At 43.5% G+C, this 61,101-nt stretch overlaps 3 protein-coding genes across 4 annotated transcripts; 2 read left to right on the forward strand and 1 right to left on the reverse strand.

The window, feature by feature from the left end:
- Positions 1 to 31,329: 31,329 nt before the first annotated feature.
- si:dkey-30j10.5 lies at positions 31,330 to 33,145 on the forward strand. Its single transcript, XM_041871778.1, has 2 exons — positions 31,330 to 31,361; positions 31,933 to 33,145. Exon 2 carries the CDS (start codon positions 31,956 to 31,958, stop codon positions 32,832 to 32,834), a length of 879 nt encoding a protein of 292 aa, XP_041727712.1. The 5' UTR covers positions 31,330 to 31,361; positions 31,933 to 31,955; the 3' UTR covers positions 32,835 to 33,145.
- Positions 33,146 to 33,582: 437 nt separating this feature from the next.
- Positions 33,583 to 34,227, reverse strand: LOC121558390 (actin, alpha skeletal muscle-like). The gene is given in 4 exon segments (XM_041871786.1): positions 33,583 to 33,725; positions 33,881 to 34,014; positions 34,016 to 34,052; positions 34,206 to 34,227. Coding segments are annotated over 4 exon segments (336 nt in total).
- A 14,650-nt stretch (positions 34,228 to 48,877) lies between these two features.
- On the forward strand, positions 48,878 to 52,221 carry LOC121558380. 2 transcript variants are annotated; one of them, XR_005998520.2, is made up of 6 exons: positions 48,878 to 49,072; positions 49,885 to 50,202; positions 50,468 to 50,800; positions 50,896 to 50,949; positions 51,122 to 51,213; positions 51,626 to 52,221. XR_005998520.2 is itself a non-coding variant. In XM_041871777.2 (6 exons), the coding sequence occupies exons 1-6, from the start codon at positions 48,985 to 48,987 to the stop codon at positions 51,748 to 51,750; spliced, it is 1,014 nt and encodes a 337-aa protein (XP_041727711.2). In that variant the 5' UTR covers positions 48,878 to 48,984; the 3' UTR covers positions 51,751 to 52,221. The 2 variants fall into 2 exon arrangements, 1 of the variants encoding a protein (XP_041727711.2); XM_041871777.2 differs by having other exon boundaries at positions 51,118 to 51,213.
- The last annotated feature ends 8,880 nt before the right edge of the window (positions 52,222 to 61,101 follow it).

Below are 61,101 nucleotides of genomic sequence, written 5' to 3' on the forward strand. Positions count from 1 at the left end.
GTGTCAAATCGGAGGGCCTGTTGTCTGGACCTATGGCAGTCTCTATGGGGGTGCCACAGGGTTCAATTCTTGGGCCGACTCTTTTCTCTGTGTATATCAATGACGTCGCTCTTGCTGCTGGTGACTCTCAGATCCACCTCTACGCAGACGACACCATTTTGTATACATCTGGCCCTTCATTGGACACTGTGTTAACAAACCTCCAAACGAGCTTCAATTCCATACAACACTCCTTCAGTAGCCTCCAACTGCTCTTAAACACTAGTAAAACTAAATGCATGCTCTTCAACCGAACGCTGCTTGCACCCGCCCACCCGACTAGAATCACTACTCTCGACGGGTCTGACCTAGAGTATGTGGACAACTACAAATATCTAGGTGTCTGGTTAGACTGTAAACTCTCCTTCCAGACTCACATTAAGAATCTCCAATCCAAAGTTAAATCTAGAATCGGTTTCCTATTTCGCAACAAAGCCTCCTTCACTCATGCTGCCAAACATGCCCTCGTAAAACTGACTATCCTACCGATCCTTGACTTCGGCGATGTCATTTACAAAATAGCCTCCAACACTCTACTCAGCAAATTGGATGTAGTCTATCACAGTGCCATCCGTTTTGTCTCCAAAGCCCCATATACTACCCACCACTGTGACCTGTACGCTCTTGTTGGCTGGCCCTCACTACATATTCGTCGCCAAACCCACTGGCTCCAGGCCATCTATAAATCACTGCTAGGCAAATCCCTGCCTTATCTTAGCTCATTGGTCACCATAGCAACACCCACCCGTAGTCTGCGCTCCAGCGGGTATATCTCACTGGTCATCCCCAAAGCCAACACCTCCTTTGGCCGCAATTCCTTCCAGTTCTCTGCTGCCAATGACTGGAACAAATTGCAAAAATCTCTGAAGCTGGAGACACTTATCTCCCTCACTAACTTTAAGCATCAGTTGTCAGAACACCTTACCGATCACTGCACCTGTACACAGCCCATCTGAAATTAGCCCGCCCAACTACCTCATCCCTATATTGTTATTTATTTTGCTCATTTGTACCCCAGTATCTCTATTTGCACATCATCTCTTGCACATCTATCAGTCCAGTGTTAATACTAATTGTAATTATTTTGCACTATAGCCTATTTTATTGCCTTACCTCCATAACTTGCTAAATTTGCACACACTGTATATTATATGTATTTCTGTTGTATTTTTGACTTTGTTTTGTTTTACCCCATATGTAACTCTGTATTGTTGTTTTTATCGCACTGCTTTGCTTTATCTTGGCCAGGTCGCAGTTGTAAATGAGAACGTGTTCTCAACTGGTTTACCAGGTTAAATAAAGGTGAAATAAAAAAATAAAAAAATTTAACAGTAGGTCATGAATTCAGATTTGTTTGGATTCGAAAGGTGAATGCACCTGGTGATTGTGGAACCTTAGGATATTTTTTATTGAAGCTAATAATACAGGTATTTTAGCCTACAATTGGCATATAGAAGGGATTGTACAGACATGCCAACTTGGTTCGGGCTCTCTTTCGTGTGCATGTAAAATGATCTTGGACATAAGGATTGTAGCTTAAACATGCCATCGGGATTATGTAATGGCCATAATCCGAACCAGATATAGACAGTACAAAACCTATTATCATCTGAAAAATGGTCTGCTTCACAAAATAATCACATTCAAACTACAGTATAAATACTATACATACAGTGCCAAGTGCTAGATTAGCCAGTACCCTCTGGCTTTTGTAAATTCAGAGCATTGTCAGATTGTCCATTGGTAAATTCAGAGCGTTTCGCTCTTGAAGCATTCAGAGCGCACACTGGACGCTCTGGCCAAGCAGTAGGGTTGATCTAAGCGTTCTGACCTCACAATGGCAGTCAAGCACCCAAGCTAACAGGCTAAAGTTGGATAGCTTGCTAGCTACTTCCAGACACAAATGAGAGAACACCTCATTCTCACCATTTTACTAGCCCTAGCAGAGCTGGTTAGGCTGTTTTCATGTTATCTAGAGCGTTGGTGACTGTAACTGTGCAGCTGGCAACAATTTAATAACGCTTTTTTTGCCGACTTTTACTGACACCGGTCATATTCAACGGGTGTTGCGTGTTCGTAAATTCATCAGTTATTCTGCCCTCTGGCACAGTCAGACGAGAGTGGTCTGAAATCGGTGTAGATAGCCTGAGTGAATTTACGAACGCACCCCCTTCGAAAGGTGAATGAACATGGTGATTCTGGAACCTTTGGATCTTTTCTATTGAAGCTAATATATACCATAGATATTTATCAAAACGTTAGACTAAAATTAAAAAGTCCCTTCAAAAGGAATTGTACTGTTGCAAGCTTGGTTATCGCTCTCTTTCGTGTGCATGTGAAACGATCTTGGTCACAATGATTGTAGTCTACACATGCCATCTCTGCTGAAATATTATAATAATAAGCCATTTAGCAGACGCTTTTATCCAAAGTGAGTTACAGTCATGCATGCATACATTTTTTTTTTGCGTATGGGTGATCCCGGGGATCGAACCCACTACCTTGGCGTTACAAGCGCCGTGATCTACCAGCTGAGCTACAGAGGACCATGTGGATCATGTGTTTGATATGGGACAAAAGAAAGCCTGATATTGATTTTTGCGTTCAAATTTAAGTATAAAACTGTATTGTAATATATAAAATCAATGATTAGTAGGCATAGGAGATAACAGAAAGGCTTGACTCTGAATCCAAAGCACATGAAACACAATGTATTTATTGACAGATTTTTAGGGTCTTTTCAGAGTAGGCCTAATGTTTGGGTTTTATCCTTTTCACCTGTAATATTCTAAAAAACTGTTTAACACTAGTATGCACAGTAAGCCTAGTGCCAAAGTGGTTTGTGTGTTTGTCAGAGACTCATGTGCACTTTTGTAGAGCTTGTGTCAGATGTCATTGGAACTTTATCTTAACCTCAGCTATTGAGTTGTTCTGAAAGAGAGAGAGAGCATTTCCTGTAAGTGGAAAGTTTCAAAGACCTGTTTCCTCATATTTGTCCTTTGTTAAAGGGGTCATATCTCCTAAACAAACAGAACTGTTTATTTATTGGCAGGAATCCGAACAAGATAGGTTTTTAATCAAATATTGGATGACATGATGTATTTTGTTCCTTCTAAAAAAGTTAGCTTGGGTGCTTTCGGTTCCTTAGAAGTTCAGGGGATGGTGTTGAAATCTCAAAACACTTGTCCATTTGATACTGTAAGCCTGATTGGTTACCATAAAACTGCTGTAGCCTAAATGAAGCACAATAGAAAGTTGGATGTTAACAAAATATGTATTTTTAGATTGCTAATGGTTTACATGAAATATTTAGTAAAACACTTTAATGACAATGCACAGCTCAATGACCCATCAAACGGACCAAGGACTATGACAAGAAGTTTAAACTGTGTGAACAATAGCCAGTACAATGTCAGCCATTTATTTTCAATGAATACTGTGTCATAACAATCCCTGAAAATAATATATAAAAAATACCATCATGTGTAAGTTGCTGATATTAAAGTTGGAATCTATTGTATTAGGCATTTCTATTTCAATATCAGGTGTTGTCACTAAGTTCATCTGTCAATGGCAGCATGTAGTGTCAAAGGAGATGAAGGTCTCTTTTGCATAATTACACAACATTTAAACTAAATGGCAGCATAGCAGCATAGGAAATACACCAAAGACCAAAAATATATAAAACACAATCATGAAAAACAGCCATTGGACAAGTTCAGATAGTATCTTCTGTTTGGAAGTGCTGTCTTCTGTTAGTGTCTAATTAACATGACGCTCTTATAAAGACGCTAGCTAAACACTAGTTAACATTGTAGTAGTCTTGTAACAACACAGCTTAATGACAGCATAGGTTCCAGATCAAGTTATTGGAAAAATAATGTACATTTATAAAGTATAAAAAACTTTATTGGTATATAAACACATGACAAAATACATGTTCAGTGATTCAAGGACAGGATTATCCTCAAGTCAAATCGAAAAAAAAAAAAGAAGAAGTTAGCCACTAAAGCTAACTTTAAATGTCACTATAGACAAGAAGTATTACAGGTATTAACAAAACAAACATGGACGTAGAAAAACAGCTGGTCATTGATGACCTTTACAGCCTTTTGGTACTGGTACTGGGGGGAAATGTTTTGCGTACAGGTACTTACAGATGTCAATGTCACTTTATGATGCCGTTGTATGTGATCTCATAGATGCCAGCGGACTCCATACCTGGGAGGGGGCAGCACAGCATCCTTATTTCAACACCAAACCCACAACCGGTGTGTGTGGCCAAAGAGCTCTATTTGCATGTCATCTGACCATAGCACTGGTTCCAATCCAAGTGTTAATGCCCTTTAGCAACGCCAGGCTTTTACATTTCTTGGATGACAGGAAATAGAGCTCTTTGGCTAGGCACACCAGTGGTGGGTTTGGTGTTGAAATAAGGATGCATAAGCAGAAAAGAACAAAAAATGGTGGTGGATCATTGATGTGTTGGGGCTATTTTTCTTCCACTGTTCCTGGGGCCCTTGTTAAGGTCAACGGCATCATGAACTTTACCCAGTAACAGGACATTTTGGCCCAAAACCTGGTTGCCTCTGTCAGGAGGCTGAAACTTGGTGGATCTTCCAGCAAGACAATAACCCCAAGCAAACGTCAAAATCCACAAAGAAATTGTTAATTTACCACAAAATCAACATTTTGCAATGGCCTTCTCAGTCTCCGGACTTGAACGCCATCTCAAAACCTGAGGTTTGAATTAAAGAGGGCATTCAATAAGCGCAAACTAAGGAAAGATTCTGTATGGAGTGAATGGTCTAAGATCCCTCCCAATGTGTGCTCCAATCCTACAAAACATTTTAGAAAAAGGCTCAGTGCCGATAGGTGAGGTATTAAAAGGTATTGGTGAGGTACTAAAAGGTATTGAAAACAGGGATACCAATAATTTTGACACCTATCTTTTTAAGAAAAATATTAAGTTAGTTTTTAAACAAAATCTATTTCTCTGAGAAATTGTATTAGTAGAAAATATAATTTCCCTTTTTTTTATTCATACAATATAGCTCAGTATTTTTTATGATTTATTTTATACACTCTGTTATGCCTTGATCACACCTAAGTCATAACTTCTGGACTTGTCTCCGTGCTGCTGTGCTGTTTGTTGCTACTTGGCTACCTGCAAAACGTTTAGATTTTTATTTTTAATAACCGTTTAATCAAAATCTGCATTTAACACATTTACCAACGTCTTAGTTTTTTTCCTCGCTCAACCTTTTTCATTCAACTTTTTCACCCCGGATGCTTTATCTAGACATGGTTCTACAGGACTGTCAGTAGTTCCGATGTGGATGTGGTGGAGGAGTCAGGCGCAGGACACAGAGGATACGTCCAAAAAAGACTTTAATAGTCCAAAGAGCAACAAACAAAACACGACCTCGAAAACAGACGGAGGCGAGGCAATTACGCAAACACGCGTAAACAATAATCCCAAACATAGACAGAGTGCAGACACGCAGCTCTGCACGACAGGCAGAAAAATAACAACACACAATATGACTAATACAAAACACGGAACTTATAGGACAAGTAATCAACACACAAATGGACACAGGTGTAACAGACAGACAAAAGCAATCACACTACGAAACATAGAGCGGTGGCAGCTAGTACTCCGGGGACGGTGAACGCCGAAGCCTGCCCGAACCAGGAGGAGGAGCAGTCTCGGCAGAATCCGTGACAGTACCCCCCCCTTGACGCGCGGCTCCAGCCGTGCGCCGACCCCGGCCTCGGGGACGGCCAGGAGGACGCGGACCCGGGCGCGTGGGATGCCCACGGTGGAACTCAGTCAGGAGGGATGGATCGAGGATGTCCCTCCTGGGCACCCAGCACCGTTCCTCCGGACCGTACCCCTCCCACTCCACGAGATACTGGAGACCACTCATCCGGCGCCTCGAGTCCAAGATGGTCCGGACCCTGTACGCCGGGGCCCCCTCGATGTCCAAAGGGGGCGGAGGGGTCTCTCCTATCTCATCTTCTTGGAGTGGGCCAGCTACCACCGGCCTGAGAAGAGACACATGGAACGAGGGGTTAATATTTTTGTACTCTATAGGCAGTTGTAACCTGTAACACACCTCGTTCAATCTTCTCAGGACTTTGAAGGGCCCCACAAACCGCCGACCCAGCTTCCGGCAGGGCAGGCGGAGGGGCAGGTTTCGAGTCGAGAGCCAGACTCGATCTCCCGGTGCGTACACCGGTCCCTCACTGCGGTGGCGATCAGCGCTCGCCTTTTGTTGACGGATGGCACGCTGCAGATGGACATGGGCAGCGTCCCACGTCTCCTCCGAGCGCCGAATCCACTCGTCCACCGCAGGGGCCTCGATCTGGCTCTCGTGCCATGGTGCCAGGACCGGCTGATAACCTAAAACACACTGGAAAGGTTTTAAATTGGTGGAGGAGTGGCGTAGAGAGTTCTGGGCCATCTCTGCCCAGGGGATGAACCTAGACCACTCCTCCGGCCGGTCCCGGCAATAGGACCTCAAAAACCTACCCACATCCTGGTTGACACGTTCCACCTGCCCATTGCTCTCTGGGTGGTACCCCGAGGTAAGGCTTACCGAGACCCCCAATCGTTCCATGAACGCCCCCCAAACTCTGGAGGTGAACTGGGGACCTCGGTCCCCATAGTGCCGGAACACATGGGTAAATAGGGCCTCAGCGGTTTGTAGGGCAGTAGGGAGACCCGGCATTGGAAGGAGACGACAGGCCTTGGAAAACCGATCCACAACGACCAAAATGGTGGTATTCCCCTGGGAGGGGGGTAGGTCAGTTACAAAATCCACCGATAGGTGGGACCATGGTCGTTGTGGAACGGGCAGGGGATGTAACTTACCCCTGGGCAAATGTCTAGGCGCCTTACACTGGGCACACACCGAGCAGGAGGAGACATAAACCCTCACATCCTTAGCTAACGTGGGCCAACAGTATTTCATGCTAAGACAGTGCACGGTCCGGCCAATACCTGGATGTCCAGAGGAGGGTGATGTATGAGCCCAATAAATAAGGCGATCACGAACCTCGAGCGGAACGTACGTCCGCCCCACAGGACACTCGGGGGGAGTAGGGTCGGTACGCAGTGCCCGCTCGATTTCCGCATCGACCTCCCATACCACCGGAGCCACCAAACAAGACTCCGGCAGTATGGAAGTAGGCTCGTTGGACCTCTCCTCTGTGTCATACCGCCGGGACCCTGGGATGTATGTGATCTTAAAAACAAACCGGGTTAGGAACATGTTCCACCTAGCCTGACGAGGGTTCAATCTCCTAGCTGCCCGGATGTACTCCAGGTTACGGTGATCAGTCAGAATGAGGAAAGGGTGTTGAGCCCCCTCAAGCCAATGCCTCCACACCTTTAGGGCCTGGACTACGGCTAACAGCTCCCTGTCCCCAACGTCATAGTTGCGCTCCGCCGAGCTGAGCTTCTTCGAGTAGAACGCACAGGGGCGGAGTTTAAGTGGCGTGCCGGACCGTTGTGACAGGACTGCCCCAATACCGGTCTCGGACGCGTCTACCTCTACTTGGAATGGAAAAGAGGGATCCGGATGCGCCAGCACCGGGGCCGAGGTGAACAGGTTCTTAAGTTTGACAAATGCCCTGTCCGCCTCAGCCGACCACTGCAAACGAACCGGACCCCCCTTTAGCAGGGACGTAATGGGAGCTGCAACTTGTCCAAAACCCCGAATAAACCTCCGGTAGTAATTAGCAAAACCCAAGAACTGCTGCACCTCTTTTACAGTGGTTGGAGTTTGCCAATTACGCACGGCCGATACACGGTCTACCTCTATCTCCACACCAGACGCGGACAACCGATAACCCAAAAAGGAGACGGACTCCTGGAAGAACAGGCATTTCTCTGCCTTGACATACAAGTCATGCTCCAACAGTCTTCTCAACACTCGGCGCACCAGGGCTACATGCTTGGCTCGTGTAGAAGAGTACACTAGGATGTCGTCGATGTACACTACTACACCCTGCCCATGCATGTCCCGGAAAATCTCGTCAACAAAGGATTGGAAGTCTGAAGGAGCATTCATTAACCCGTATGGCATGACGAGATACTCGTAATGACCCGAGGTGGTGCTAAATGCTGTCTTCCATTCATCCCCCTCCCTAATGCGCACCAGATTGTACGCGCTCCTGAGATCCAACTTTGTGAAGAACTGCGCTCCGCGTAACGATTCCGTCATAGTCGCAATCAGTGGAAGTGGGTAACTGTACTTAACCGTGATCTGATTGAGACTACAGTAATCAATACACGGGCGCAATCCCCCGTCCTTCTTCTTCACAAAGAAGAAACTCGAGGAAACCGGGGAAGTGGAGGACCGTATGTATCCCTGTGCCAAGGACTCGGCTATGTAAGTCTCCATAGCCGCTGTCTCCTCTTGAGACAGGGGATACACACGACTCCGTGGAAGAGCCGCTCCTGTTTGGAGATTTATCGCACAGTCTCCCTGTCTATGAGGAGGTAGCCGTGTTGCCCTCGATTTGCTGAACACCAGTGCTAAGTCCTCATACTCAGGGGGAATGCGCAGTGCGGGCATTTGGTTCGGACTCTCTACCGAGGTCGCCCCTACGGAAACACCTAGACATCTCCCTACACACTGGGCAGACCACTCCATAAGAGCCCTCTGTTGCCACGCAATGGTAGGATCATGGGTGCTTAACCAGGGAAGCCCCAACACCACGGGGTACGCAGGAGAGTCAATCAGATAAAACTGAATGATCTCCTCATGACCCCCTGCGTCGTCATCGTCAGTGGTGCTGTGACCTCCCTGATCAGGCCCGACCCCAACGGCCGGCTGTCTAAGGCGTGGACAGGAAATGGAGCTTCTACCGGCCGAAGGGGGAATTCCTAACCTACAACAAAATGCCCGATCAATAAAGTTCCCAGCTGCGCCTGAATCTACTTGCGCCTTATGCTGGGAATGAGGTGCCACCTGTGGAAATCTCACAGGAATACTCATGTGACCAACAGAAAGCTCTGGGTAAGTGGGGCGCCTACTCACCTGAAAGGACTCCCCAGTGCGTGACCTGTTGTCCCCTCTCCCAGGAGACCCTCCCAGCACCTGGCCGCGGTGTGTCCTCCACGACCACAGTTGGTGCAGGGGATGGCCCCCCCTCGGGTTCTCTCTCCTCCTCTCTCTAGTGCCAGCACCCCCGAGCTCCATGGGAATCGGCTCGGAGGTGCTGGAGGGTGGAATGGACGACCCCCACTCGGGGACGTCCCGCGGGTAGCCAGCAGGGTGTCTAGACGGATGGAAATGTCCACCAACTGGTCGAACGACAGGTTGGTGTCCCTGCAGGCCAGCTCACGACGAACGTCCTCTCGTAGGCTACACCGGTAGTGGTCGATGAGGGCCCTCTCATTCCACCCCGCATCTGCCGCTAGCGTCCGGAACTCCAGTGCGAACTCCTGTGCGCTCCTCTTCCCCTGTCGGAGGTGGAACAGACGCTCTCCCGCCGCTTTCTCCTCAGGTGGATGATCGAAGACAGCCCTGAAGCGGCGGGAGAACTCCGCGTAGGTGATGGTAGCGGCGTCTATTCCCCCTCCATTCGGCGTTGGCCCACTCCAACGCCTTGCCGGATAGACAGGAGATGAGGGCGGAGACGCTCTCGTATCCCGAGGGCGCCGGGTGTATGGTGGCCAGGTAGAGTTCCACCTGCAGGAGGAATCCCTGACACCCGGCTGCAGAACCGTCATATGCCCTCGGGAGCGAGAGCCGAATGCCACTGGGTTCCGGTGCTGAGAGAGGAAGACTGGCCGTTGGTGCTGGGATGGTGTAAGAGTGCGTAGGCACCTCTCGAGTCACCAACCGGCGCAGAGTGTTGGACACCTCGTCCATGGCGGCCCCAAGTTGCCGGATCATGGTGTCTTGGTAGCTGATCCGGTCTTCCAGGGATTCGGGTGCCGCCGCTGTTCCTGCTGACTCCATAGTTGGTGTGTTGTTCTGTCAGTAGTTCCGATGTGGATGTGGTGGAGGAGTCAGGCGCAGGACACAGAGGATACGTCCAAAAAAGACTTTAATAGTCCAAAGAGCAACAAACAAAACACGACCTCGAAAACAGACGGAGGCGAGGCAATTACGCAAACACGCGTAAACAATAATCCCAAACATAGACAGAGTGCAGACACGCAGCTCTGCACGACAGGCAGAAAAATAACAACACACAATATGACTAATACAAAACACGGAACTTATGGGACAAGTAATCAACACACAAATGGACACAGGTGTAACAGACAGACAAAAGCAATCACACTACGAAACATAGAGCGGTGGCAGCTAGTACTCCGGGGACGGCGAACGCCGAAGCCTGCCCGAACCAGGAGGAGGAGCAGTCTCGGCAGAATCCGTGACAAGGACGTCCACCAGCCGAAAAAGCTAAGTTGTAACATTAACAATATGCCATCTAATTGCAGTCGCTGTACTCATAAAGTACAGGAGAACTATTGCCTTATGGTGAGGATAGCCGTGTTGCAAGCCCAGCTTCAAATGCAATCGTTAGGCAACGGCAATTTAAGTGTAGGAAAGGATGAAACAGCATCTGTCCCACCAGTAAGTACACATAGTAGTATAAATTAATCCGCACAGTCCCCACCGCCGGACAATTTCTGGTTGAAAACTGTTTTCTGCACCTCCCAAAGGATAGAATTAGTAGATAATTGGCCCTCTTTCTGGGACTCACCCACAAACAGGATCAAGCCTGGTCTGCTGAAGAGTGACTCCATTCTAGCTGGAGGGGTGCTCTCATCTCATCTATCAACATAGACAGGGCTCTAACTCTATGAGATAGGGTGCAGGCCAGGCAGCAAGCTATTAGCAAGCCTGCTAGCTAAGTGGAGTCTGCCACTAGCACAGTCAGTGTAGTCAGCTCGGCTATCCCCATTGAGATTGTGTCTGTGCCTCGATCTAGGTTGAGCAAAACTAAACATGGCGGTGTTCGCCTTAACAATCTTCACTGAAATAAAGACCTCCTCCATTCCTGTCACGACTGAAAGAGATTGTGATATCTCACATCTCAAAATAGGGCTACTTAATGTTAGATCACCTTACTTCCAAGGCAGTCATAGTCAATTAACTAATCACTGATCATAATCTTGATGTGATTGGCCTGACTGAAGCATGGCTCAAGCCTGATTAATTTACTGTGTTAAATGAGGCCTCTCCTCCTGGTTACACTAGTGACCATATCCCCTGCGCATCCCGCAATGGCGGAGGTGTTGCTAACATTTACGACAACAAAAAAATGGCTGTGTTTTTGTCTTTTGAGCGTCTAGTCATGATATCTATGCAGGGTACTCAATCATTTGTTATAGCTACTGTTTACAGGCCTCCTGGGCCGTATACATCGTCCCTCACTGAATTCCCTGAAATCCGTTCGGACCTTGTAGTCATGGCAGATAATATTGAATGATTTGGTGACTTCAATATTCACATGGAAAAGTCCACAGACCCACACCAAAAGGCTTTCGGCGCTATCATCGACTCAGTGGGTTTTGTCCAACATGTCTCCGGACCTACTCATTGCCACAGTCGTACCCTGGATCTAGTTTAGTCCCGTGGAATAAATATTGTGGATCTAAATGTTTTCCCTCTCCAGACCTACTCATTGCCACAGTCATACCCTGGATCTAGTTTTTGTCACGGTTTACTAAGCCAGAACCCAGAAGCAGACCAGGACAAGGTGAGTTGAAACGAAGGTGAGTATTTATTTAACAGATTCAAAAAACGATGTAGAATAATCCAGGGGACAGAGCGGGCGGCGAGATGAGTTGGTGGAGGTGCAGTGGCAGATCCAAGAATGGCTCGGCCGCCGCCGACAACCAGGCAGGGGTTGGGTGAAGGTTCCGGGAGATTGACTGCAGATAGAAACAAAACGGAGGTAAGTACACGGCAAGCCAACAAGGTGCAAAACAACAAAACTAACGCTAGAAAACTCCAAGGCTGATACACTGACAAACATACTGTTCATGGCTAACGATCCGGCAGGGAATGGATGTCAGGTCAGGGCTTAAGAAGGGTGATGATCAGGACCAGGTGTGCAGATCGCTGATGAGATGCAGGTGCGGTTAATCGGGAGATCTCCCGCCTAGCAACGTCGCCCGGCAACCAGGCCGGGAGCGTTCAAGAACCCTCAGGAAACTGGAGATTCCGAGCAGAAAAATGGCAACACAGGCAGGAACCGACTCAGGATGCAGGGTTCATGACAGTTTTGTCCCGTGGAATAAATATTGTGGATCTAAATGTTTTTCCTCATAATCCTGGACTATCGGACCACCATCTTATTATGTTTGCAATTGCCACAAATAATCTGCCCAACCAAGGATCATCAAAAGCCTTGCTATCAATTCTTGGACATCCCAAAGATTCCTAGATGCCCTTCCAGACTCCCTCCACCTACCCAAGGACGTTGGAGTACAAACCTCGGTTAACCACCTAACTGAGGATCAAAATTTAACCTTGCGTAATACCCTAGATGCAGTCGCACCCCTAAAAACAAAAAATATTTTCCACAAGAAATTAGCTCCCTGGTATACAGAAAATACCCGAGCCCTGAAGCAAGCTTCCAGAAAATTGGAACGCAAATGGCACTCCACCAAACTGGAAGTCTTCCGACTATTTTGGAAAGACAGTACCGTGCAATATCAAAGAGCCCTCACTGCTGCTCGATCAGCCTATCTTTCCAACCTTACTGAGGAGAATGAGAACAATCCATCCCAAAACATGTATACTGTTGCAAAGCTAACAAAAAAGCAGCGTTCCCCAAGAGAGGATGACCCACAACCCTGGCACTGTAACCACCATGCTTTACCAAATGAGGTACACAGGAGATGTTTTTCTTTACATGGTTATCAAAACGTCATGCCAGAGTAAGCCTACACGAAACAAAGCCCTTATCTTAAGTGTTTCTAAAATCCCAGATGGAAAAAATTCATGGTGGAAGAATGATTGGAACCATTTCCCTGACCGCTAGGGTTTATGGGTATTATGACACTGTGGGGCTCTAAAGTTTTTATTTTTTTTCGGTTTGCCTTCAAAATAAAAGACCCTCAATGAAAGTGATGCAAATGAATACAAATAGTGTAATCATGCCATATTTGGACTAGATAAATATAATGGTTGGAATGTTGTTATATATATAAATATAACTTCAACAAAAGACAGTTAATTTGACAAATGAAAAATCTGTTGAAATCACACTGTAGATGTATTAGACTTCAGAATTGCATTGAGGGCATACTTACATTTTAAAAGTGGGTATCTACTCAGTGACACCCACAGAACACAACTGTGAAGAGTTCACACAAATATGTGTTCTGTGGGTGTCACTGAGTAGACTGATACCCCAATTATACATTCTGACTGTTGCCTCCTGTTTAGTTTATAGTGATCATAATGACATTTGTTTTTAATTATAATTATTAAGTGGTGGTCGCTAGCTACAGTATAGCCTAGCTTTTAGCTAGCTAGCTGCTCTGTAAGATAGCTTGAGTTGGCCTGCCCTCCTGTCCCTGTCATGTGAAAGATAAATATAGTCGCACACACACACCCTGTCATTTAACAGTAGGTCATGAATTCAGATTTGTTTGGATTCGAAAGGTGAATGCACCTGGTGATTGTGGAACCTTAGGATATTTTTTATTGAAGCTAATAATACAGGTATTTTATCTAAACGTTAGCCTACAATTGGCATATAGAAGGGATTGTACAGACATGCCAACTTGGTTCGGGCTCTCTTTCGTGTGCATGTAAAATGATCTTGGACATAAGGATTGTAGCTTAAACATGCCATCGGGATTATGTAATGGCCATAATCCGAACCAGATATAGACAGTACAAAACCTATTATCATCTGAAAAATGGTCTGCTTCACAAAATAATCACATTCAAACTACAGTATAAATACTATACATACAGTGCCAAGTGCTAGATTAACCAGTACCCTCTGGCTTTTGTAAATTCAGAGCATTGTCAGATTGTCCATTGGTAAATTCAGAGCGTTTCGCTCTTGAAGCATTCAGAGCGCACACTGGACGCTCTGGCCAAGCAGTAGGGTTGATCTAAGCGTTCTGACCTCACAATGGCAGTCAAGCACCCAAGCTAACAGGCTAAAGTTGGATAGCTTGCTAGCTACTTCCAGACACAAATGAGAGAACACCTCATTCTCACCATTTTACTAGCCCTAGCAGAGCTGGTTAGGCTGTTTTCATGTTACCTAGAGCGTTGGTGACTGTAACTGTGCAGCTGGCAACAATTTAATAACGCTTTTTTTGCCGACTTTTACTGACACCGGTCATATTCAACGGGTGTTGCGTGTTTGTAAATTCATCAGTTATTCTGCCCTCTGGCACAGTCAGACGAGAGTGGTCTGAAATCGGTGTAGATAGCCTGAGTGAATTTACGAACGCACCCCCTTCGAAAAGTGAATGAACATGGTGATTCTGGAACCTTTGGATCTTTTCTATTGAAGCTAATATATACCATAGATATTTATCAAAACGTTAGACTAAAATTAAAAAGTCCCTTAAAAAGGAATTGTACTGTTGCAAGCTTGGTTACCGCACTCTTTCGTGTGCATGTGAAACGATCTTGGTCACAAGGATTGTAGTCTACACATGCCATCTCTGCTGAAAAGATTATAATAATAAGCCATTTTGCAGACGCTTTTATCCAAAGTGACTTACAGTCATGCGTGCATACATTTTTGTTGTATATGGGTGGTCCCGGGGATCGAACCCACTACCTTGGCGTTATAAGCGCCGTGCTCTACCAGCTGAGCTACAGAGGACCATGTGGATCATGTGTTTGATAGGGGACAAAAGAAAGCCTGATATTGATTTTTGCATTCAAATTTAAGTATAAAACTGTATTGTAATATATAAAATCAATGATTAGTAGGCATAGGAGATAACAGAAAGGCTTGACTCTGAATCCAAAGCACATGAAACACAATGTATTTATTGACAGATTTTTAGGGTCTTTTCAGAGTAGGCCTAATGTTTGGGTTTTATCCTTTTCACCTGTAATATTCTAAAAAACTGTTTAACCCTAGTATGCACAGTAAGCCTAGTGCCAAAGTGGTGTGTGTGTTTGTCAGAGACTCATGTGCACTTTTGTAGAGCTTGTGTCAGAAAAAAAAAAAAAAATGTCATTGGAACATTCATTTAACCTAAGCTATTGAGTTGTTCTGAAAGAGAGAGAGCATTTCCTGTAAGTGGAAAGTTTCAAAGACCTGTTTCCTCATATTTGTCCTTTGTTAAAGGGGTCATCTCTCCTAAACAAACAGAACTGTTTATTTATTGGCAGGAATCCGAACAAGATAGGTTTTTAATCAAATATTGGATGACATGATGTATTTTGTTCCTTCTAAAAAAGTTAGCTTGGGTGCTTTCGGTTCCTTAGAAGTTCAGGGGATGGTGTTGAAATCTCAAAACACTTGTCCATTTGATACTGTAAGCCTGATTGGTTACCATAAAACTGCTGTAGCCTAAATGAAGCACAATAGAAAGTTGGATGTTAACAAAATATGTATTTTTAGATTGCTAATGGTTTACATGAAATATTTAGTAAAACACTTTAATGACAAAGCACAGCTCAATGACCCATCAAATGAACCAAGGACTATGACAAGAAGTTTAAACTGTGAACTATAGCCAGTACAATGTCAGCCATTTATTTTTCAATGAATACTGTGTCATAACAATCCCTGAAAATAATATATAAAAAATACCATCATGTGTAAGTTGCTGATATTGAAGTTGGATTCTATTGTATTAGGCATTTCTATTTCAATATCAGGTGTTGTCACTAAGTTCATCTGTCAATGACAGCATGTAGTGTCAAAGGAGATGAAGGTCTCTTTTGCAAGGCAGCATTGCATTTCACAATTACACAACAATTAAACTAAACGGCAGCATAGTAGCATAGGAAATACACCAAAGACCAATAAAATATAAAACACAATCATGAAAAACAGCCATTGGACAAGTTCAGATAGGATCTTCTGTTTGGAAGTGCTGTCTTCTGTTAGTGTCTAATTAACATGACACTCTTATAAAGACGCTAGCTAAACACTAGTTAACATTGTAGTAGTCTTGTAACAACACAGCTTAATGACAGCATAGGTTCCAGATCAAGTTATTGGAAAAATAATGTACATTTATAAAGTATAAAAAACTTTATTGGTATATAAACACATGACAAAATACATGTTCATAATCTGATGAGGTTAAACGAGATCACTGTAATAAAATATTGGAATATAAAAATGTCCTGTTGTGAGCAACTATAAAATGTCAAACATAAGTGTAAAAAGCATGATGTTTGTTTTATTGTCACTTTAATAAATAGACAATACAAAATCTATTATCATCTGAAAATGGTCTGCTACACAAAATAATCACATTCAAACTACAATATAAATACTATACATACTCTTTAATATTTCTAGCACTTTGTAGATATGAAAACAACAAGTGCCTAGTGCTAGATTAGCTTGTACTTGTGTCTCCAGTCAGTTTCGGCCTGCATTCAAGGACAGGATTATCCTCAAGTCAAATCGATAAAAAAAAAAGAAGTTAGCCACTAAAGCTAACTTTAAATGTCACTATAGACAAGAAGTATTACAGGTATTAACAAAACAAACATGGACGTAGAAAAACAGCTGGTCATTGATGACCTTTACAGCCTTTTGGTACTGGTACTGGGGGGAAATGTTTTGCGTACAGGTACTTACGGATGTCAATGTCACTTTATGATGCCGTTGTATGTGATCTCATAGATGCCAGCGGACTCCATACCTGGGAGGGGGCAGCACAGCATCCTTATTTCAACACCAAACCCACAACCGGTGTGTGTGGCCAAAGAGCTCTATTTGCATGTCATCTGACCATAGCACTGGTTCCAATCCAAGTGTTAATGCCCTTTAGCAACGCCAGGCTTTTACATTTCTTGGATGACAGGAAATAGAGCTCTTTGGCCAGGCACACCAGTGGTGGGTTTGGTGTTGAAATAAGGATGCATAAGCAGAAAATAACAAAAAATGGTGATGGATCATTGATGTGTTGGGGCTATTTTTCTTCCACTGTTCCTGGGGCCCTTGTTAAGGTCAACGGCATCATGAACTTTACCCAGTAACAGGACATTTTGGCCCAAAACCTGGTTGCCTCTGTCAGGAGGCTGAAACTTGGTGGATCTTCCAGCAAGACAATAACCCCAAGCAAACGTCAAAATCCACAAAGAAATTGTTAATTTACCACAAAATCAACATTTTGCAATGGCCTTCTCAGTCTCCGGACTTGAACGCCATCTCAAAACCTGAGGTTTGAATTAAAGAGGGCATTCAATAAGCGCAAACTAAGGAAAGATTCTGTATGGAGTGAATGGTCTAAGATCCCTTCCAATGTGTGCTCCAATCCTACAAAACATTTTAGAAATTGGCTCAGTGCCGATAGGTGAGGTATTAAAAGGTATTGGTGAGGTACTAAAAGGTATTGAAAACAGGGATACCAATAATTTTGACACCTATCTTTTTAAGAAAAATATTAAATTAGTTTTTAAACAAAATCTATTTATCTGAGAAATTGTATTAGTAGAAAATATAATTTCCCTTTTTTTTATTCATACAATATAGCTCAGTATTTTTTATGATTTATTTTATACACTCTGTTATGCCTTGATCACACCTAAGTCACAACTTCTGGACTTGTCTCCGTGCTGCTGTGCTGTTTGTTGCTACTTGGCTACCTGCAAAACGTTTTGATTTTTACTTTTAATAACCGTTTAATCAAAATCTGCATTTAACACATTTACCAACGTCTTAGTTTTTTTCCTCGCTCAACCTTTTTCATTCAACTTTTTCACCCCGGATGCTTTATCTAGACATGGTTCTACAGGACGTCCACCAGCCGAAAAAGCTAAGTTGTAACATTAACACTATGCCATCTAATTGCTGTCGCTGTACTCATAAAGTACAGGAGAACTATTGCCTTATGGTGAGGATAGCCGTGTTGCAAGCCCAGCTTCAAATGCAATCGTTAGGCAACGGCAATTTAAGTGTAGGAAAGGATGAAACAGCATCTGTGCCACCAGTAAGTACACATAGTAGTATAAATTAATCCGCACAGTCCCCACCGCCGGACAATTTCTGGTTGAAAACTGTTTTCTGCACCTCCCAAAGGATAGAATTAGTAGATAATTGGCCCTCTTTCTGGGACTCACCCACAAACAGGATCAAGCCTGGTCTGCTGAAGAGTGACTCCATTCTAGCTGGAGGGGTGCTCTCATCTCATCTATCAACATAGACAGGGCTCTAACTCTATGAGATAGGGTGCAGGCCAGGCAGCAAGCTATTAGCAAGCCTGCTAGCTTAGTGGAGTCTGCCACTAGCACAGTCAGTGTAGTCAGCTCGGCTATCCCCATTGAGATTGTGTCTGTGCCTCGATCTAGGTTGAGCAAAACTAAACATGGCGGTGTTCGCCTTAACAATCTTCACTGAAATAAAGACCTCCTCCATTCCTGTCACTACTGAAAGAGATTGTGATATCTCACATCTCAAAATAGGGCTACTTAATGTTAGATCACCTTACTTCCAAGGCAGTCATAGTCAATTAACTAATCACTGATCATAATCTTGATGTGATTGGCCTGACTGAAGCATGGCTCAAGCCTGATTAATTTACTGTGTTAAATGAGGCCTCTCCTCCTGGTTACACTAGTGACCATATCCCCTGCGCATCCCGCAATGGCGGAGGTGTTGCTAACATTTACGACGACAAAAAAAATGGCTGTGTTTTTGTCTTTTGAGCGTCTAGTCATGATATCTATGCAGGCTACTCAATCATTTGTTATAGCTACTGTTTACAGGCCTCCTGGGCCGTATACATCGTCACTCACTGAATTCCCTGAATTCCTTTCGGACCTTGTAGTCATGGCAGATAATATTGAATGATTTGGTGACTTCAATATTCACATGGAAAAGTCCACAGACCCACACCAAAAGGCTTTCGGCGCTATCATCGACTCAGTGGGTTTTGTCCAACATGTCTCCGGTCCTACTCATTGCCACAGTCGTACCCAGGATCTAGTTTAGTCCCGTGGAATAAATATTGTGGATCTAAATGTTTTCCCTCTCCAGACCTACTCATTGCCACAGTCATACCCTGGATCTAGTTTTGTCCCGTGGAATAAATATTGTGGATCTAAATGTTTTTCCTCATAATCCTGGACTATCGGACCACCATCTTATTATGTTTGCAATTGCCACAAATAATCTGCCCAACCAAGGATCATCAAAAGCCTTGCTATCAATTCTTGGACATCCCAAAGATTCCTAGATGCCCTTCCAGACTCCCTCCACCTACCCAAGGACGTTGGAGTACAAACCTCGGTTAACCACCTAACTGAGGATCAATATTTAACCTTGCGTAATACCCTAGATGCAGTCGCACCCCTAAAAACAAAAAAGATTTGCCACAAGAAATTAGCTCCCTGGTATACAGAAAATACCCAAGCCCTGAAGCAAGCTTCCAGAAAATTGGAACGCAAATGGCACTCCACCAAACTGGAAGTCTTCCGACTATTTTGGAAAGACAGTACCGTGCAATATCAAAGAGCCCTCACTGCTGCTCGATCAGCCTATCTTTCCAACCTAACTGAGGAGAATGAGAACAATCCATCCCAAAACATGTATACTGTTGCAAAGCTAACAAAAAAGCAGCGTTCCCCAAGAGAGGATGGCTTTCACTTCAGCAGTGATGAATTCATGAACTTCTTCGACGAAAAGATCATGATCATTAGAAAGCTAATTACGGACTCCTCTTTGAATCTGCATATTTCTCCAAAGCTCAGTTGTCCTGAGTCTGCAGAGAACTGCCAGGACCTAGGATCAATGGAGACACTCACGTTTTTTTATCCTGTATCTCTTGACACATTCATGAAAATAGTCATGGACTATTAACCTTCAAGCTGGATACTGTACCCTATTCCAACAAAACTACGGAAAGAGCTACTTCCTGTCACGCTCGTCGAACAGAGATGAGGACCAAGGCGCAGCGTTGCAGGCAAACATACTCTTTAATTAGAGACACGATCAAAACCAACAAACGATACGTGACAGTTCACGGTCTAACATAAACAGACTAGAAACAAGATCCCACAAACTCTGTGGGGAAACAGGCTGCTAAAGTATGGTTCTCAATCAGAGACAACAAGCAACAGCTGAATCACGTTGCCTCTGATTGAGAACCACACCGGCCAACATAGAACAACAATACTAGAATGTGAAACCTAGAACAAAACACATAGACTTTACACACCCTGGCTCAACATATTAGAGTCCCCAGAGCCAGGGCGTGACAGTACCCCCCCCTAAAGGCGCGGACTCCGACCGCGCCCACCAAATACCACAGGGGAGGGACCGGGTGGGCACTCCGCTTAGGCGGCGGATCCGGCTCCGGGCCTGATCCCGCTCCCTCTCCAACCCCCCAAAGTACCCCTGGTCCGGTCTGGCCCCGCTGGCCGGAGCTGGACTGCACACTGGTGGAGCGGATTGCTCTAGCTCCGGCATGAAGCATCTGACCGGTGCCGGACCAGCCACCGGTGGAACAGGCACGGGCCGTGCCGGACTGACGACGCACACCACTGGCTTGGTGTGGGGAGCAGGAGCGGGCCGAGCCGGGCTGACGAAACGCACCATTGACTTGGTGCGGGGAGCAGGAGCAGGCCGGACCGGGCTGACGAAGCGCACCACTGACTTGGTGCGGGGAGCAGGAGCGGGCCGAGCCGGGCTGACGAAACGCACCATTGACTTGGTGCGGGGAGCAGGAGCAGGCCGGACCGGGCTGACGGGCGCACCACTGACTTGGTGCGGGGAGCAGGGAACGGCCGTGCCGGGCTGACGGAAGCGCACCACTGACTTGGTGCGGGGAGCAGGAACGGGCCGAGCTGGGCTGGCGAAACGCACCACTGACTTGGTGCGGGGGAGCAGGAATGGGCCGGACCGGGCTGACGACGCGCACCACTGGCTTGGTGCGGGGAGCAGGAACGGGCCGGACAGGGCTGACGAAACGCACCACTGACTTGGTGCGGGGAGCAGGAATGGGCCGGACTGGGCTGGCGACGCGCACCACAGGCTTGGTGCGTGGAGCAGGGACAGGCCGGACTGGGCTGGCGACGCGCACCGTACACTTGGTGCGGGGAGCAGGAACAGACCGGACCGTACTGGGGACACACACCACTGGCCCTACACCGGGATCTGGAACGGGCCGGACCGGACTGGTAACACACCCCAGTACCTCTCGCCGTGCCTCTACACCTTCCATCCCCTCTTCGACCAGTGGCCCCCGTAACCTGGCGGCCTCCTCTGCCAACCTGCTGGGCCGCTCTATCGCGGCCTCCTGCTGCCCCGACGTCGTGAGCCCCCCCCTAAAAAATTTCTGGGAGTCTCTCTTCCCCGTGGGCCAGGCCTCTATAGTTCTCGCCCAACTCTCGCTCTTCTGCTTCCAATTCCCGCCATTCAGCTCCTCATTCGGCTTGACCCAGTCGAAGCTCTTCCTCCACTGCTCCCAAGTCCACCCTCTCTGCTCCTCACTAGGCTGCTTGGTCCAGTTCTGGTGGGATCTTCTGTCACGCTCGTCGAACAGAGATGAGGACCAAGGCGCAGCGTTGCAGGCAAACATACTCTTTAATTAGAGACACGATCAAAACCAACAAACGATACGTGACAGTTCACGGTCTAACATAAACAGACTAGAAACAAGATCCCACAAACTCTGTGGGGAAACAGGCTGCTAAAGTATGGTTCTCAATCAGAGACAACAAGCAACAGCTGAATCACGTTGCCTCTGATTGAGAACCACACCGGCCAACATAGAACAACAATACTAGAATGTGAAACCTAGAACAAAACACATAGACTTTACACACCCTGGCTCAACATATTAGAGTCCCCAGAGCCAGGGCGTGACACTTCCTGTGCTTGGCCCTCCTATGTTGAACATAATAAACGGCTCCCTATCCTCCGAATGTGTACCAAACTCACTAAAAGTGGCAGTAATAAAGCCTCTATTGAAAAAGCCAAACCTTGACCCAGAAAATGTAAAAAGCGATCAGCCTATATCGAATCCCCCATTCCTTTGATAAAAAAAAAAAAAGCTGTTGCACAGCAACTCACTGCCTTCCTGAAGACAAAATAATGTATACAAAATGCTTCAGTCTGGTTTTAGACCCCATCATATCACTGAGACTGCACTCGTGAAGGTGGTAAATTACCTTTTAATGGCGTCAGACCAAGGCTCTGCATCTGTCCTCGTGCTCATAGACCTTATTGCTGCTTTTGACACCATCGATCACCACAAGAAAGATATCAGTTCGTCTCTGTGGATGGTTTGTCCTCTGAGTAAGTTTCGGTGTTCCTCAAGTTCTGTTTTAGAACCACTATTGTTTTCGTTATAAATTCTACCTCTTGGTGATGTCATTCGGAAACACAATGTAGACTTTCACTGCTTTGCAGATGACACACAGCTGTACAAAATTGCCTACCCTGGAAGCCTGTGTTTCAGACATAAGGAAGTGGATGGTGGCAATTATTTTCATTTTAAACTCAGACAAAACAGAGATGCTAGTTCTAGGTCCCAAGAAACAAAGAGATCTGATGTTGGATCTGACTATTCATCTTGATGGTTGTACTGTCGTCTCAAATAAAACTGTGAAGGACCTCGGCGTTACTCTGGACCTTGATCTCTCTTTGACGAACATATCAAGAATATTTCAAGGACAGCTTTTTTCCATCTTCGTAACATTGCAAAAATCAGAAACGTTTCGTCCGAAAATGATGCTTGCTAATCCATGCTTTGGTCACTTCTAGAATCGACTACAGCAATGGTCTACTCTCCAGCTACCCGGATAAAGCACTAAATACACTTCAGTTAGTGATCATATTACTCCAGTGCTAGCCTCTCTACACTGGCTTCCTGTTGAGGTTATTGGCTTATTTCAAGGTTTTACTCTTAACCTACAAAGCATTACATGGGCTTCCTCCTACCTATCTCTCCGATTTGGTCCTGCCGTACATACCGACACGTACGCTACAGTCACAAGACGCAGGTCTCCTTATTGTCCCTAGAATTTCTAAGCAAACAGCTGGAGGCAGGGCTTCCTCCTATAGAAATCTATTTTTATGGAATGGTCTGCCTATCCATGTGAGAGATGCAGACTCGGTCTCAACCTTTAAGTGTTTACTGAAGACTCATCTCTTCAGTAGGTCCTATAATTGAGTGTAGACTGGCCCAGGGGTGCGAAGGTGAACAGCAAGGCACTGAAGCGACGAATCCGACCTTGCTGTCTCTGCCTGGCCGGCTCCCCTCTCTCCAATGGGATTCTCTGCCTCTGACCCTATTACGGGGGCTGAATCACTGGCTTACTAGTGCTCTTCCATGCCGTCCCTAGGAGGGGTGCGTCACTTGAGTGGGTTGAGTCACCTACGTGATCTTCTTGTCTGGTTTTGCACCCCCTCAGGCTTGTGCAGTGGAGGAGATCTTCGTTGGCTATACTCAGCCTTGTCTCAGGGTAGTAAGTTGGAGGTCTGTTGATATCCCTCTAGTGGTGTGGGGGCTGTGCTTTGGCAAAGTGGGTGGGGTTATATCCTTCCTGGTTGGCCCTGTCCGTGGGCATTGTTGGACGGAGCCACAGTGTCCCCCGTCTCAGCCTCCAATATCTATGTTGCAATAGTCTATGTGCCGGGGGGCTAGGGTCAGTCTGTTATATCTGGTGTAATTCTCCTGTCTTATCTGATGTCCTGTGTGAATTTAAGTATGCTCCCTCTAATTCTCTTTCTCAATTCAATTCAATTCAATAGACTTTATTGACATGGCAAGTTCAATTACTTACATTGTCAAAGTACACACTTAACAAAATTGGTGGGACCAACAGCAATAATAATAGTAGTAGTGGAAATGGGATTACCATAAACAGCAACTACAACAACAATATTAATGAGAATAACAATACATTGAAGCAATAGTAGTAGACCAGTCTCAACCTGACTGAGAAGACACATGACATGGTATGAAAGCCAAAATAAAACAGGAAATATTATTGACATTACATTACACTTTTCACTGGCAGGAGTGGCAGGAGGACACATATTTGGCACATTTAGGCTTTTCATCCAATAAATATTTTATTGTTTCAAATTATTTGTACTGAATGATAATTTTGGGAAAGAAAGATTCTCTTAGGTCTGAGTATTTGTCACAGGGTAATAGGAAATGCAGCTCTGTCTCAGAGTGAGCACAGCCAGTCCTCTCTGGGCAGCCAGGTTTGCCTGTGACGACCGGTCTCTATAGCCAGACTGTGCTCACTGAGTCTGTACCTAGTCATTGTTTTCCTCAGTTTTCTATCAGTCACAGTAGTCAGATAGTCTGCCACCATGTACTGTCTGTTTAGAGCCAAATACAGTGCCTTGCAAAAGTATTCACCCCCCTTTTGACGTTTTTCCTATTTTGTTGCATTACAACCTGTAATTTAAATAGATTTCTATTTGGATTTCATGTAATGGACATACACAAAATAGTCCAAATTGGTGAAGTGAAATGAAAAAAATTACTTGTTTCAAAAAATTCTAAAAAATAAATACCGGAAAAGTGTTGCATGCGTATGTATTCACCCCCTTTGCTATGAAGCCCCTAAATAAGATCTGGTGCAACCAATTACCTTAAGAAGTCAGAGAATTAGTTAAATAAAGTCCACCTGGGTGCAATCTAAGTGTCACAGTATATATATACACCTGTTCTGAAAGGCCCCAGAGTCTGCAACACCACTAAGCAAGGGGCACCACCAAGCAAGCGGCACCATGAAGACCAAGGAGCTCTCCAAACAGGTCAGGGACAAAGTTGTGGAGAAGTACAGATCAGGGTTGGGTTCTAAAAAAATAGCTGAAACTTTGAACATCCCACGGAGCACCAATAAATCCATTATAAAAAAATTGAAAGAATATGGCACCACAACAAACCTGCCTAGAGAGGGCCTCCCACCAAAACTCACGGACCTGGCAAGGAGGGCATTAATCAGAGAGGCCACAAAGAGACCAAAGATAACCCTGAAGGAGCTGCAAAGCTCCACAGCTGAGATTGGAGTATCTGTCCATAGGACCACTTTAAGCCGTACACTCCACAGAGCTGGGCTTTACGGAAGAGTGGCCAGAAAAAAGCCATTGCTTAAAGAAAAAAATAAGCAAACACGTTTGGTGTTCGCCAAAAGGCATGTGAGAGACTCCCCAAACATATGGAAGAAGGTACTCTGGTCAGATGAGACTAAAATTTAGCTTTTTGCCAATCAAGGAAAACACTATGTCTGGCGCAAACCCAACACCTCTCATCACCCCGAGAACACCATCCCCACAGTGAAGCATGGTGGTGGCAGCATCATGCTGTGGGGATGTTTTTAATCGGCAGGGACTGGGAAACTGGTCAGAATTGAAGGAATGATGGATGGCGCTAAATACAGGGAAATTCTTGAGGGAAACCTGTTTCAGTCTTCCAGAGATTTGAGACTGGGATGGAGGTTCACCTTAAAGCAGGACAATGACCCTAAGCATACTGCTAAAGCAAAACTTGAGTGGTTTAAGGGGAAACATTTAAATGTCTTGGAATGGCCTAGTCAAAGCCCAGACCTCAATCCAATTGAGAATCTGTGGTATTACTTAAAAATTGCTGTACACCAGCGGAACCCATCCAACTTGAAGGAGCTGGAGCAGTTTTGCCTTGAAGAATGGGCAAAAATCCCAGTGGCTCGATGTGCCAAGTTTATAGAGACATACCCCAGGAGACTTGCAGCTGTAATTGCTGCAAAAGGTGGCTCTACAAAGTATTGACTTTGAATAGTTATGCACGCTGTTTTTTGTATTTTTTCTTGTTTGTTTCACAATAAAAAATATTTTGCATCTTCAAAGTGGTAGGCATGTTGTGTAAATCAAATGATACATACCCCCAAAAAATCAATTTAATTCCTGTTTTTAAGGCAACAAAATATGAAAAATGCCAAGGGGGGTGAATACTTTCGCAGGCCACTGTATCTTAGCTCTTTTTTATAGAACAAGTCCATTTCAACTAAAAGAGAAACACCTGTTTTGTTGTCATCTCCAATGGCCCTGAGTATTCCATCCACTGACTGAGAGGTGATTTAGCTTGTTATGTTCTTCAATGACAATTGAGAACTGAGTCATATTCCCCTTTCCTGTGCTCAGCCACGTCTTCTAAGTATAATTTCAAGCAGTTTGACAACAACATGAGTGATCTGTTCAATAACATTGGACCACAAATTAGGCACAATTGAAGTCAGTAGATTTAATGAAAGGTGTTGATTTTCTCCAAAGAAAAGGAGGTACTGTTATTGTATATGAATGGATATGAATAGTGAGTTGAGACCTGCCACCATGTTTGAAAGAAACAAACTTTTTAGAACACATGTGCCTCATAAATTGTGATTATTGTGGCAACAAACACTTGAATCAGAAGGATGCCAACAACAATTTCACTTGTTTCTTGACAATGCCTCCAAACTGCTTTCACAATGAACATGATCATGAATCCAGTACTGTAGCCCTTTTCTTGGACACAGTAAAGTTGGACTGGGTTTAACACAACTGTAAATAAATGTAATGTGTTTCTAAATAGAAAGGAGAGAGGACACTTTAAACGCTGACACAGTGCTCAGTTAGATTTCTCTTTTCTTTAGCACTTGATACATAAGCCAAATTAAATCATAAATTGGCCACAGAATCCACTCAGCAAATGTTACAGAAAGTATGTATTGCACTGTAATGATTCTACATAACAGTGTCATGTCTGTGTTCTACACAATACATTTCTACATTCTGTAATGTTTGGCCATGTTTTTCTTTCTAGTGATGATCAGATAAGATAGAAACCAGACTGACACTCATTCAAGACTGTTGGAAAAGCATTCCAGGTGAAGCTGGTTGAGAGAATGCCAAGAGTGTGCAAAGCTGTCATCAAGGCAAAGGGTGGCTACTTTGAAGAATCTCAAATATAAAATATATTTTGATTTGTTTAACACTGTTTTGTTTACTACATGATTCCATGTGTTATTTCATAGTTCTGATGTCTTCACTATTATTCTACCATGTAGAAAATAGTAAAAATAAAGAAAAACACTGGAATGAGTAGGTGTGTCCAAACTTTTGACTGGTACTGTAGGTTCGAAATGTATGAAAATTAACCATGCGTCAACATCGCAATGTTGCGCAACTACAATGTTTTGCCTTACAATATTAATCGGACTAAAATGGATCACATAATAGCTATATTAACCATAAACGTCTCATCTAACTTTAACAGGATTGTAGTAGGAGATGTTTTTCACCTTTTTCAATGGCTATTCATGCTTAGTTCTACCAATCAGGTCAGCTCCAGCTGTCCTTGTCATGCGTGCTCCTCGTATCTTGATAGGATAAACATATTTTTTATCTTCTCAAACGGCAAACCCATCATGCTTATCCATAGGCTCGGGAAGTAGTTTGGGGGTGGTGTTGCTGAGAATTTTAATTCAAAACGAATATATTTTTGAATTAATCTTTTTTTAAATTCAGATTTTTCAGGGGGTGCTGCAGCACCCTCAGCACCCCTACTTTCCGCAGCTATGTGCTTATCACATTTCCTTGGCATAAGGTCATTGAATCCCAGAATCATAATGTCTCACATTTCATTTAGCAGACGCTCTTATCCAGAGAGACGTACAGGAGTGACTGCATACAGTTTAATACTTTTTTCGTACAAGTCCCCCGTGGAAATTGAACCCACAACCCTGGCACTGTAACCACCATGCTTTACCAAATGAGGTACACAGGAGATGTTTTTCTTTACATGGTTATCAAAACGTCATGCCAGAGTAAGCCTACACGAAACAAAGCCCTTATCTTAAGTGTTTCTAAAATCCCAGATGGAAAAAATTCATGGTGGAAGAATGATTGGAACCATTTCCCTGACCGCTAGGGTTTATGGGTATTATGACACTCTAGGGCTCTAAAGTGTTTATTTTTTTCGGTTTGCCTTCAAAATAAAAGACCCTCAATGAAAGTGATGCAAATGAATACAAATAGTGTAATCATGCCATATTTGGACTAGATAAATGTAAAGGTTGGAATGTTGTTATATATATATATATATATATATATATAACTTCAACAAAAGACAGTTAATTTGACAAATGAAAAGTCAGTTGAAATCACACTGTAGATGTATTAGACTTCAGAATTGCATTGAGGGCATACTTACATTTTAAAATTGGGTATCTACTCAGTGACACCCACAGAACACAACTGTGAAGAGTTCACACAAATATGTGTTCTGTGGGTGTCACTGAGTAGACTGATACCCCAATTATACATTCTGACTGTTGCCTCCTGTTTAGTTTATAGTGATCATAATGACATTTGTTTTTAATTATAATTATTAAGTGGTGGTCGCTAGCTACAGTATAGCCTATCTTTTAGCTAGCTAGCTGCTCTGTAAGATAGCTTGAGTTGGCCTGCCCTTCTGTCCCTGTCATGTGAAAGATAAATGTAGTCGCCCACACACACCCTGTCATTTAACAGTAGGTCATGAATTCAGATTTGTTTGGATTCGAAAGGTGAATGCACCTGGTGATTGTGGAACCTTAGGATATTTTTTATTGAAGCTAATAATACAGGTATTTTATCTAAACGTTAGCCTACAATTGGCATATAGAAGGGATTGTACAGACATGCCAACTTGGTTCGGGCTCTCTTTCGTGTGCATGTAAAATGATCTTGGACATAAGGATTGTAGCTTAAACATGCCATCGGGATTATGTAATGGCCATAATCCGAACCAGATATAGACAGTACAAAACCTATTATCATCTGAAAAATGGTCTGCTTCACAAAATAATCACATTCAAACTACAGTATAAATACTATACATACAGTGCCAAGTGCTAGATTAGCCAGTACCCTCTGGCTTTTGTAAATTCAGAGCATTGTCAGATTGTCCATTGGTAAATTCAGAGCGTTTCGCTCTTGAAGCATTCAGAGCGCACACTGGACGCTCTGGCCAAGCAGTAGGGTTGATCCAAGCGTTCTGACCTCACAATGGCAGTCAAGCACCCAAGCTAACAGGCTAAAGTTGGATAGCTTGCTAGCTACTTCCAGACACAAATGAGAGAACACCTCATTCTGACAATTTTACTTACCCTAGCAGAGCTGGTTAGGCTGTTTTCATGTTATCTAGAGCGTTGGTGACTGTAACTGTGCAGCTGGCAACAATTTAATAACGCTTTTTTTACCGACTTTTACTGACACCGGTCATATTCAACGGATGTTGCGTGTTTGTAAATTCATCAGTTATTCTGCGCTCTGACACACTCAGCCGAGAGTGGTCTGAAATCGGTGTAGATAGCCTGAGTGAATTTACGAACGCACCCCCTTCGAAAGGTGAACCTTTGGATCTTTTCTATTGAAGCTAATATATACCATAGATATTTATCAAAACGTTAGACTAAAATTAAAAAGTCCCTTCAAAAGGAATTGTACTGTTGCAAGCTTGGTTATCGCTCTCTTTCGTGTGCATGTGAAACGATCTTGGTCACAATGATTGTAGTCTACACATGCCATCTCTGCTGAAATATTATAATAATAAGCCATTTAGCAGACGCTTTTATCCAAAGTGAGTTACAGTCATGCATGCATACATTTTTTTTTTGCGTATGGGTGATCCCGGGGATCGAACCCACTACCTTGGCGTTACAAGCGCCGTGATCTACCAGCTGAGCTACAGAGGACCATGTGGATCATGTGTTTGATATGGGACAAAAGAAAGCCTGATATTGATTTTTGCACTCAAATTTAAGTATAAAACTGTATTGTAATATATAAAATCAATGATTAGTAGGCATAGGAGATAACAGAAAGGATTAACTCTGAATCCAAAGCACATGAAACACAATGTATTTATTGACAGATTTTTAGGGTCTTTTCAGAGTAGGCCTAATGTTTGGGTTTTATCCTTTTCACCTGTAATATTCTAAAAAACTGTTTAACCCTAGTATGCACAGTAAGCCTAGTGCCAAAGTGGTTTGTGTGTTTGTCAGAGACTCATGTGCACTTTTGTAGAGCTTGTGTCAGATGTCATTGGAACTTTATCTTAACCTCAGCTATTGAGTTGTTCTGAAAGAGAGAGAGAGCATTTCCTGTAAGTGGAAAGTTTCAAAGACCTGTTTCCTCATATTTGTCCTTTGTTAAAGGTGTCATATCTCCTAAACAAACAGAACTGTTTATTTATTGGCAGGAATCCGAACAAGATATGTTTTTAATCAAATATTGGATGACATGATGTATTTTATTCCTTCTAAAAAAGTTAGCTTGGGTGCTTTCGGTTCCTTAGAAGTTCAGGGGATGGTGTTGAAATCTCAAAACACTTGTCCATTTGATACTGTAAGCCTGATTGGTTACAATAAAACTGCTGTAGCCTAAATGAAGCACAATAGAAAGCAATGATTATTTATTTTCATGTTTTATATTGGATGTTAACAAAATATGTATTTTTAGATTGCTAATGGTTTACATGAAATATTTAGGAAAACACTCCAATGACAAAGCACAGCTCAATGTACCCATCAAACGGACCAAGGACCACGACAAGAAGTTTAAACTGTGAACTATAGCCAGTACAATGTCAGACAATCTGTAACAACTATGAGAAAAGATAATATAATAAAAAAAATATATATATGGGGGAATGGAAGTGATGCAGTCAATTACCTTGATAGAAGCCACAATCTATCTGCAATATTAAATTTGATCTACCCTCTAAAAAAATATGTATATAAAAAATATGTATATATAAATAATATTAAATAGTTGTAGTACGTACTCTGCTGTTCTATTGTGCGGGAAATCATGTGGAATGATGTTAGATTTTTTTTTCTTTGTTGTTTGAATTAACGTCTTTGTTGTAATATCGCAAACTGAAGTGGCAGATTCACCTCTATGGATTCCAACTTTAGGGTCAGGGTCAAACAGAGACATGAATCGGGTACTGGTTGGAGAGGTTGAGACATGACTAGAGGAGGGGTGTGGTCTGAGGAGGAGACAATATACATTTATTCTGTTTGTACTCTGATAGGTTAATAATTTGCCACCTTAACTGGATAAACTGTATAAAAGCTCTTCGATGTGTACACTTTCTCCCACAGACGTCTGACACTCCGAAACAGAGGAAGAACACAACATCTCTGGTAAAGAAATTACTTCTAATGAAGGGTTCTGTTGTGTATATGAGTATGTCTGTGTGTTACTTTAAAGAGCAGGGTGGTGGTGGGATACATGGGTTGCACTTGCTCCACTAGCACCATAACACCTGCTTCAGGTGATCAAAGAATCATAGTCTTCAATTTAGATAATAATTGATGTAAGAACTGAAGAGGAAAACAAATATGCGACCAATGCAGTCCTCTAGGGGGCGGTGTTACCACTACTGATTTGTGTGATTATGTGTTGTAGTGTTGCTTTTTCAGTTAATTAACCAATAAATTAATATATTTTGATAATTAATAATTTGACTCAGCCGAGTCCATGTTTCTGTTTTAGTATCTGTTTAGGGCGTTTTTTGTGCATCCTTGAATTCATAATTTTGACAAGCCATGTATCCCCTTTAGAACACCTGGAGCAAATGCTTAGTAAAGCTAGCCGTAAAATTCTTTAATGTTTTATACTTACCAAATGTCCTAGTCTTTGGTGTATTTAGTGTGTCGTTTCTTGCTTCATGTGAGGTGTTGACCAATGTCACTATGTATTCTTACTTTACAGACACTTGTCTCCAACTACACAAAATGGCTTCTAAATACATCACAGATATTGCAATCTCCACTAGCCCTGCAAGGGAGCAACAGCTTCGTGGCCAAGGCTTTCTCAGGAAGGATTTCAACCTCAACCAAGGAAATTCATCCACCTCCATAGTTTACATGTGGTACAAAATGGGCAATGTTGAACCCATCACCAGAGTCCAGTTCTCATTCAGTGATGCAATGAAAAATGGCCTGAGGAGTGCAGGGTACACTGAGCTCCAAGAAAACCTCAACTATGGAGCAGAGGGAGATGTCATCCAGCTGTGGTACTGTAGTGGTGCAAGCCCTAAGTATGACATTCCCATTGTAGATCTCCTGCTCTCCACTAATGTGGCCGCTGAATTCAAATACGGCTGGGAAAGGCTACCATGCAATCTGAACCGCAATAACTCAGGAGAAAACATCAACCTCTGGTTGAAGCGAGAGAGTGAGACCTACATCTGTGACGTTGCTACCACCACCTCATTCCAAGAAGACATCAACCTTTTCAAGACGGGCTACATCCGGCTGGATGAAGATCTCAATAGAGGTGCTGGAGGAAACTGGATCTACCTCTGGTACCGTCAATCCACTGATAAGGGCAGCAGTCTCACCAAGATCGATGTATCCATCAACCAAGAGCAGGAGCTCAACCTACAGCAGCGTGGTTTCACCTCGCTGAATGTTAACCTCAACGAGGGAACATGCGGTCAGTCAGTGTTTGTCTGGTTCCATAAAGATGAATCTTCCCCTATCAAGGCCTTGACCGTACAATCCGACGACAATGCAGATGTTCCTTATGAGGAGATCGGCTTGGTCTACATCGGAAAGAATCTGAATGCTGGCAACAATGGTGTGCCACTCTTCATCTGGTATGGCTATTAAAAACCTGAGGTGGAGAGGCAGTGTCATCCTAAATATTTTCTGTTTAATTTTTTATTATCTTTCTGACAAAAAATACATAAATAAAATGACACTCAACGTTAGCTTTCATTTAGAAATATTTTAAGGTTGACTTTAATGTTATTTCCAATCAATTCACAATTGAATTATGGTATTCAATTTTACTATAAAATGTTAGCAGTAGATTTTAAAAAATTCTGAATATTATAAGGGGTTGTAATGTAGAATTTCTCATTGTTTTAGTCAAATGTGATTTTGAAAAACTTCAGTACAGTAATATAAATAAAGTAAAATGATTAATGATTTTTGTGTAAAACTGAGAATGCCAGTCTGTTCATCAATAAAGAAAGCTTTGCAAATCTGAACAATGTACCTTTTTATGTAATTGCCCAGTGAAAATCTCTCTTTTAAAAGTTCATATTCTGTTAACTCATATCCAAATAATGTTGTTGACTCGTCTTATACTCGTATTTGTGGCCAAAGAGAGGGTATGTAAGACGGTGGGTGTCAAAGTTCACAAGAGTGGAAGGTCATGGGTCGGTGTGTTAAGGAGTAGGGTGATGTTGACCCTAGACACTGATCTTTGGTCAGTTTTGCACTTACAATTGGGGAAGGGGAAGCTGATCTTAGATCTGTACCTAGGGGAAACTTCACCCCAGACTGTTTGTTCAGGAGGATGGGGGGGTCATCTGTTGGTTAGAGTGGGATACGGGGGTGGAGGGAATGGTGTTTAGAAGCACTTCCTGTGGACGATGGAGGTTCCGGCCTCTTTGTATTCATCCTCACTGATCCACATCTGCTGGAAGGTGAACAGGGAGGCCAAGAAGGAGCCAATGACCCAGACTGAGTACTTACGCTCAGGGCAGGTAATCAAGCAATTTCCCAAGTGTCCAATTCCAGAATGTCATTCCAATGAATGAATTAATCTATGAAGCACACACACACCCCTGCTTTACTTCGTAGCCAGACACACCAACACACCGTTGCTACAGTAACATGTGTGTCGTAGGCATATTCTCAGCCATTTACCTTGATCTTCATGGTGCTGGAGACCAGAGCTGTGATCTGTTTCTGCATGTGGTCACCGATACCAGGATACATGATGGTACCGCCAGATAGGACATTGTTGGCATACAGGTTCTTACGGATGTCAATGTCAATACATAATGTCGTTGTATGTGGTCTCATAGATGCCACCGACTTCAGCTCAGTTGGTAGAGCATGGCGCTTGCAACGCCAGGGTTGTGGGTTCGTTTCCCACGGGGGGCCAGTATGAAAAATGTATGCACTCACTAACTGTAAGTCGCTCTGGATAAGAGCGTCTGCTAAATGACTAAAATGTAAATGTAATACCTGGGAGGGGGTTGCACAGCATCCTTATTTCAACGCCAAACCCACTACCTGTGTGCGTGGCCAAAGAGCTAAATGTTCATGTCATCTGACCATAGCACCGGTTCCAATCCAAGTACCAATGCCGTTTAGCAAACTCCAGGCATTTACATCACTTGGATGACAGGAAATAGAGCTCTTTGGCCAGGCACACCAGTGGTGGGTTTGCTGTTGAAATAAGGATGCATAAGCAGAAAATAACCCCATACCTACTGTAAAGAAATGGTGGTGGATCATTGATGTATTGGGGCTATTTTGCTTCCACTGTTCCTGGGGCCCTTGTTAAGGTCAACGGCATCATGAACTTTACCCAGTACCAGGACATTTTTGCCCAAAACCTGGTTGCCTCTGCCAGGAGGCTGAAACTTGGCGGATCTTCCAGCAAGACAATAACCCCAAGCACAGATCAAAATCCACAAAGAAATTGTTAATTGACCACAAAATCAACATTTTGCAATGGCCTTCTCGGTCTCCGGACTTGAACGCCATCTCAAAACCTGAGGTTTGAATTGAAGAGGGCATTCAATAAGCGCAAACTAAGGAAAGATTCTGTATGGAGTGAATGGTCTAAGATCCCTCCCAATGTGTGCTCCAATCCTACAAAACATTTTAGAAAAAGGCTCAGTGCCGATAGGTGAGGTATTAAAAGTTATTGGTGAGGTATTAAAAGGTACTGAAAACAGGGATCCCAATAATTTTGACACCTATCTTTTTAAGAAAAATATTAAGTTACTTTTTAAACAAAATCTATTTCTCTGAGCAATTGTATTAGTATAAAATATAATTTCCCTTTTTTTTGTTTCATACAATAAAGCTCAGTATTTGTATATTGACTTTGGGGGGTGAATAGTTATGCACGCTCAAGTTTTTTTTGTTTTTTTGTCTTATTTCTTGTTTGTTTCACAAAAAAAATTATTTTACATCTTCAAAGTGGTAGGCATGTTGTGTAAATCAAATGATACCACCCCCCACCCCCCCAAAAAAAAATTGAATTAAATTCCAGGTTTTAAGGCAACAAAATAGGAAAAATGCCAAGGGGGGGTGAATACTTTCACAAGCCACTGTATCTTAGCTCTTTTTAATAGAACAAGTCCATTTCAACTAAAAGAGAGACACCTGTTTTGTTGTCATCTCCAATGGCCCTGAGTATTCCATCCACTGACTGAGAGGTGATTTAGCTTATGTTCTTCAATGACAATTGAGAACTGAGTCATATTCCCGTTTCCTGTGCTCAGCCACGTCTTTTAAGTATAATTTCAAGCATTTTGACAACAACATGAGTGATCTGTTCAATAACAGTGGACCACAAATTAGGCACAATTGAAGTCAGTAGATTTAATGAAGGGTGTTGATTTTCTCCAAAGAAAAGGAGGTACTGGTATTGTATATGAATAGTGAGTTGAGATCGGCCCCCATGTTTTAAAGAAACACACTTTTCAGAAAACATGTGCCTCATAAATTGTGATTATTATGGCGACAAACACTTCAATCGGAAGGATGCCAACAACAATTTCACTTGTTGCTTGACAATGCCTCCAAACTGCTTTCACAATGAACATGATTAGAAATCCAGCACTGTAGCCCTTTCCTTGGACACAGTAAAGTTGGACTGGGTTTAACACAACTGTAAATACATTAAATTTACATTTAAGTCATTTAGCAGACGCTCTTATCCAGAGCGATTTACAAATTTTAGGGGGGTTGGGGGAGGGGGGGTAGAAGGATTACTTTTATACTATTCCAGGTATTCCTTAAAGAGGTAGGGTTTCAAGTGTCTCCAGAAGGTGGTGAGTGACTCCGCTGTCCTGGCGTCGTGGGGGAGCTTGTTCCACCATTGGGGTGCCAGAGCAGCGAACAGTTTGGACTGGGCTGAGCGGGAACTGTGCTTCCGTAGAGTTAGGGGGACTAGCAGGCCAGAGGTGGATGAACGTAGTGCACTCGTTTGGGTGTAGGGTCTGATCAGAGCCTGAAGGTAAGGAGGTGCCGTTCCCCTCACAGCTCCGTAGGCAAGCACCAAATACATGTAATGTGTTTCTAAATAGAAAGGAGAGAGGACACTAAACGCTGACACAGTGCTCAGTTAGATTTCTCTTTTCTTTAGCACTTGATACATAAGCCAAATTAAATCATAAATTGGCCACAGAATCCACTCAGCAAATGTTACAGAAAGTATGTTTTGCACTGTAATGATTCTACATAACAGAGTGTCATGTCTGTGTTCTACACAATACATTTCTACATTCTGTAATGTTTGGCCATGTTTTTTCCCCTAGTAATGATCAGATCAGATAACAACCAGACTGACGCTTTGACATTTTATGACTGGAGATGTGCATCTCTGGTTTAATGCACTAAACTCCCCAGGAGTGATTGGCACAAGCGCCTCTAGTGGGTATAATGGTACTATACTGTTACAAATGGACAATGGTGGACTGGGACTGGATTCTGGACTGTTAACTACATAGAGATTGGTTTGAGCTTTGAACACCAAGGTCTGTCAGTAGTGCATTCTTTGCATCATATTGTGAATGCTTAACCCAATGAGTTTGATCTCCTTGATGATTGTAATTTTTATTTTTAACGGGAACCAGTTGAGATGCACTTTATCCTATAGGTATATGTCTGTTATGTTATCTGTTGCTGGACACAAAGGTTAAAAGGTTAGGGCAGCTCCCAGCCCTGGTGTTTGGTCCTCTCCATGGATTCTGGCTTTCATTCTCTCATTACCAGTGAGTGAACACACCTTGTCTGAAGGTTGCTCCTATTCAGTAATGTATTCATACAGTGGCTCTTGGTTTTATAATGGGTGGGCATGACATGCATGAGTCTACACATGGAACCCAAGACTGAGATGAGCCTGGTTTGAGTATCTTTGATAAGAGGAACAAGTGACTGGGGGAAGAGTGTAATCGTTTTGGTCACAGTATACCAAAGGATGGGTGGAAGCGCATATCACCTCATGATAGTAGGTGGTATTGCAACAACAAAATATACTTTTAATTCTCAAATTACTGTAATGCTTAGATAAGACAGAAAGAAAGGGAATGAAATGTTAAAATGAAAGCTGTCCCAAAAATGTAACATATTTTATCCTACCGTGTTTATCATTATTGCATTATTTCAGATGCAGGTTATAGTCTTTCACCATGATTTTCTTTTTTACTGACCCCCTGTACAGTAGAGTATCTGTTTTCAGATGCACCCTGGGAGATGAGGTTTTCCAGCCCGTCCAGTGTGTCTGAGTGTCAATAGGAGAGGAATGCTCTCTCTTACTGTAACTCCAAACCAGAACTCTGTTGCTTTTCTGTTTCCAGCATATCTTTAGCTGATGGACTGACAACACACATGGTTGTGGATGGATTGTTATGTTACCATGTAGCTACTGTATTGATGATGAAACCCTTTCTGTCTGTTCTGTAGATGCTGACCGGTTTTGTGTAGAAATTAAACACATTTCACATTTTAATGCTGATACATCAGTTTGAAGAGAGAAACAGGATGTCAGATTATGGGATTTGAATCTTTGCAAATTAACTCAATAAAAGTGATGACAGATTGGTTGTTGGATGGTTAATGTGGTTTGTGGTTTGAGGAAAAAATTTATTCTGATAAAAAAGGTTTAATATAGGATTTATTTATGACTATAAATAGTTGTTAATCAAGGTGATTCTGATGAGATACCAGCATTATTGTTTTTTCCCTGATTTAAATCATTCTCTTCTCAGTTGTTGGATGACAGATGTATGAAGGTTGCTTAGGAAGTAATCTATGGGAGGGAAAGAGAGAATCAATCAATGTATAAAGTGTTAGCACTAATTCTCTAAACAATGAGGTCTAAGATTGTAATAGACAGCATCAGATGCCCCAAGATGTGTGGCTGTCGCATAGGCACACTAGGCCTACAATCTGAAACAACGCGTTTGAAGTCAGATTGTCGTATGAAGAGAAAAAAATAGCACTGTATTTTACATCTCCCGCGATCCAACAGCTCTCCCATCTGGGCTCCTAACTCCATCTCCATCATCAGGATAGCCAGCTCGTTGACTTCCTCCATTTCGCTCCTCCAGGCCCCATGGATACCGGTCGGGGGACTAAACACCTCCAGAGGCTGGTAGTTGTTCACAACTAGGATGCCCGTGTCAGGCCACCGCTCTGTGTCTCTAACGGGCTGATGCTGATGCTGATGCTGATGCTGATGCTGCTGCTGCTGCTGCGCATTGCAATGATTATGGTCCTGCTGCAAAATGTAGGTCCAAATATCCCAGCATGCGTTGGACTGGTCATAGAGAGAGGGGAAGAATCTGGATTTGTTGGCATTCATCTTGTTTTCACTTTTCAGTAGGTCATGAATTCAGATTTGTTTGGATTTGAAAGGTGAATGCACCTGGTGATTCTGGAACCTTCACCTCAAGTTTATCATGTTCTAAACCTTTTGTTGCATTTTAAATATTGCGCAGTAGGCTAAGCCTAATGCTAAAAGGAAACATTTAATGTCAAATATTGCGCAGGCTCAATCAGCAGGACCCCCACCCCCTCTCTTAATTATATCACCCTATTGCAGGATAACCTTCCTCCAAAATAAAATATACTACAATAAAAAGACTTCTGAAGTTTGTACATTTCAGACTTGATTATCCCTTATGAAAAAGCTATCAACCCCTACAAAAATGTCAATTTATTATAATCCACATAATAATTCACATTTCCTGTTGCTGCAGGATTATTTTCCCGCTGTATCAAACTGGCTCAAATTAAGATCCTACATCTATACTGCATGATTTGATCTGTTTAATGATTTCACCAGCAATCAATAGTTTGACAAGAGTATGAAGAAAATAAGGTATTTTCAAAGTAGGCCTACACTAATGCTTAAAGACACCCAGAGTAGGTTACCTTCCGAGACACATTTACCGTTAAAAAAGGCTCAAGTGAAGAGAATGGGTATTCCAAATAATGAGGGGAAAGGCTAGCTTGGTATCATCCTTCTACTGTTGGCAGAACAACTTCAAGGTAGGCTACTAACAGTTTTCTCACTCTAAATGATTTATTCAAAGAAAACATTTTGCACAATTATATAATATTGAATGAATACATGAAAACTACTAACTGACTAGTGTATGCTTACTACAGTAAGTAAACTACAGACCATGTCATACGTTTTGACAATATTCGTAATCATAACTTTTTCTTACTGAAAAGTCTCATGTTTTGGGCAATATAGTGAAACTATCATCAATTTCTAATCTATAGAAGGACGAGTACTCCTGATTATCCTAATGTAAAACAATTATTTCCCCCTAAATAGGACAAGATCCCTGCGACTGACCTAGTCAGAGTGCTACAGAACACTGGTTAAAACGGTTAGCACGGAGCATCTGATGATTAACTGTCACGTTCTGTACTGACCTGCCACTAGTCACATGGTGTAAACAGGACAAATGCATCTGCAATCCTGTGACCCAAACCCCTCATTCCTGCATTTTACTAACATATCTATAGATGATGCTGGACTGTACAGGTGTTCAGTACAAATGAGTAAAGATAGACACTACATCATTAGCAAATCCATCGTTGTCATAGTAAATGTTAAGATCAACTTTCTTCATTTAATACAAACACTGTCCATCTATACCTTTTGATTACTGTACATGAGAATTCCATGCAGCTAAATTCAGTTCCTGATTTCCCAAGACAGCTATTCAAATTAGGTGTATGTCTTTCAGGTTTGAGTGTGTTTGTTTTAATTCACAGTTCCAGTGTCTGATGGCTGTTGGTGGAGAGCTCCCATCTCTGTCTCTGTCACTGTGTCCTGTGGGGTGAGCTTCAGGGTTGAGCCCAGAGTGTCCTGGTGCAGGGAAGATGGGGATACATGTTTACCCCTAAAGAGTCAGTCCAGACACACCCTCACCTGGAATCATACAGGTCTAGGGACAGGTGTGTCCTACCTGACCCTCCACAACATCATCCTGTCTGACTCAGGATACTACCATTGTTACGTCTCTCTTCCTGACTACTGTGATGTAGACACCAGATCCAGCCAACTGATGGGCCTTCATGTGACCAGTAGCTAAGTACAGTATGTAATCTTTTGTATTGCTGAAGTGTCCCACAGAAGGGTTATGCTTTGAGATGACTAGATATACTCAACCTGTTCTGGTCCCCCCCCCTCAATGGTGGAAAAAGTACCCAATTGTCATACTTGAGTAAAAGTATGGTACAGTAACTTAATAGAAAATGACTCAAGTAAAATTAAAGTCACCCAGTAAAATACAACTTGAGTAAAAGTCTAAAAGTATTTGGTTTAAAATATACTTAAGTATCAAAAGTCAATGTAATTGCTGTCACTGTGTTGTATTATCCCTCTTGCCTTGTCATCCCCTTGGTCTATAGGGAAATTGAGTCCTCCAGAGGGGAGTGCAGTGAAGCGTCCCAGAGTGGAGCCTGAGCAGAACATACCACCTGACACTGAGAGGGGTGCTACTGTTATTGTGTGTAGATATACTGCATTGTATTGGGTATATTCATTTGTTCTGATTTGTTTGTTTTCAGTGGGTCTTGCTGACATGTGTGTTGCTAATGAATCACCAGTCATTTTCATGGCATATTATGTACTTGGTTATTAAATGGCTTGCTTTAAAATACTCAAAACAGTGTAGTGTAAGGAGATGATTAGATAGTTGATAGAAATGTAGGCTTAGATGAGCTCAATGTCTTGTTTTAAACTTTGATGTATTTTTTACATTATTTTGTTGAAATAAAACATAAATGCAGACTACCATTGAAAAGTAACATCTCAGAGACATTGTCACGATTCGGCCTGTTGAATTCTCTTCATGTTAGTTTTCACGTGTTTTTATCAATTGTATAGCCAGAGTAGTTTATATGACAAGAGTCTAAATGCTATATCTGTGGGAATTACACTGAGATGGACTGGTTACAACAACAGACCTGGAGGAGAGTCAGAACAGAGCGGAACAGAGCAGGGGGAAGTTTGGGGTGGTTGTGGTAATACCATAAAACACAAGCCATTCTCTGTAGAGGCTGGTAGAGACAGCTCTTTCACTTTCACAGACCTGAATAGTCTTCTTATTGCCGATGTCTTTATGCTGTCCTGAATGAAAGCATGGTTATCCGTCCTTTAAACATTCATGTTTCCTTGAAACAAATACACTATATATACAAAGATATGTGGACACCCCTTCAAATTAGTGAATTCAGGTGTATAAAATCGAGCACACAGCCATGCAGTCTCCATAGACAAACATTGGCAGTAGAATGGCCTTACTGAAGAGCTCGGTGACTTTCAACGTGGCACCGTCACAGGATGCCACCGTTCCAACAAGTCAGTTCGTCAAATTCTTTGCCCTGCTAGAGCGGCCCGGTCAACTATAAGTGCTGTTTTTGTGAAGTGGAAACGTCTAAGAGCAACAACAGCTCAGCTGCGAGGTGGTAGGCCACACAAGCTCACAGAACGGGACCGCCGAGTACTGAAGCGCATAAAAATCGTCTGTCCTCGGGTTGCAACACTCATTGCCGAGTTCCAAAAAGCCTCTGGAGGCAACGTCAGCACAATAACTGTTCGTTGGTAGCTTCATGAAATGGGTTTCTATGACCGAGCAGCCACACACAAGTCTAAGATCACCATTCGCATTGCCAAGCGTCGGCTGGAGTGATGTTAAACTCGCAGACCATTGGACTCTGGAGAAGTGTAAACGCGTTCTCTGGGGTGATAAATCACGCTTCACCATCTGGAAGTCCGACGGACAAATCTGGGTTTGGCGGATGCAAGGAGAACGCTACCTACCCCAATGCATAGTGCCAACAGCAAAGTTTGGTGGAAGAGGAATAATGGTCTGGGGCTGTTTTTCATGGTTCGGGCTAGGCCCCTTAGTTCCAGTGAAGGGAAATCAACGCTACAGCATACAATTACATTCTAGACGATTCTGTGCTTCCAAGTTTGTGGCAACAGTTTGGGGAAGGCGCTTTCCATACAGTTCCATACAGAAATGGTTTGTCTAGATTGGTGTGGAAGAACTTGACTGGCCTACAAAGAGCCCTGACCTCAAACCCATCAAAAACCTTTGGGATAAATTTGGTCATGTAGTGTCTGTGAAAGTACCTGCTTTGGATATATTTTGTGTCCCTCATTTAATCAAGTATTTCCTTTATTTTGGCAGTTACCTGTATATTCCCTCTGTAAATGTTATATCCTCACAGTAAATCAGTTTTACTCCAGAGTTTTATGTTTTATATTCACTGTATTTATATTGTATATCCTGTATGTTGACTATGTTGACTTTGTGTCTGTGTTCTGTTTCTACATTGTCTATTGCTGGCAGCACCTATTCACTAGGGGCCCAATTCAGACCAGAGTTATGTAAGCCTAATTCCCTTTTATGCACTTTTCTCTCTACCCGTATTCTGACCTTGAACTTAGGCAAGACATAACACTATTCTATCGTTGTGGAGATCACAGAAATGGAGGCATGGCAGAGGTGTGTCTACAGATATTATATATACATTTGGCCTTTTATAAACATATTTCATGCAATTATATGTCACTTTACATGACTAGAGACTTTTGTCTTGATTCCATCAATAGCCTACATTAGGCCTAGGTGTCTGGAGACCAGGGCTTGGAACCTAAATTCATTTCCAATCGTTTAGTTCTGAACAGAACCATTATTTGTTTCATTCTGTTCCAACTGTTCCGACCACCAAAATAAAGTTCTGAACCGGTTCGAACCAAAACAAGTACAGATTTATATCGTCCCTTTTTAAACCTCTGAAATACTTTATATATTTTTTACATTTAGCTCAATATTAAATTACTTCACCAATCAGTGAGGATAGCTTCCTATGGAGCCGGTAAATTATTTAATCTGTATAGGAAAGTCGTTAGGAGCTAATGGTATTTTGCTGTAACCGCATGGTTTAATCATAATGAAAGACAAACACATATACTGTGCTGCCACTCACTATAGACAGATGAGACTGACATTTTGTGGGTGGGGTGAGAGTGAGAGAGGGTGGAGGAAGCTTGGCTTGAAACGCTGGGCTTCTTGTTATGACATGCATCATCTGAATTAGGCCCACAGAATTATACCTACGGAAGAGCGACTTCTATGGAGGAACGTTGAATCAAATCAAATCAAATCACATTTATTTATAAAGCCCTTTTTACATCAGCAGATGTCACAAAGTGATTATATGGAAACCAATCCTAAAACCCAAAACAGCAAGCAATGCAGATGTAGACGCATGTTGGCTAGGAAAAACTCCCTAGAAAGGTAGGAACCTAGGAAGAAACCTATAGGAACCAGGCTCTGAAGGGTGACCAGTCCTCTTCTTGCTGTGCTGGGTGGAGATTATAAGAGTACATGGCCATTAATGCCAGATCATTCTTCAAGATGTTCAAAAATTAATAGATGACCAGCAGGGTCAAATAATAATCACAGTGGTTGTAGAGGGTGCAACAGGTCAGCACATCAGGAGTAAATGTCAGTTGGCTTTTCTTAGCTGAGAGTTCAGAGGTCGAGACAGCAGGTGTGGTAGAGAGAGAGAGAGAGAGGAGATTAGAGGGAGTATACTTAAGTTCACACAGGACACCAGATAAAACAGGAGAATTTCACCAGATAGGACAGACTGACCCTAGCCCGGCACATAGACTATTGCAGCATGGTTACTGGAGGCTGAGACGGGGGGGTTGGGGGACACTCTGGCCCTGTCCGACGATACCCCCGGACAGGGTCAAGCAGGCAGGATATAACCCCACCCACTTTGCCAAAGCACAGCCCCCACACCACTAGAGGGATATCAACAGACCACCAACTTACTGCCCTGAGACAAGGCTGAGTATAGCCCATGAAAGATCTCCTCCACCGCATTAGCCCGAGGGGGCGCGATACCAGAAAAGGAAAATCACGTCAGCGACTCAACCCACTCAAGTCGAATATAGCGGAAAAAAAACCTGGCACGATGTGATGCACCCCTCCTAGGAATGGCATGGAAGAGCAATAGTAAGCCAGTGACTCAGCCCCCGTAGTAGGGTCAGAGGCAGAGAATCCCAGTTGAGAGGGGAGCCGGCTAGGCAAGGGCTTTGCACCCCTGAACTTCCAAGAGTTTAACGTTGGACCAGAGCAAACTTTAGCTAGCTACCTAGTGTCGTGGAAATTCTTACACAGGGACACTCAAAGTAAATCTTAAGAGGTAGCCTACACACACCCACACTGGCAAAGATTTCCAGCTTGCAGGCACACGCGGGGATAAGTTTCTGAGTGACAGAGTGAGGGCTTTGCATATGTGCTTTGTTATGATTTTTGTGGGACTGAAAGAAAATGTCCGGAACGTAAAATAATGTTTTTAACCGGTTCCCATGCTTTTAAAAACAATGGTTCTGTTCTGGAACAGTATAGATCACTTTATTTCTGGTTCTGATTCTGTTCCTCAAATTATTTTGTTCATTTCCGGTTTTCTGTTTTGTTCCCCTGGTAGAGACACACATACGTGGGGAAAAAAAATATTTAGTCAGCCACCAATTGTGCAAGTTCTCCCACTTAAAAAGATGAGAGAGGCCTGTAACTTTCATCATAGGCACACGTCAACTATGACAGACAAAATGAGATTTTTTTTCTCCAGAAAATCACATTGTAGGATTTTTAATGAATTTATTTGCAAATTATGGTGGAAAATAAGTATTTGGTCAATAACAAAAGTTTCTCAATACTTTGTTATATACCCTTTGTTGGCAATGACACAGGTCAAACGTTTTCTGTAAGTCTTCACAAGGTTTTCACACACTGTTGCTGGTATTTTGGCCCATTCCTCCATGCAGATCTCCTCTAGAGCAGTGATGTTTTGGGGCTGTCGCTGGGCAACACGGACTTTCAACTCCCCTCCAAATACTTTCTATGGGGTTGAGATCTGGAGACTGGCTAGGCCACTCCAGGACCTTGAAATGCTTCTTACGAAGCCACTCCTTCGTTGCCCGGGCGGTGTGTTTGGGATCATTGTCATGCTGAAAGACCCAGCCACGTTTCATCTTCAATGCCCTTGCTGATGGAAGGAGGTTTTCACTCAAAATCTCACGATACATGGCCCCATTCATTCTTTCCTTTACACGGATCAGTCGTCCTGGTCCCTTTGCAGAAAAACAGCCCCAAAGCATGATGTTTCCACCCCCATGCTTCACAGTAGGTATGGTGTTCTTTGGATGCAACTCAGCATTCTTTGTCCTCCAAACACGACGAGTTGAGTTTTTTACCAAAAAGTTCTATTTTGGTTTCATCTGACCATATGACATTCTCCCAATCCTGTTCTGGATCATCCAAATGCACTCTAGCAAACTTCAGACGGGCCTGGACATGTACTGGCTTAAGCAGGGGGACACGTCTGGCACTGCAGGATTTGAGTCCCTGGCGGCGTAGTGTGTTACTGATGGTAGGCTTTGTTACTTTGGTCCCAGCTCTCTGCAGGTCATTCACTAGGTCCCCCCGTGTGGTTCTGGGATTTTTGCTCACCGTTCTTGTGATCATTTTGACCCCACGGGGTGAGATCTTGCGTGGAGCCCCAGATCGAGGGAGATTATCAGTGGTCTTGTATGTCTTCCATTTCCTAATAATTGCTCCCACAGTTGATTTCTTCAAATCAAGCTGCTTATCTATTGCAGATTCAGTCTTCCCAGCCTGGTGCAGGTCTACAATTTTGTTTCTGGTGTCCTTTGACAGCTCTTTGGTCTTGGCCATAGTGGAGTTTGGAGTGTGACTGTTTGAGGTTGTGGACAGGTGTCTTTTATACTGATAACAAGTTCAAACAGGTGCCATTAATACAGGTAACAAGTGGAGGACAGAGGAGCCTCTTAAAGAAGAAGTTACAGGTCTGTGAGAGCCAGAAATCTTGCTTGTTTGTAGGTGACCAAATACTTATTTTCCACCATAATTTGCAAATAAATTCATTAAAAATCCTACAATGTGATTTTCTGGATATTTTTTCTCAATTTGTCTGTCATAGTTGACGTGTACCTATGATGAAAATTACAGGCCTCTCTCATCTTTTTAAGTGGGAGAACTTGCACAATTGGTGGCTGACTAAATACTTTTTTTTCCCCACTGTATTGTACAATATGAAAAGGAAATTATACATTTACATTTACATTTTCGTCATTTAGCAGACGCTCTTATCCAGAGTGACTTACAAATTGGTGCATTCACCTTATGATAGCCAGTTGGACAACCACTTTACAAATGTATTTATTTTATTTTATTTGTATATATATATATATTTATTTTTTATTTTTTATTTTTTTGGCGGGGTGGGGTAAGGGGGGGTAGAAGGATTACTTTATCCTATCCCAGGTATTCCTTAAAGAGGTGGGGTTTCAAGTGTCTCCGGAAGGTGGTGAGTGACTCCGCTGTCCTGGCGTCTTGAGGGAGCTTGTTCCACCATTGGGGTGCCAGAGCAGCGAACAGTTTTGACTGGGCTGAGCGGGAACTGTGCTTCCGCAGAGGTAGGGGGGCCAGCAGGCCGGAGGTGGATGAACGCAATGCACTCGTTTGGGTGTAGGGACTGATCAGAGCCTGAAGGTACGGAGGTGCCGTTCCCCTCACAGCTCCGTAGGCAAGCACCATGGTCTTGTAGCAGATGCGAGCTTCAACTGGAAGCCAGTGGAGTGTGCGGAGGAGCGGGGTGACATGAGAGAACTTGGGAAGGTTGAACACCAGACGGGCTGCAGCGTTCTGGATGAGTTGTAGGGGTTTGTAGGTTTTTTGAGAAGGGGTGCAACTCTCGCTCTCTTGAAGACGGAAGGGACATAGCCAGCGGTCAAGGATGAATTGATGAGCGAGATGAGGTAAGGGAGAAGGTCTCCGGAAATGGTCTGGAGAAGAGAGGAGGGGATAGGGTCAAACGGGCAGGTTGTTGGGCGGCCGGCCGTCACAAGTCGCAGGATTTCATCTGGAGAGAGAGGGGAGAAAGAAGTCAAAGCATAGGGTAGGGCAATGTGAGCAGGACCAGCGGTGTCATTTGATTTAACAAACGAGGATCGGATGTCGTCAACCTTATTTTCAAAATGGTTGACGAAGTCATCCACAGAGAGGGAGGAGGGGGGAGGATTCAGCAGGGAGGAGAAGGTGGCAAAGAGCTTCCTAGGGTTAGAGGCAGATGCTTCGAATTTAGAGTGGTAGAAAGTGGCTTTAGCAGCAGAAACAGAGGAAGAAAATGTAGAGAGGAGGGAGTGAAAAGATACCAGGTCCGCAGGGAGTCTAGTTTTCCTCCATTTCCGCTCGGCTGCCCGGAGCCCTGTTCTGTGAGCTCGCAATGAGTCGTCAAGCCACGGAGCAGGAGGGGAGGACCGAGCCGGCTGGGAGGATAGTCCTAAAAAAGCTTTCCAGTTTAACTGACTCACCCAAAGATGCGCAGCTCACTTGCCAGCGATGGCCGATGCACTCATGCCAAAAGCCTACCTCTCTCTTGTTTTATTTTGCAAAACAATGTTCGCTCAATAGGCCTATTTGGAAGTTGATAAATATTTTGGTAACCTACAGCAGACAGATTACTTTTCTCTTTTCAGCAGGAGCCATTTGCTTTCCAACCTGTGTTTTCCCGCGATTGTATTTGAAATATTACGATAGGCCTGTTTTGTCTGACAGATTTGCCGCACGTTCCCGACTGTAAGTAGGTTATGCCTTGTTATTGGGCTACACACAATCCACAGCTAGGCTAAATACACTTTAAATAATACATCATATAATACACTCATACACTCATCAACACACTCCCAAACACACATACACACACACACTCGCACCATGTATATATGTGTGTGTGTGTGTGTGTGTGTGTGTGTGTGTGTTTGTGTGTGTTTGGGAGTGTGTTGATGAGTGTATGAGTGTATTATATGATGTATTATTGAAAGTGTATTTACAGTGTGCTCAATTTCTACTAAAAAGATGATGTGTTTGATTTGGGACAAAATCTGATCTTGATACTGTACTTCAATATGTACAATGTATTATTATCTGTAGGCTTAGTAGACAACAGAAAGACTTGACTCTATATCCAAATCACATGAAATACATGTACTTATTTCAAGAGGTGTAGGGTCTTTTCAGAGTAGGCCAACAGTAATGTTTGAATACATTGGCAGACCCAGTTTACGTGGACTCCTATTTATCTGTACCCATCTCAACAATATCATGATCAAAGAACAATGCAGGTAAGACCAGAGCCATTACACAGGTTTAGATGCTGGCAGCAGACATACGCTTCATAAAAAACATAGCTGTCACGATCGTCGGATACAGAGGACCAAGGCGCAGCGTGGAAGGTGAACATATTTATTAAATAATGATTACACAAACAAAAACAACAAATCGATACGTGACGTCCAAAGGTGCAAAACCTACACAGGAACAAGATCCCACAAACACTGTGGGAAAACTGTCTGCTTAAGTATGGTTCCCAATCAGAGACAACAAGCAACAGCTGATACACGCTGCCTCTGATTGAGAACCACACTGGCCAACATAGAACTACAAAACTAGAACGAAAAACAAATGAAAACTCACACCCTGGCTCAACATACTAGAGTCCCCAGAGCCAGGGCGTGACAATAGCGGAAGTAGTGGTAGCGGAAGAAGCCCACAGCTAAAAAAACAGTAAAACAGTGCCTTATGTTGCATTAGACAAGAAGAGTATTAGTATAGTTCAATGTGTATTATCAGTGAACTAAAGACTCAATGCTCAAATGAAGAGAATGGAAACATATAAGTTTAACAATGGAGGGAAAGGCTTGGTTGGCTTCATCCTTCTGCTGTTGGCAAAACAACTTCAAGGTACAGACTACAACCTTTTCATTCAAATTAGGTGGAATATTTTATTAAAGCATGAATTCACTTTTCAATGTTTTTAAAATAACCGGTGGTGTAAAGTACTTGAGTGAAAACACTTTATCTGGGGTATCTATACTTTACTATTTCAATTTTTGACAACTTTTACTTTTACTCCATTACATTCCTAAAGAAAATAATATACTTTTTACACCATACATTTTCCCTGACACCCAAAAGTATTCATTACATTTAGAATGCTTAGCAGGACAGGAAAATGGTCCAATTCACACTCTTATCAAGAGAACATCCCTGGTCATTCCTACTGCCTCTGATCTGGCGGACTCACTAAACACAAATGCTTCATTTGGAAATGATGTCTGAGTGTTGGAGTGTGCTCCTGGCTATCCGTAAATAATAAAATAAACAAGACAATTGTGCCGTTTGGTTTGCTTAATATAAGCAATTTGAAATGATTTATACTTTTACATTTACTTTTGAAACTTGATTATTTTAAAAACCAAATACTTTTAGACTTTTACTTAATTGGGTACTTTTTCCAACACTGAAAATAACATTATTCTCTGATCATGAGCAGATGCTACTTTGAGCACCATGTTATATGCAAATTACCAAAGATTTTGTTAATGATTCTGATGATTCATTATGTAATGTAGTAACTGCCTGGTGTAGGCTATGCTATGTTTACTGTACAGTAATGTAATGTCAAATTTGATGTTTTGAGAATACTCTAAAACATTTGTTGTTACGGAATCCAATATTTTGTTGTGGCGTTTCATAATATTTTTCTCCAACAGGGCAAGGTCCCATCTGTGATAATGAGATTAGAGTGTCTCGGAACACTGTGGTTCAAGCACTTATCATGGAGAATCTGATGATCACCTGTGATGTCACATTCTGTACTGACCCACCACAAGTCACATGGTGTAAACTGGACGAACACATCTGCAATCCTGTGATCCAAACCACTCACATCCAAACCCAGTGGAAATCCTTAACAAGTAACTCTGGAATTTCAGTTCTGACATTTTCTGAAGTTTCTATGGATGATGCTGGACTGTACAGGTGTACAATGCCCAGTATGGTGAGCCATTCCATTGCTGTCATAGTCAATGGTGAGATAAGCTTTCTTTATTCAAACTCAGCAATATTTGTCTCTGCTTATGTATCTCTAATAATTTACAGACTGTGCCATGTCTTTAGTGAGATTTGATTCTATCCATTTCATTGTCAATGGTAAGGTTCATGCAATGCCATCGTTGTAATTCATCCATTTCCATGTTGTTTCACAGGCATCATTTGAAAATATCTCATTTGTTGATCATATGCATTTTTATTTTGATAAACCCTGTGTTTGAGGTTGTTTGTTTTAATTCACAGATATTACATGTAAAACAGAGGTTTCTCTGTCTGATGACTGTTGGTGGAGAGCTCCCATCTCTGTCTCTGTCACTGTGTCCTGTGGGGTGAGCTTCAGGGTTGAGCCCAGAATGTCCTGGTGCAGGGAAGATGGGGATACATGTTTACCCCTAAAGAGTCAGTCCAGACACACCCTCACCTGGAATCATACAGGTCCAGGGACAGGTGTGTCCTACCTGACCCTCCACAACATCACCCTGTCTGACTCAGGATACTACCATTGTTACGTCTCTCTCCCTGACTACTGTGGTCCAAACACCAGAATCAGCCGGCCTCTGAAGCTTAATGTAACCAGTAAGTATGTTAACTTTCTATTGCTGAAGTGTCCCACTGAAGGGTTATGCTTTTAGATGACTAGACTCAACCTGTTCTGGTCCCCTCCCCCTCAGGAAGTGGTGAAGTGTTTGAACACTGTGGAGAAGATGATCATCCTGTCATCCTGGGTAAAGTCTTACTCTCTTCACACAGTCAACACATCATCAACTGCAGCTATTTATTTAATAGGAAATGTATGAGATCCAGTTGCCGGTGATTTTAGATATTCATGACTGTTTTCCTCATGAAAACATTTTACCCTATGGCTTAGTTTTGTCTTTTTGCTGTTTAATCAGACAGTCTCAATTTCGTCGATGACTTCACCATCCTGTTTATGATTGCCACCTTGGTTGTCATGACGCTGATCCTGTGTTGGTTTCTGAAAGCCAGAGGTATGGTTCTCTAGTATACACCACAGCATCACTAAAGAAAACACCACAAGTACCTTGTCTATTCTAGACTCTTGTTACATGAGTTTTCCAGGCCACTATGACATTTTACATTTTAGTAATTTAGCAGACGGTCTTATCCAGAGCGACTTACAGTTAGTGAGTGCATACATTATTAATTTTTTCATACTGGCCCCCCGTGGGAATCGAACCCACAACCCTGGCGTTGCATGCTCTACCAACTGAGCTACACGGGGCCTATCACTTATCGTCATACCCCCTTACTTTATGAGAAAGGTCAGGGCTATAACTGAAACCACAGGTCTTACATGTTGATGCCTTGCTGTAAATATTATTCTGATACAGTCACTGTGTAATATTATCCCTCTTGCCTTGTCATCCCCTTGGTCTATAGGGAAATGTAGTCCTCCAGAGGGGAATGAAGTGGAGCTTCCCAGAGTGGAGCCTGAGCAGAACATACCACCTGACACTGAGAGGGGTGCAGAAGACCCTGATGAGGTTTATGATGACTGTGTGTGATATACTGAAGATATACTGCATTGCATTGGGTTTATGCTATAGCAGACCATTCATTCATTTGTTCTGTTTTGTTTCAATGTCAATGTCTTGTTTTGAACTTTAATGTATTTTTTACATAATTTTGTTGAATTAAAAACTAAATGTGTACTACCATTGAAAAGTACCATCTCAGAGACATTATCATGATTCGGCCTGTTGAAACCTCTCCATGTTAGTTTTCATCAATTGTATTATAGCCAAAGTAGTTTATAGGATGAGTCTAAATCACATGTCAAACTCATTCCACAGAGGGCCGAGAGTTTGCGGGTTTTCACTCCTCCCTTGTACTTGATTGATGAATTAAGGTCACTGATTACTAAGGAACTCCCCTAACCTGGTTGTCCAGGTCTTAAAGGGCAATTCCTCCACTTTTCAACCTCATATTTATTACCTCCAGCACCATACCAGTCCACATCACCAACGAACTATCATGGTCCAAACACACCAAGACAGTCGTGAAGAGGGCACGACAAAGCCTATTCCCCCTCAGGAGACTAAAAAGATTTGGCATGGGTCCTCAGATCCTCAAAAAATTCTACAGCTGCACCATCGAGAGCATCCTGACTGGTTGCATCACCGCCTGGTATGGCAACTGCTTGGCCTCTGACCGCAAGGCACTACAGAGGGTAGTGCGTACGGCCCAGTACATCACTGGGGCAAAGCTCCCTGCCATCCAGGACCTCTATACCAGGCGGTGTCAGAGGAAGGCCCTCAAAATTGTCAAAGACTCCAGCCACCCTAGTCATAGACTGTTCTCTCTGCTACCGCACGGCAAGCGGTACCGGAGTGCCAAGTCTAGGTCCAAAAGACTTCTCAACAGCTTCTACCCCCAAGCCATAAGACTCCTGAACAGCTAATCATGGCTACCCGGACTATTTGCACTGCCCCCACCCCATCCTTTTTACGCTGCTGCTACTCTGTTAAGTATTTATGCATAGTCACTTTAACTCTACCCACATGTACATATTACCTCAACTACCTCAACTAGCCGGTGCCCCCCGCACATTGACTCTGCAACGGTACCCCCTGTATATATAGCCTCCCTACTGTCACTTTATTTTACTGTATATATAGCCTCCCTACTGTCACTTTATTTTACTTCTGCTCTTTTTTTCTCAACACTTTTTTTGTTGTTGTTTTATTCTTACTTTTTTTGTTTAAAATAAATGCACTGTTGGTTAAGGGCTGTAAGTAAGCATTTCACTGTAATGTCTGCACCTGTTGTATTCGGCGCATGTGACCAATAAAATTTGATTTGATTTGATTTTTTTGATTTGATTTGATACCAGTGTCTACATATGTGAAAACAGAGCGTTTCTATGATCTGTGGTTAATAAGATAAGAAGAAAGCTCCTAAAAAATGCTTCTCTGTGACATCACAGGGTAGGATTAAAAGTACAAAAAACTGTGATTTTCATAACGTGCAACGTGTTTCTAGCCTGAGGGAGGGTATTTTCTTGCCCCCCACGTCACCACGAATCTCATAATATTAGAAAATCAGTTTTTAAACTTTTCATGATCTCATCGGGTAGATCTTTTTAACTTTATATTTGTTTCTACAAAACATAGTTCTGTTCTGTTTGTTTTCAGTGGCAACCCCCAAGATGGCGTAGTAGTGCAGTTGTGTTTTTATCGTATGTCTGTAAATAGCCTGTAAATACCCTATTTTTCTGTATTTTTCGTACATATTTCCCTATCAGACTTTTCATCCTTCTACAAAATATACTTTCCTGCAACCCGCCTCACTCAATGTGGAACGGATTCTATTATTGACTTACCTTTATCTAGAATCTAGAATCTCCAGTTGAAACTAGCTAGCCAGCTAGCCAGCTAACTAGCTACTTGCTATTAGCCACAGCTAGCGGTATTTCACCCAGAACATTGGATTTTTTTCTGCGGGATTAATTTTAATCACTGGACATTAATCACCGGATATTCGGCCAGTCTGCACAGCGCGTTATCGACCCAGAACATATCAGTTTTTCCGCCGGAATCACTGAATCACTGGACCTTTAACTCCGGATTCATCGCTACCAGCTAGCTACAACAAAACGGACGCTGTGGTCTGGCTAATCATCCTGAGCTAGGCCCATCTTCTGGCTATCTACCTCTCTGTCAACCGGACGGGACCACCTAGTGTTGACACAGAGCCCCGCCAATCCTACACGACTGGTCTGCCGACGAAATCGTCTGATGTGGTTACGACGTTAACCACGAAGATTCCATCCATCTGCTAGCCCCGGCCCGCTAGCACACGCTAGCCGTGGCCTCTTACTCACTAGTGCTTTACCACCGGACCTTATGATAACTCAGCTATACAGCTGATGTCTGCTGGACTGTTCCTTTTTACGGTACTACATCCTGTTTATGTTTAGCCTCAGCCCAAACATGGTTAGTTTATTGTTGTTTCGGTTATTTCTAATTGTACTATATCACTGTAGACCCCCAGCCTAGCTAAACCTGCCTTAGATAGCTCCTTTGCCCCTCCCCCTATACACGCGGAGACCGACTCAATTGATGCCTCCAGCGATGCTATCTCTTTCATTGTTACCCAACGCTTAGGTTTACCTCCACTTTACTCATATCCTTCCATATCCTTGTCTGTACATAATGCCCTGAATATTTTCTATAACACCCGGAAATCTGCCCCCTTTATTCTATGTACCCAACGCACTAGAAGACCAGTTCTTAAAGCCTTTAGCCGTATCCTTATTCTAGTCCTCCTCTGTTCCTCTGGTGATGTAGAGGCTAACCCAGGCCCTGCAGCCCTCAGTATCACTCCTACTCCCCAGGCGCTATCATTTGATCAATCAATCAATCAATTTTATTTTATATAGCCCTTCTTACATCAGCTAATATCTCGAAGTGCTGTACAGAAACCCAGCCTAAAACCCCAAACAGCTAGTAATGCAGGTGTAGAAGCACGGTGGCTAGGAAAAACTCCCTAGAAAGGCGAAAACCTAGGAAGAAACCTAGAGAGGAACCAGGCTATGAGGGGTGGCCAGTCCTCTTCTGGCTGTGCCGGGTGAAGATTATAACAGAACCATGCCAAGATGTTCAAAAATGTTCATAAGTGACAAGCATGGTCACTTTCCGTTCACCTTCACACTCCTGGGCCAGACTACACTCAATCATATGACCTACTGAAGAGATAAGTCTTCAGTAAAGACTTAAAGGTTGAGACCGAGTCTGCGTCTCTCACATGGGTAGGCAGACTGTTCCATAAAAATGGAGATCTATAGGAGAAAGCCCTGCCTCCCGCTGTTTGCTTAGAAATTCTAGGGACAATTAGGAGGCCTGCGTCTTGTGACCGTAGCGTACGTATTGGTATGTACGGCAGGACCAACTCGGAAAGATAGGTAGGAGCAAGCCCATGTAACGCTTTATAGGTTAACAGTAAAACCTTGAAATCAGCCCTTGCCTTAACAGATGACTTCTGTAATCGCAAAAGTCTTGGTTTCTTGCACATAAATATCAGAAGTCTACTTCCTAAGTTTGAGTTATTCACTGCGTTAGCACACTCTGCCAACCCTGATGTTCTAGCAGTGTCTGAATCCTGGCTCAGGAAGGCCACCAAAAATTCTGAAATTTCCATCCCCAACTATAACATTTTCCGTCTAGATAGAACTGCCAAAGGGGGTGGAGTTGCAATCTACTGTAGAGATAGCCTGCAGAGCTCTATCATACTATCCAGGTCTGTGCCCAAACAGTTTGAGCTTCTACTTCTAAAAATCCACCTTTCCAGAAATAAGTCTCTCACTGTTGCCGCTTGCTACAGACCCCCCTCAGCCCCCAGCTTTGCCCTGGACACCATATGTGAATTGATTGCCCCCCATTTATCCTCAGAGTTTGTACTGCTTGGTGACCTAAATTGGGATATGCTTAATACCCCAGCCATCCTACAATCCAAGCTAGATGCCCTCAACCTCACGCAAATTATCAACGAACCTACCAGGTACAAACCTAAATCCGTAAACATGGGTACCCTCATAGATATCATCCTGACTAACATACCCTCTAAATACACCTCAGCTGTCTTCAACCAGGATCTCAGCGATCACTGCCTTATTGCCTGCGTCCGTAACGGGTCCGCGGTCAAACGACCACCCCTCATCACTGTCAAACGCTCCCTAAAACACTTTAGCGAGCAGGCCTTCCTAATTGACCTGGCCCAGGTATCCTGGATGGATATAGATCTCATTCCGTCAGTAGAGGATGCCTGGTTGTTCCTTAAAAGTAATTTCCTCTCAATCTTAAATAAACATGCCCCATTCAAAAAATACAGAACTAAGAACCGATATAGCCCCTGGTTCTCCTCAGACTTGACTGCCCTTGACCAGCACAAAAACATCCTGTGGCGTACAGCATTAGCATCAAATAGCCCCCGCGATATGCAACTTTTCAGGGAAGTTAGGAACCAATATACACAAGCAGTCAGGAAAGCAAAGGCTAACTTTTTCAAACAGAAATTTGCTTCCTGTAGCACTAACTCCAAAAAGTTTTGGGACACTGTAAAGTCCATGGAGAATAAGAGCACTTCCTCCCAGCTGCCCACTGCACTGAGGCTAGGAAACACTATCACCACCGATAAATCTACAATAATCGAGAATTTCAACAAGCATTTTGCTACAGCTGGCCATGCTTTCCATCTGGCTACCACTAACCCGGCCACCAACTCTGCACCCTCTGCTGCATCTTGCCCATGCCCCCCCGCTTCTCCTTCACACAAATTCAGACAGCTGATGTTTTGAAAGCGCTGCAAAATCTGGACCCCTACAAATCAGCTGGGCTAGACAATCTGGACCCTTTCTTTCTAAAACTAGCCGCGAAATTGTCACAACCCCTATTACTAGTCTGTTCAACCTCTCTTTCATAACGTCTGAGATCCCCAGAGATTGGAAAGCTGCCGCGGTCATCCCCCCTCTTCAAAGGGGGTGACACTCTAGATCCAAACTGCTACAGACCTATATCCATCCTGCCCTGCCTTTCGAAAGTATTTGAAAGCCAAGTTAACAAACAGATCACCGACCATTTCGAATACCACCGTACCTTCTCCGCTATGCAATCCGGTTTCCGAGCTGGTCACGGGTGCACTTCAGCCACGCTCAAGGTCCTAAACGATATTATAACCGCGATTGATAATAGACAGTACTGTGCAGCCATCTTCATCGACCTGGCCAAGGCTTTCGACTCTGTCAACCACCGCATTCTTATTGGCAGACTAAATAGCCTTGGTTTCTCAAATGACTGCCTCGCCTGGTTCACCAACTACTTCTCAGATAGAGTTCAGTGTGTCAAATCGGAGGGCCTGTTGTCTGGACCTATGGCAGTCTCTATGGGGGTACCACAGGGTTCAATTCTTGGGCCGACACTTTTCTCCGTGTATATCAATGATGTCGCTCTTGCTGCTGGTGACTCTCAGATCCACCTCTACGCAGACGACACCATTTTGTATACATCTGGCCCTTCATTGGACACTGTGTTAACAAACCTCCAAACGAGCTTCAATGCCATACAACAATCCTTCAGTAGCCTCCAACTGCTCTTAAACACTAGTAAAACTAAATGCATGCTTTTTCAATCGAACGCTGCTGGCACCCGCCCACCCGACTAGAATCACCACTCTGACGGGTCTGACCTAGAGTATGTGGACAACTACAAATACCTAGGTGTCTGGTTAGACTGTAAACTCAACTTCCAGACTCACATAAAGAATCTCCAATCCAAAGTTAAATCTAGAATCGGCTTCCTATTTCGCAACAAAGCCTCCTTCACTCATGCTGCCAAACATGCCCTCGTAAAACTGACTATCCTACCGATCCTTGACTTCGGCGATGTCATTTACAAAATAGCCTCCAACACTCTACTCAGCAAATTGGATGTAGTCTATCACAGTGCCATCCGTTTTGTCTCCAAAGCCCCATACACTACCCACCACTGTGACCTGTACGCTCTTGTTGGCTGGTCCTCACTACATGTTCGGTCGTCAAACCCACTGGCTCCAGGCCATCTATAAATCACTGCTAGGCAAATCCCCGCCTTATCTTAGCTCATTGGTCACCATAGCAGCACCCACCCGTAGTCTGCGCTCCAGCAGGTATATCTCACTGGTCATTCCCAAAGCCAACACCTCCTTTGGCCGCCATTCCTTCCAGTTCTCTGCTGCCAATGACTGGAACGAATTGCAAAAATCTCTGAAGCTGGAGACTCTTATCTCCCTCAATAACTTTAAGCATCAGTTGTCAGAGCACCTTACCGATCACTGCACCTGTACACAGCCCATCTGAAATTAGCCCACCCAACTACCTCATCCCTATATTGTTATTTATTTTGCTCTTTTGCACCCCAGTATCTCTATTTGCACATAATCTCTTGCACATCTAGCATTCCAGTGTTAATACTATTGTAATTATTCTGCACTATAGCCTATTTATTGCCTTACCTCCATAACTTGCTACATTTGCACACACTGTATATATATTTTCTGTTGTATTTTTGACTTTATGTTTTTTACCCCATATGTAACTCTGTGTTGTTTTTATTGCACTGCTTTGCTTTATCTTGGCCAGGTCGCAGTTGTAAATGAGAACCTGTTCTCAACTGGCTTACCTGGTTAAATAAAGGTGAAATAAAAAAAATAAAAAAAAGTGGGTCTTGCTGACATGTGTGTTTCTAATGAATGACCAGTCATCATTATCATAAACCCCAAGCCATTCTCTGTAGAGGCAGGTAGAGACGGCTCTTTCACTTTAGAACCCAGGGTTTTTCCTGGTGAGATTACAGAGCCAAAACTCCTTGTCCTGGTAGTGAAGTCTGCATAAGAAAGTACAGTGAGAGTGGATGAGTCAGCAGCAGTATTTATTTATGAGGAACCACAACCACCAGATGGTGGATAAATGAAGATGTCTTACAGTTCCGGTCTGCTTAAGGGTTGGCTCTCCAATAGGAACCAATGAGATAGCAGCTGGGTCTGGTCTGCTTAGTTCTGTATATGAACCAGAAAAAAATGAGGGAGTGGGATGTTTCGCTTCCTCTTCCGTCTCTGGTGTAAGTTACAGAGAGCCCCTGGCTCAGTCAATGACAGAGGGGATTTAAGACGGTGGGTGTCAAACAGTGGCGGTAGGTGCCGTTTAAGATGAGGGAGGATGATTATTTTTTTATGAACATTACCTTATTTCTATTACAGCATATTGGATGACTGCCATTCATATTTCATTCATATTTCATATTCCATATTCGACTTTAGATCAGCTGGCTAACTACCCTAAATATTCTGAAACAACATATTTCCTAGCCTGGTCCTAAATCTGTTTGTGCTCTGGCCAACTCCATTGCTCATTGTCAAGCCAAACATATTTGGTATAACAATGAGTGACAATGTCACGGCTTCCTCCGAAGCTGCCTCCTCTCCTTGTACGGGCAGGCTTCAGCGTTCGTCGTCACCGGCCTTCTAGCCACTGCCGCTCCTCTTCTCATCATTCCATTTGTTTTGTCTTGTTTTTTAAACACACCTGGTTCATATCCCCTCATCAGTCCCTGTATAAGTATTCCCTCTGCCCCCCATGTCTTTGTGTGTGATTGTTTCCATGTGGAGGTGTCGATGGCTCGGTGGAGCATTATGTACTTTATCGCCGGGATATTCACCAGTGTGTTTTGTTTTCACCAGTGCGCTGTTAAGTCACACTATAGTTGTTTTACGCATTGCTGCGAATCGCTGTATTGGCCGAATAAACCATTATTCTATGATTTACACCTCCTGCGCCTGACTCCTTCCAAATCACCCGCTACAGAATCACACACCCAACACCATGGAGTCAGCAGGAGCGGGGAATATGCCTGGAGTCTTTGAGCGTGTCCGAGAGCATTCCAACATGTTAGCCAGCTTGCGCAAAGCGATGGACCGGGATCTCCAGGCCGTCCAGCGCCTGGAGAGGAGAGGAACCGACCCTGTGGAACCAGCCGAGCGACCGGATCCAGCCACCCACACCCCAGCACCCATAGGTATTCACCTGTCTCGACCAAGGGAATACAACGGGTTTCCTCCTGCAGCTGAACCTCTATTTCACCACCATCAGCCCTGCTCCATCGGATCGGGAGAAGGTGTCCGCCCTCGTCTCCTGCCTCTCGGGGAAAGCCCTGGAGTGGGCCAATGCGGTCTGGAGTGAAGGAGTAGACGTGTTGAACAACTACGGAGAGTTTGCTCGCCTCTTCCGGGCAGTCTTCGATCATCCCCCTGAAGGACGAGAGGCGGGTGAGCGTCTGGTCCATCTGAGGCAGGGTACGAGGAACGCGCAAGACTTTGCCTCAGAGTTTAGAACTCTAGCGGCTAGGTCCGGGTGGAACGAGTGGGCCCTCATCGACCACTTCCGATGCCGCCTGCGTGAGGACGTCCGAAGGGAGCTAGCCTGCCTTGGATACCACGTTGACCTTCATGGACATGGCCATCCGGTTGGACAACCTGCTGGCTTCGAGAGGACGTCCTGGAAGGGCCCTGCCCATTTCACCCCCCTTCAACCCAGATCACATTCCGATGGAGCTGGGTGGTGCAGCGATCCGGGAGAACGGAGGACGACAGATCCAGTGTCACTCTTGTGGCAAGAGAGGACATTCTTCTACACAATGTCATCAGAGTTCTTCTGGTTCTGGAGGCGGCAGGCAGGGCACTCTCGCATCACCCCAGGTAGCGCAAACCCACACTCGTTCAGAGCCCTCTGCTGTGCATTTCACCATCCATGTCAACTTCCCTGATTACACGGTAGTTCCCCAGTGTAAGGCGCTGGTAGATTCAGGCGCAGCTGGGACAGGTCTTTAGCTCTTAGTCTACGTATTACATTGGTTCCCCTGTCCATTTCATTGCCCTTCAAAGCACTTGACAGTCGACCATTAGGGTCAGATTATGTTAGGGAGGTTACAGCACCAGTCACTATGATTACGCAGGAGACCCATAGGGAGCAAATCACCTTTCATATTATTGAAGGCCCAACACAACACATCCCCTGATTACCCTGTTGTGTTGGGCCTTCCCTGGCTAGCACTACACGACCCCACCTTTTCATGGCCGCAGAGGGTTCTCACGAGGTGGTCGCGAGAGTGTCAGGGTAGGTGTCTAGCTGTTTCCGTTGGTGCGACCACGGTGGAAAGTCCAGACACTACCGCCACCATGCACATTCCCCCCGAATACCTCGACATGGCGCAAGCGTTTTCCAAAAATCAGGTGACCAAATTACCACCCCATCGGGCGGAGGATTGCGCGATAAACCTCCGGTTAGACGCTGTGCCTCCAGGGGTCATGTATATCCCCTGTCACAGGCT

This window comes from Coregonus clupeaformis, unplaced genomic scaffold (genome assembly GCF_020615455.1).
Source record: "Coregonus clupeaformis isolate EN_2021a unplaced genomic scaffold, ASM2061545v1 scaf0369, whole genome shotgun sequence".
Taxonomy (NCBI): Eukaryota; Metazoa; Chordata; class Actinopteri; order Salmoniformes; family Salmonidae; genus Coregonus; species Coregonus clupeaformis.

What these genes read in the sequence shown, in the direction of transcription:
- si:dkey-30j10.5 (XM_041871778.1), top strand. Translation starts at nt 31,956, where the DNA reads ATGGCTTCTAAATACATCACAGATATTGCAATCTCCACTAGCCCTGCA.
- LOC121558380 (XM_041871777.2), top strand. Translation starts at nt 48,985, where the DNA reads ATGAAGAGAATGGAAACATATAAGTTTAACAATGGAGGGAAAGGCTTG. An exon ending in GTTGGCAAAACAACTTCAAG is followed by an intron (nt 49,073 to 49,884) that starts GTACAGACTACA and finishes TTTCTCCAACAG; the next exon opens with GGCAAGGTCCCATCTGTGAT. An exon ending in TTGGTTTCTGAAAGCCAGAG is followed by an intron (nt 51,214 to 51,625) that starts GTATGGTTCTCT and finishes CTTGGTCTATAG; the next exon opens with GGAAATGTAGTCCTCCAGAG.